General features: G+C 29.1%; 3 protein-coding genes and 1 long non-coding RNA gene across 10 annotated transcripts; 1 reads left to right on the top strand and 3 right to left on the bottom strand.

The window, feature by feature from the left end:
• Nucleotides 1-15,993: 15,993 nt before the first annotated feature.
• Nucleotides 15,994-20,074, bottom strand: BRI1 (Leucine-rich receptor-like protein kinase family protein). Its single transcript, XM_068623909.2, has one exon. It carries the CDS (start codon nt 19,796-19,798, stop codon nt 16,238-16,240), a length of 3,561 nt encoding a protein of 1,186 aa, XP_068480010.1. The 5' UTR covers nt 19,799-20,074; the 3' UTR covers nt 15,994-16,237.
• A 22,132-nt stretch (nt 20,075-42,206) lies between these two features.
• LOC137820349 (UDP-rhamnose/UDP-galactose transporter 6) lies at nt 42,207-47,976 on the bottom strand. Of its 5 annotated transcripts, XM_068624391.1 has the most exons (8): nt 47,680-47,860; nt 47,506-47,565; nt 47,057-47,095; nt 46,623-46,848; nt 45,396-45,580; nt 45,101-45,301; nt 44,565-44,726; nt 42,207-42,807 (listed from the first exon to the last, which is right to left on the bottom strand). In XM_068624391.1, exons 4-8 carry the CDS (start codon nt 46,750-46,752, stop codon nt 42,484-42,486), a joined length of 1,002 nt encoding a protein of 333 aa, XP_068480492.1. In that variant the 5' UTR covers nt 46,753-46,848; nt 47,057-47,095; nt 47,506-47,565; nt 47,680-47,860; the 3' UTR covers nt 42,207-42,483. The 5 variants fall into 5 exon arrangements, 4 of the variants coding, with proteins under 4 accessions (XP_068480492.1, XP_068480491.1, XP_068480493.1 ...); XM_068624390.1 differs by lacking the exon at nt 47,057-47,095 and having other exon boundaries at nt 47,680-47,975; XM_068624392.1 differs by lacking the exon at nt 47,506-47,565 and having other exon boundaries at nt 47,680-47,973.
• A 13,519-nt stretch (nt 47,977-61,495) lies between these two features.
• LOC137821409 (putative serine/threonine-protein kinase At1g54610) lies at nt 61,496-67,031 on the top strand. The gene is made up of 7 exons (XM_068625993.2): nt 61,496-61,986; nt 62,279-62,563; nt 63,057-63,368; nt 64,665-64,886; nt 65,740-65,834; nt 66,257-66,371; nt 66,463-67,031. The coding sequence occupies exons 1-7, from the start codon at nt 61,582-61,584 to the stop codon at nt 66,805-66,807; spliced, it is 1,779 nt and encodes a 592-aa protein (XP_068482094.1). The 5' UTR covers nt 61,496-61,581; the 3' UTR covers nt 66,808-67,031.
• Nucleotides 67,032-67,965: 934 nt separating this feature from the next.
• On the bottom strand, nt 67,966-70,557 carry LOC137821145 (uncharacterized). 3 transcript variants are annotated; one of them, XR_016515358.1, is made up of 3 exons: nt 70,267-70,557; nt 69,586-69,744; nt 67,966-68,522 (listed from the first exon to the last, which is right to left on the bottom strand). It is a non-coding gene; the product is annotated as an uncharacterized LOC137821145 (long non-coding RNA). The 3 variants fall into 3 exon arrangements; XR_011082750.1 differs by having other exon boundaries at nt 69,586-69,779; nt 70,267-70,555; XR_011082749.1 differs by having other exon boundaries at nt 69,586-69,774; nt 70,267-70,549.
• Between the last annotated feature and the right edge of the window lie 1,532 nt (nt 70,558-72,089).

Raw genomic sequence — 72,089 nt, 5'->3', positions numbered from 1 at the left:
AGATTTTTTAAAAAAACAAGTGATTAAATTATTTAGAATTTGCTTTTATATATTTTTTTATTTAAATTTCTGAGAATAAAATTCCTTTTCAAAGAGATTAATTTTATTTAAATATATATTTTGCAGTAAAAATTATTTTTACAAAGACTAATTTTATTTATACTAATATTTTTATTTTAAGATCAATTTTTTCTTTGATTTTATATAGTAAAATTTGCTGCAAGAACACGTGAGTGTATTCACTTCACAAAATAGTGATAGTCACAGGTGAATTATGAAGTAAAAATCTATATTTCTTAGCATTTATTCTCAGAACAAAGCAGAACTCTATAAAAATATATTGATCTATATTTAATTCATATTGGGAAGCATATACGGTGTATGAATATTATGTCATAGATGTGGGATTAACAAGTATGGAAAATGTTAGTTTAAGAATATTGAAAATATCAAATTAAAATTATGATTTGGTCAATATAATTTTAAATTATTTTATTTTAATTAAAAAACTTTTTTTAAGCTGTAATATAGTACTAAGATTCTCAACATAATTAACACTTGAACGTGTGTATACGTGAGCAATGATAATAGCATAAACGACAGTCCATGCTCATCTTTTTCTTGAAATCAAGAACGTCACAAACCTGTGAAATTCACTCACTTATGGTCATTCTTGATGGCCCCCTTTCCTACCACTGTACCCTAATGTTTTCTCCACATTTATTTGTGCTTTAGTTCCATCTTCACTTCAATTTTGCATCACACGTGTTATTTTAGTTTAAACGTAGAATTTTTATAAACTTTTAAAAAGTACTATTATATTAACTATATGTAAAATTTTAGAATATCAAGGCTAAACACTGCTTCTTTTCTTACAAATGTCGAACTTCTTACACATGTTTTCCGTGCACTAACATCAAAACTTTAAAGACCAAGAAATATAAAAAAAAAAAAGTGCATTAATATTTTAGTAATATTTACTTCTTTATTATAGTTAAAATAATAAATAAAAATAACTAATTATAAAGTAAATATATTCTCTTTCTTACTCACTTTTTACTATATATTTTTTAATTCAAATAATCTTATTTTATATTCTCTTTCTCTCTCTTTCTTTATTTTCTTTTTCCATTTCCTCATTTCTAATCATCCTATCCAAACAAAATTCATAAGAAAGTGAAATTAATTTTTTAACACAAAATAAATTAACTTCATAAATTAAGGAAAAAAGAAAAAAAATCTAAGTATTATATCATTTTTCAAGAAAATATGTAAGACAAAGTGTGAGGCGTAATTTAGTTAACTTTATAGGATGACGCTAAAATTAAATATAGAATGAAAATGTTTTTTTTATTATAAATAGATTTAAAATAATTTATTTTTATTTATTCTAAAATTTATCTTTATTATTTATATTTTTTTAACTTTTGGGACTATCTTTGTGGAGAAAACTGATAATATATCTAGCGAAAGAGTCTAAGATGAATGGGGTATTAAGGGGAAATATAAAAAAACCTTCCTAAAGACCTAGTCAAAGAAAAGATAGAGTCCACCTCAGGCATTCGAGCTAGGGATATTAAGTGTTTTAAGTGTCTTGGTAAAGGTCATATTGCATCCCAATGCCCCAACAAAAAGGTTATGATCTTAAGGGGTAAGGACATCTATAGTAGTGAGGAAAAAGTGATGAACATAATTTTATTCATACTTAATAACTTTAATCATATATTATTGGACTATAATAATAAATAAATATATTGTTGTTTTAATTAAGATTCATATAATTGGGTTTATTTGAGTTTTAACTATTATTTTTTGTTAATTTTGTGTTTTTAGAGTAAATGGTTTGAAGGAAATGTTTTCTCCATTATCTTCTCCACAATCTTCTCCAACAAAAATGGTGTCTCTATCATGGAATGTGGATATGATTTTCTGTGTCCTGTTTAATGAGAGTCAAGGAAACACACAGAAGACATCAATCTCTTTGAGTGCATAGTTGTTTCCTCTATCTATTTTTTTTTTCATTTTTGTCTTTGTGTTTTTGCCTCCACATTGAAGGCTAAATCTATTTGGTTGATTCCTTTATAATTCCCCATTGAGTTCTAAGGTTCTAATCAATAAAAGTTTTGTTTTTCAATTCTCTATAGCAGTTGTTTTTAATCTTCTAATCTCCTGGAAAACTGGTTTTTGTGAGAGGTTGTACTTGAATGCATGATTAAAAGTCTTTCTTGTCTTAAACTTTTGTTTCTTAGTTAGTTCGCATTGTTCTAATTAATTTATTGGGCGCATGATTCAAGAGAGAGGACATAAGCATTCCCATGGACTATACAAATGGAACAAAGAGGGTATTGATTAAACCAGTAGACACATGCTTTACTGGTAAGATTCAAGTTAAATTAGATTGACGTATGTTCAATCTGATCTAGCTCTGTGTGAGAATTGAATGGTGATAATCTTTAGATAACTTGTGAGGAATTTATAGGTAGAGGAACTTAGGAGTCAACCTACATTCTTTATTGTTATTAACCTATTTTATATTCTCCTGCTAAACAAACATAAACCCTTTTTTTACTTTTATTGTTATAACTAATCCAATTGTGTTGCAAATATTTTGAGAGTTAGTTTTCACTAGATTCACACTTGAGTTCGGTGGGAGACGAATTATGGTCAATAGACATTCTATACCACCTTTCATCATTGTTAGAAGATCCAAGAATGAGCATCAGACGATCTTTTTGGATAGTCCAACTGCGTAAAAACATTGATTTAAATGTCAGACAATACACATATCACAAAGCAACTAATGAGAGTGAGGAATTAGAGAGATAAATAAGTGAGAAAGCTTATCCATGTGAGGGTGAACTACTCATGATTCAAAGAAACCTCAACAATCAGCCTAGTTCTAACCCAAATTACAAAGGAAAGATATTTTTCATACACGATGTAAAATTCTTGACAAAACTTGTTCTCACATTGTTGATAGTGGGTCATATCGTAGTAGGTTGGTTGAGAAATTGAAACTTCATGCCATTCCCTATTCTTAACCTTATAAACTTTAGTGACTGGCTGAAAGGGGGGATTGTCAGTTAAACAACAAGTGAAGGTCGAGCTATTTATGGGCAAATATAAAGATAATTTTATGTGATGTAGAGTCAATAGAAGCTTGTTGTGTGTTATTAGGATGACCATGGCAATTTGAAAATAAATTCATGCATAACGATCATACCAATAATATTACCTTCACACATAAAGAAATAAAATATGTTGTTCATCCTTTTGACACCTTCCTATGTGTTGGAGGATCAAACAAAATTAAAAGAGAAAATCAATAATGAGAAAAATCTAGCTCTCTTAGGACAAAATCTTCAGCATATAAAGTCTAGATGTGAAAAATTTGAGAAAGAAGAAAAGAAAGAAAAAGGTATGGAAAAGAAAATTATGTACTCCTCTCTAATTAAATCATGTGATGAGTTGTTAGAAAAAGTGTAAAAATGTAAAAAAGAATGGAAACCATATATAAAAAAAAGAAACAAACAAACCTATTTTTAAAAACAAGAACTTCTGTCTTCTTAAGAAGCACATGAATTTTAGAAGTCAGGATGTTTTTAAACATTTTGTGAATAAACTTGTTCTTTATGAAAATTCTAAGAATAATTCGTTTGAACTGTTTGATGACTATTCTAGATGGTTATTTGATTCTGGAGGAAGGACATAACTTTCAAGCAAGAATAAGGTTGATATTTGAAACCAATCTTGCAGATCTGAGGACAAATCCTCTAGAGATGGAGTGGGTGATGGAATTAGTTGTAATTAGTAGAATATGATTTAATTTTTTGTAAATAAATTGGGTCTAAAATTAAGGTAAGTAACATGTTTTTGGGCTTATATTTGAGCCTTGAGTAGGATAGGGTTAGGTTAGGATTTCTAAATCTACTTAGAGTTTAATTGGGCTTCATTTGACCCGTAATTAAACCTTAGGTCGGTCAGACACTTCTAGAAACCACTCATGTATCACATTTTCTTCATATGACAAGTAACTAGCTAGTTTAGGTGGCAAATTTGAATTCAAATTATTTCCTCTCTTTCACTTGTACATGGTCAACCATCTCACCTATAAACAAGGGGGCAAGGCTAGGCAAAATTCATATTAATGAGAGTAGTGTTATGTTGTTGAAATTCACGACCAACACCTTGTCTTCCTCACTCTATGGTAGACTTTTTCTTAATCTCCTTCTACACCTTCCAAAGTGAGTAAGTAAAACCTATCACTCACCATAATTTACCTTTTTTACTTCATGGTTCTTTAAGCTCATCTAGAGTTGTTAGTTGTTTCCGCTCGTTGATACATTGTTTTCATCTCCATTCAGCAAATTTAAGCACACATGGAAGGAGGATGCTATCATATATTAATTAATTTTTTATTTTAATTAATATCAAACTTTTAACTTATATTTAGATTTTTAAAGAAGAAAGATTTAATTTAACATAGTTAAATTTAATAAATGTAATTAAAAGTTTCATATACTATGTAGTAAAAGAGTGACCCGATTAAAACAAATTATTATTATTTTTAAGTGTCTCCATTATTTAAATTATAAGGATAGGAAGATATTATTTCCACAATTTTTTTTATAAAACTATTAAGTTTACTAATTGAGTTAACATCACTAGTAATGTAATTCCTGTAACATTCCTATATTTTTCCATACGAAATATTAAAATAAATATATAAAAATAATACAAATATATATGCAATTCTTTCATATAATGTTTCAAATTATTTCTCCCTTTATAAGACTTGAAACATTTACATAAAAGAATTAAAAAAAATTCAAAAGAAAATAAACATTTTTCATCATCCATCTTCTCACCGAGAAACTTTATCACCTGTAATATCATCTGCTCCCGTGTAAAATACACGATCATCACAGATCAAAGAAAAACAACCACAAAACAAAACAAAGGGTAAGCTAGGTATTTTTAAAACTTATAACATAATATAACTTTAAACATCCACATAAATTCATCATTTCTCATGCATTCCACATAACCATCAAGTGTCTATCAACAATTTCAATATTCATATTTCTCATGACTCATCCTGACTCATAACACACAGACACTTGACTCATACTTCCGGAAGACTCATGCGTTGACTTAGACTTAGAGATCTGCACCTGTCATACTACATCACTGTGAAATCCACACAGCTATGCGCATAATTAATCTCAATATCATCTCTCTCCTAGTATGACAGGGTTAACTCATATAACAGGTCAAGTTAGTTATCTTTCAAACAACTTACCCATTCATATGAACCTCCTTCGACTCTCACCACCTGAATAACTTCATCTATATGATTCCATTATCTCGGTAGAGTCGGGATATCTCCTTATAGATGAATCCCTAGTCAATGCACATCCTAAACAATCTTAACACGGTATTTTCTTTCTTGAAAATACTATGTCTTGATTAAAATTCATATTTTGAACCTCATAATATCCAACATCAAACAATCAAATCATACCAATGTTTAGAATATCTAAAATACACAACAATTCATTGACTAATCATATAAATGTCCAATTAAAGAGATTTTCAATTAACTATACATGAAATAAAAGTTTACATACTTTATAAGAAAAACCATATAGAAATAAATAAATCAATCTTTTAAAAGCAAATAAAAATTAGTTTAATATTTTTATTTATTATTATTATTATTATTTTAGACTTTAGCTTGAGCTAGAATTCGCTAGCTTGAGCTAAAATCCACCAGAGAGCACCCAAAATTTTAGCTTGAGCTAAAATTCGCTAGCTTGGGCTAAAATCCTCTAGAGAGCACCCAAAATTTTAGCTTGAGCTAGAATTCGCTAGCTTGAGCTAAAATCCTCCAGAGAGCACCCAGAATTTTAGCTTGAGCTAGAATTCGCTAGCTTGAGCTAAAATCCTCCAGAGAGCACCCAAAATTTTTAGCTTGAGCTAGAACTTGCTAGCTTGAACGAAATATGCAGAAAAATTATGCATAGCTTAATATACCTATTAGATTATAAATCAATACCTCATTCAATTCATAAATTATAAATCTACACATTACATTGACAGTTCCTGTTCAGCATGATACAATCACTCTCATTGAATCATTGAGTTATTATGTCCATTTATACATATATATGATTTCTAATTCCAAAACCATTTAAATCGAACAACCAATTCTCAATCACAACACTTTCAATTTCAATCAAACTACAATCTACTCAGAACAAGAAATCTTGCAACAAAATTTGGAATTGGTGACCACGTCACACTCACATTCAAATCTTCTAACCTAGGGTTCTATTGAAGATTTTAAACTAGCTTCCCTTACCTGGACCTTAGTAGATGCTCACTAAGAGCTCCAAACCCACTAAAAGCTTAAGGATACCCTAACCTGCACCATAGAGTCCTGATCACAAATCCAACTATATCACTAAGACCTTGAGCTAACATAGACTAATTCTGAAGATAAAAACCTCACATGCAAACTTAAACTAAAAGGCAACCTAACCAGATCAAAACTAACTCAAAGCAAAAGGAGTCAAGAAAGAACTTACTCTATCTAAGATTTTGATCGGTCAATCTTGTAGAGTTCACTTCCAGGAGTCCAATGGCAGACTTTGATCGTTGATCTGATGAGCGAGGAGGTCAAAATTTTAGAGAGAAGGTAGAGGAAAGGAAAATGAGTTTTTAGAGAGATGATGGTTCTTTTAAAATGAAACCTGAATAACTAAATTCCTATTTATATAGACTTTTCACTTTAATAATAAAATATTCAGATGTCATTTTAATTGTACCATTTATACTCTAAGACTATTTTTCTCGGTCCTTACAATTCCTACATAGAAAATACGATGTAGAAATTTCTAAACAAGGACCAAATGATGATTAGGCAAAAATGAAATATGTTCTTTTATGGCTTTATTTAATAAATATCTTTTTTACTTTCATTATATCGTAGAAGTCCATTTATTTTTTGAAAAAAAATCTTTTGTTATTTGAGTTATAAATATATTATTTAAATTTTGAAAAATTAAGAAAATGAGAAAAAGTTTTCATTCTCCCCTTAACAAAATTTCATGCTATTTTAGTAATTGGTATGTAGTATAAACACTCATACGACACAAATACGGACATGAAGATACGTATAATCTCTAAAATGTAGGGTACGGAGACACGGATCTATATATTATATAATTATGAATTATATAAATTGACAATAAAGATTTATGTGCACTAAGTATGTTTCAGATTTTTTTTAGTAGAAAAATGTTTTTACATAGCTGATTCAAAATGATTTGTTTCTTACTTTTATAATCATAATAAAAATTTATACAATCAATTTGAGTTTTTAGAAAATTAATGTTTTATTTTTGTGCTAAAATTATCAGAGATGAAACAAAGGGAAAAACTTTCAAATTTTCTCATGAAATAGTATAGTTTTGATATGTGCATCATTTTCTTTCTCATATACCCTAAAAAAACGATGAATTACTTTTCCTTTCAAAGCTAATCGTGATGATAAAATTTTTATTTGGATTAAATAAATAAATATAAAAGAACCCTATTTAATTCTAAGAAAATTAGTGCCTTCATTAATACAAAAAACTATATCTTATTTAACATGAATATTATTGACGTGGAACTTAAATTCAAAAGTATTTATTTATAAAAAATTATTAAATAATAACTAATTTAAAGATAAAAAAATAATTAATAATTAATTATTTTATTGACTAAGTTAGATATATTTTATAAATTAAAAATTATTTATATTTAAATTATTTTTTATTAATAATAACATTAACTATTAATAATTTAACTATTAATTAGTTTAGATTTTAAATAAATATTTAATTATAAATTAATAACTAATTGAGAATATTAATAATATAATAAAAACTTTAGTAATTCATATTAAATATTAATTTATAAATTATTTTACAAATTTTTATTAATAATAAAAACTATTTTAAATATTAATAATTTTTAATTAATAAAATAATATATAATTTAGTTAATATAATAATTAATTTTTTTATTATATTTAATTATTTTCATGTATTGTAAGTTAAAATAGTTTTATAACAAGGTCTATTATGCGGTTGTTAAAATTGTATATAGAAAAGGGTGGTTATTAAAATATTTATTTAATGACGTTATTTTATTAGCATAGAGCACAGTTTGATATGACATTAATAAGATAATAAAATATTAATCCGAGAGTGGTGAGCATTTTAAGGAATGATCACATGGTGATTATTATTAAAAAGTTTGGGGTCAAATGAAGTGGGACCCGAAAGAGATGGAACGGTATCGCAAAGGCGAGGGTGCAGGGTAAGCTTTCCGACAGAAGAAGGTGGTCCATTGGACCACGTGTCAGTTATCCTGTGCGTGTCATTCTGATAGGTGGCTGGGAATGTGCCAACCACACGAATCTTAATTCTTAAACTCCATTGCCTGTTGGGCTTTCAACACCTTCTTTCATGTTGCAAAAGCTATCTCCACATGCCTCAAATCAAATGCTACAGTTTTGGGTCAACAACACCTTAACTACTGTTCTACCTAAGCCAAACTACCACAACGCCAACTTTTTTATAGGATAAACATGTTTTATTTCACATCCTTGTAACAGCTGTAACTAACACTAATAATAATATATGAAACTAAGTTATTTAACTAAAATATAAATTAAATTATTGAATATAAAAATAATAAAATGAGTTGTAAAACGCCAATGGAAACTTTTTAGAATATCAACAAATCAGGATCCTTTTTATAATTAAATTTATACGAAATAAAATAAATACATTTTTCCCTCAATTATATCTTTATATTTTTACGTACATTTCATTAAAAGAGAAAATTATAAAATATTTACTTACAAAATACTTACTTTTAACGTAATTACTCAAAATTGTAAATAAAATATTTTCTCTTACTAATTCTCTTGTTAGAATTGATTTATAGTAGTTATACCACAAATATTTTATGTACATCTATAAATAGATTTTGTTTCACACGTTTAATTTTTTATTCCTATACAATTTTTTTTATTTGTTTGCTTTTTCTCTTAATAAAATAATATTACTTCATTATTTATTTAGTTGTATGAGCAAAATATTAATTTTAATTTGTTTTTATGTTTTGATAATATAAAAAATTTCTTCAATTTTTTATGTTAAAGTTAATTAAAGTTGAACTTTGTGAATGTTCACCCCATATTTATTTATATGTTTGTTTGATTCTTAATATCTTATATCTTTTTTTAATATTAAGATTTAATCTTCAAGTAAATATATTATGAAGTGGTAGTCAAGATCAATATATTATTTTATAATGACATGTTGCATATTTGGTTTGATGTATTCCTTTAAACTATCATGGTAAAAAACTCTTTCTTCTATTAAACCCTAGTTTCAATAATAATATTTGAATTCTAGAAACTCTTTAATAACTTATATTATTGCAATATACTCAATTTTTGTAGTTGATAAAACATCAATCTTCTATATTTAAGATATCTAATCGATAAATATAGTTCTAAAAGTGAAATTATAACTAGTGGTACTTCTTTGAAGATTGACTTCACTTCCAAAAATTGCATTTATATGTACTATTGTACTTTTAATTTTCTTTACCAAACTACAAATACTTTTTGTGGTTCCTCGTAGATACCTCAAAATTCAATATGCTTATAACTCATTGCATGACAAATATTTGACCTCGTAGAAATCATTGTATACATCAAACTTCGAATGGCTAAAACATGTGGAATCTTAGCCATGAAATCTCTTTCTTTTTATGTTTGAGGAACTTAATCCTTAGATAAGTGAAAATGTCTAACCAAAGGTGTACTATCGGTTTGACATCTCTCATGTTAAATCTTGCAAAAACATAATTAATGTATATGCTTGAGATGCCTACAAAAATCATCTTTGTTTATCTCTTATGATAGGCACTCCATGGATCTTCTTTGTTGGATCCAAATCTTTCATGTCAAATTCTTTTGACAACTGCACCTTCAAGTTTTTAATTTTACTCGTTTAAATTTGTTGCTAGAATACCATCGACACAAAGTAATAAAATGATATAACTAGATTTGTATTTCTTGAAGAAATAACAATGGTTATCACCACACTTTTGGAATTCATCCATGTATATGAAGTTATCAAACTTCTTATACTATTGTTTTCGTGCTTACTTCAAGTCTTACAAACTTTTATACAATGTACACATCATATTCTTTCTCCTTTTCTCTAAAAAACCTTTAAATTGGTGCATATATATATATATATATATATATATATATATATATATATATATCCTCGTCTAAATCATAGTCAAATTTTAGTGTAGCCAACACATCTTTATTGTAATCAATGAAGGTCCACTTCTTTAATTTGGGATCATGTTCATTTCTACCTTGATCACTAATATACACATAAGTCACAAAACCAAAATTTTAAAGATGTGTAAGTTTTATCTTTATTTCACTACATACCTCTTATGGTATTTTCAATGGCCACTAATAAGTAAGTTGTTGTGTTGATAACTTTTTGTCCAAAATTGTTTTGGTAGGCTTGATTGTATACACATAAGTTTAGGTCTTCCAAGTAGTGTGTGGTTCATACACTTGTCTATGCCATTATATTGAGGAGTACCAAGTATCTTCTCCAATTTTCATTTCATGCTCATGGAAAAACTTCTTAAAATTGTTGTTTCCATATTTACTATTATTTTAGTCATATTTTTTTAATCATTAATCCTATCTTATTTTCAACCATAGTTTTCCATATCTTAAAAGTCTTAAATCATTTTAACTTGTATTTTTAGAAAGTAAATTCATAACTTTCTAGAATGATCATACATAAAAGTAAGAAAATATTGTTTTCTCACAAATGGATGAGACAAATATTGGTCCCCAAACACTATAGAATGGACTAGCTCAAGTTAGTTTTTCCTACTTTGGAGTTATTCTATTTATGTAAAGTTAACTCTTTTTTACTTTTCAAATATACAATCTAATCTACACACATGTTAATTTCAAGTCTGGATAATTTTTCTATTTGAATTCATCATCTTCACCCTTTTTCACTTGAATGACTAAGTTTTTTATTTCATAAATTATAATTTATATTATTTGTTGCAAATATAATGGAATGATGTGTCATTGTTATATAAAGAGTATCACTCTTATTATCATGAAAAACTATCATTACACCCTTTCCCTTTTAAATCTATGGGACTGTTTTATAACCATAGTCGACTAACCCATTAAGATTGAGTTCTTCATCCAATTAAATTTATTTTGACATTTTTTAATTTCCAAATAGACTCATCTTCACCATAATTTGTTAATTCAACTTAATCTTCATCGTACTTTGTTAACAATATCAAAGTATTGCTCATTATCAAGGAGAACTTTTTCAAGATTACCAAGGACATAATTCTTAGAATTCTTGTTGGAGATCCCACATCGACTAGAGATTAGAGCCTTTCATTATATATAAGTGGGTGCAAACCTCAACCCTATGAGCCGGTTTTATGGGGTTGAGTTAGGCTTATAGTTCATTCCGTAATATGGTATCAGAGCCATTTCGAGCCTATCCTAGCGAGTAGTTGTTGGGCTTATCAGGCCACCCGCTATCGGAGCTTCTATCTATGAAGTAGTGTGAAAAGATGATTTATAATTTGACATCCAAGATTCTTCCTCACTCTAAAGAACATATATTAATGCATTATGGTGGAGGTAAAATTTACCTTAACCTTCATATGATTCTTTGATGCAATTGTGCATTGATTTTTGTAATGTTTATAGTCTTTACAATTTGAATGTTCAATAACCTTCGAGTTGTGGTACTTTCGATAATTCCTAAATTTGAACCTCCGGTAATCTTTTGACTTATCATCCTCATATTGTCTCGTTGTCTTAACTCTATATGAATAATTGTGAAGAGGTTGATGATTTACCATATTCTCTTAGTCAGATCTATATCATAAACATAATCAAATTTCAATTCTAACAATATTATTCCAACTTTCACTAAAGAAAACAAAGCATATCCATTTTCGTACTTCTTCGTTAAATTCAATTCCAACAAACTCGATTAGGAGTATGACTAGATTGATTTCATTGAAATATTGTGTTGCTAATACACTTTTTTATCGATAATTTTGATAATTACATTCTCAAATTTGTACGAGGTTAAATGATAAAAATTAAAAAACATGTTCATAAGACTTATTGCAGTTGTGTCTTTTATAATATTGAAAGCTACATTACAAAATAACATCAACTGAATAACTTTTTAAGTTAAGTAGATTTTAGTTTTCATCTTTCATATCCTCTTGTTTGTTTCTAATAAAAAATATAATATAACTCGTTCTAATATAAATAATAAATTTTAATATGCATCTCCTCAAAATTAGTCAATATAATCAAACTTTTCAATTTTTATAATTTTTTCTAAACAAATCTTTCTCCCAATCAAATCTTATCCTCTCAAAATTATTACCATAATAACAATATTAAATACCAAAGTTTCGATCATATTATTAAAAATTTACACAAATTTTCCATAACTAAATTTATAAAAAAATAAAATAAATGTGAAATAAGCACACACGAAAATATAATTTTATATCTCCAAAAATGCTATAAAAAATTATAAAGTAGATAAAAAATACTTAATTCAGAACTTAGTTACACTTAATGATATAAATAAATATATTTTTTAATAATAATTATTTTTTTCAATTGTTGAAATTGATTGTACAGTAATTATAACAAAAGTATTTATACAGTACAAACAAACTTTGTTCCATTCATCTAAATTTATTATTTTTATGTGATTTCTTTTATTAGAGTTTTTTTTCAAATATAGAAAAATGTTACTTCATTGATTCCTATTTAGTTGTATGACCACATTCAGCACGAGTACAGTTTTTAATGTTTGAAGTCTCTTTTTCTTTTGTGTGTAGTTGGGGGAAGGAACAAATTCATTGGTAGTGTCACCTTGCCACTGTATTTAATAGTATTGCTTTTTAAGTAACCTTATTTGTTTCGAGATTAAGTGGCGGTAAAAGATGCATAAAAGATTCCTAGGCAAATATCACCATACAAATTCTTAATTTAACGTACACGCACTTATGTACTTTCCTTGCGACCATAACATCGAAATTATCTAATTCAAATGATAAATTAGATTACTGAAGTGTTTCCGACTCCTTTGCACTTGTAACCCAAACAATGGAACAAGAAATGACAACCCAAAATTAATTAAAATTATACTATGTACTATTATACGTGTAATATTTAACTAACACATAAAAATATATTATTTTCTTTTATTATATTTCAAAATATATTTCTATTTTTATAAATTTTAATATATTTACAAAAAAAAAATTTAAAAATATCCAAAATAGCTCATCTGTTTACCGATGAGTTTTATTTCCTCCAACTTCATATCTTTCCCTTTAAATTAATACTATCATTACAAATTATAACATATATTTCTAACATTATTTATAAAATTACTAAAAGTGATACATCATTCGATAATTTTTTTCTAAAAACTTACCTTTTAATAAATAAAAATAATAATTTATTTATTTATAAAATAAATAATTAAACATTTTTTCTATTAATATTTCTTTAAAAATAACCACCACATAATTTTTTAACACTACTCTTACTTACTTTTATATATATATATATAAAAGCATTCATAGGTGTAAAGTTACAGTTACCTTTTATATCTACCCTCATTCAGATGTGTTGTGTAAGTGTTATTTTGTTTAGATACTCTTTTACCATTTTTATCACATATTAGTTATTCTCCAAATAAATATAATAAAAATAATAAAATATAAATATTTATTTTATTATTATAAACGTTTGTCTCTTCGTTACTAGTAATTAATAACAAGATTGAATTTTACAGTTGTACACTTATTTTACCTCTTTTGTCTTTATATTTATTAACAACCTTTTTGTTTATATTATCTAACAAAACCATCCATAAATTTTGAAAGTATTTTTATTGTATAATTATAATCATCAGTTTTTAAATAAAAATTAAAATATTTTAAAATTAATCTTTTATACATATTTTATTAAAATTTTACTCTTTATTTTGATAGAAAAATACCAGTGTAGCTGTTAAATAATTATAATATTATAAAAGTAAATATAAAAAAAATTATTTTTATAATTTTTTTATGTATATAATTTTTATAATTTTAATATAAATTTCAGTAATATTTTTTACTTAATTTTATTATAATAATAATTTTTTATCGTGGTAAAAAATAATACACATGTGCATACACATGGATATATATTGAAGTTAAATACAACCTTGTTTTCTGTAGTTTCTATTTTCAGTTTTAATCAACTTATAGTGTATTTTGAATCACAACCTACAATCATCACTGTTGCTCTTTAGTTATTTTTTATTTTTTAAATCCAAATATTGTATTGTTTTTTGGGAGTTTAAATTTACATAGGGAGGAAATACTGAATACTGTAAATGTTTCTCTCTAAACAAGAGGACACGTGCAGAGTTGAAATTGCACATGCTATGTTTAATAAAATTAAATCAAAACCCTTGCAATTAGTGCGGGTAATCTATTAAAAATTGTTTTTGTCGTTGGCTAATGGTTACTATTCTTTATTGTTGATTATATAAATAGTAATGTTCTGGCACAAGATTTATAAAATAGGTGACCACTGGAGAGGCACATTGTCCTGGCATTGGAGAAAGTAATAATTTAAAGCATCTATGATCCATCACGTGCTTTGCACGACATCCATGGAGAACAGACAAAGGAGATTTATTCACTCCCTTTATATATTTATTTTTTTCTTAATCAGAAATGGGCAATCCCTGATGAGTTGAAGATTCTTGATAATTATGAAAATACTAACTTCTTATAAAAGGTTAGCAATTATGAGATTGGGGACTTTGATCAGAGATGGTCCAACCAAATGTGCTAGCAGGGAAAGTTCAACTCCGTGAAACTGTTTTATTTGTGGTCCGAACTATTATTAATCGTCCTAAATACTAAATACTGTCACAATAATTACCATACCACTCACTTCTCATAGGTCAAGGTTTTGGTCCCTTCATCCTATGCTTTCTTTCAACTTTTGACAACTGACATGCATTTTACTACACTCCTTTATTACACTCTTCTCTTCATTCATTCATTCATTCTAATGACACCCCACCATGCACGCACACCCCACAAAATGTTAAATTATGGGAAATGGCTGTCCACAGAATTTGATTTGTCTATTGTAATTTTCTCTCAACTTGCCAACTCAAGAATTATCAAACATTTAATATTGAGATTGATCCAATAAGCGTGCGCACTCAACAGAGGGACACTGGCGGTGACACCTACTTACATTGGTTCTAGTTCAAGTGCCTTACCTGTTCCTTTTTTCATTTTAGCAGGAAAATTCCATAATAAAATGCGATGTGAAAGTGGCTCGGTGATAGATAATAAATACAGACATACAGACAGTGTATTGACTCCTGATTTGTGATGCTCAATTAGGCCAAAATTATTTATGACCATATGAAGAGAAAATACTATGAGGGGAGTCATACTTTTCCTAGAGGGTAAACTAGCAAACAAAACAAGAAGGGTCAGAAGGTCCAGAACAACTTGGTGGGGTGAATGTGGGGTATAAATTTCTTATTCAAGTAAATTGATGTTAGAGTCGTTTTAGAGGTTTTAGAGGCATGTTTTGACAAATTATATGGCAAATCATCGGAGCAAAAGTTGCAGTTGATCAAATGGGAGAGAACAAATCAAGCAGCCTAAAGAAAGGGTCAAAAGATCCTCCACTTAGTCCCCATCACTGGGGTCGCAGATTAAACAGAACCTTTTCAGGATTATATCTGAATGAAAAAAAGTACTTTGAGAATTCTAGGAAAACACAGATGGTAACAACTGAAGCTGTTTATATACAAGTTAAACAACTTTTTTCTTATGTATAAAATAACAAGACTACATACATCAAAAGCATTCATTCCCCCTTTTAACCGTTTCCCTTATGTCTGAAATAATTTGAAGCGGCAAAGAAGAAGGAAAAACTTTGAGGGGAGTTGAATCTGTCGTCATCTCCTCTTCTCTCTTCTTGTCTGTTTCCCAAAGAATTCACATGACACTTCCCGGAATTTAATGCCTAGTGCTTGCTCAATTCTGGAGCTTCTTTAATGCTCATCTCCACCATTTCAACGGCATTGAAACCTTCCTCTTCGGTGGCTATGGTTGACTGAGAATCAATCCCAGATCCCACCTGAATCTGCTTGAACATTGCCATTACTTGAATCATGGTGGGACGCCTCCATGGCCGATCATCCAAACAGGAACACGCAATCTTCAGGTGCTGCAAAAGTTCCATCTCCAGATTGGGGTCTTCCTTCATGAGCTCCTGATCAAAAATATCACTTATTTTCAGCTTGGCATGTTGTTTAACCCATCCAACAAGATTATTGTCACCAAAATCAGCTGAGTCGGTAGGCCTTTTTCCAGTCAGCAGCTCCAGCAAAACCACACCGTAACTGTAGACATCACCTTTAGTGGAGCATCTGAAGCTCTGGTAGTACTCAGGAGGAACATACCCTGGGGTGCCCGCCAGTGTGCTCACACTCAAATGTGTATCCATAGCACTCATAAGCCTAGCCATTCCAAAATCAGACACCCTCGCTTCTAGGTTTTCATCAAGCAACACATTGCTTGACTTCATATCTCTATGAATGATGTGAGGGATACAATTGTGGTGAAGAAAAGCCAATCCTCTAGCAGCTCCAATGGCAATTTTCCTCCTAATCGACCAGTTCAGCTTTATCCCCGCTTTCTTCTGATCATGCAGAACATCCTCTAAGCTGCCGTATTTCATATACTCATAAACCAAGAGTCTCTCCTCCCCAACCTTGCAGTATCCCAGCAAGGGAACAAGGTTCCTGTGCTTGATTTTTCCAATGGTCTCCATTTCAGCAGTGAATTCTCTGTCCCCTTGTCCGCTGACATGAATCAGCTTCTTGATAGCAACAACACTTCCGTCCTTCAACTGAGCCTTGTACACATCACCAAATCCGCCAGAGCCGATGAGACTGTCATTGTGAAAGCCATTGGTGGCATCAAGAAGGTCTGCGAAAGTAAGCTTTCGGAGAGGCTTCTCAAAAGTTGCAAGGTTTATGCTAAGCGCTTCCCGAGTACTGGTGTGCTTCCAGCTCACATTGGCTGGACCCGAATGCGAATTACCATCCATGTAGGCCTCAAGAGCAGCCTCTTTCTTCTTCCTCCTCTTTCTGGTCTCAATGGCAATTATGATCAAACCAAAGATGCAGAAGAGGGAGAACAGCAATCCCATGGCCACACTCCCGGCCAGAGAAGCCTGACCCCGGTGAGACTTCATATGCTGCGCACTAGCACTGTTTGCGGGGTCCGACCCACATGGAGACAGAGGAACACCACAGAGACCAGAATTGTTCTGAAACCTCGCCGCAGGGAAAGTATCAAATTGACCAGTCTCAGGAATAGTCCCGGAAAGCATGTTGTTGGACAAGTCAATCTCAGTGAGCAAGGAGAGTCCAGTAAGACTCTGCGGGATTTGTCCTTCCAGTCTATTATTGGAGAGATCAAGAATGTTGAGATTCTTCATCTTCCCAAGCTCCTGAGGAATGCTCCCAGACACATTATTGTGTCCCAGATTGAGAATGGTCAAATAGTACATGACCCCAAGTTCCTTCGGAATACTGCCTGACAACATGTTGTGGGAGATATCCAAAAATATCATAGAACCATTATGGTTAAATGTTGGCTGTAACTTACCTCCATAAACCCTAGTGAAATTGCAGGGGTTCTTGGTGGAAATCCGGTTGAGCTGCTGCTGACTGATCCCGGCAAACTCCAGCAAGTTCCCGGCTCCATGACACTCTTTACTCCCATCGTTCTTTATGTACACATAAGTCTTTCCATTGATGAAATTCACCGCAATATTCCCGGACTGCTTGGACAGCTCAGGCGGAATGGGACCCGTAAGTGAGTTAGTATTCAGATCCAACCATATCAGACTAGTGCAATCGCCAAGCTCCGGAGGAATACGACCGGAGAAGGAGTTATTACTGAGTTTGAGTATGGCCAGATTGGAAAGCTTCCCAATCCAGGCTGGTATCTCGCCGCTTAGCCTGTTGTTGGAGAGAGAGATCCAATTGAGCTTGGTGCAGTTAACGATGCCAGAGGGAATGTTCCCACTCAACTCATTGAAATCCAGGATAAGATTCTCTAAGTTCTTCAGATACATCAGCTCCTGAGGTATCTCACCGTGGAGCTGGTTCAGCCAGATAATCAGGTCCCGAAGCTTCGAGAGCGACCCTAGACTTGGAGGGATGGTCCCCGTCAGAAAGTTGAAGCTCAAGTCCAAGGCAACAAGGTTGGAACAGTTGCTGAGCGTGGGAGGAATAAAACCCATGAACCGGTTATTCTGCAGGTAAAGTTCCTTTAAGTTATTCCCAGCATCTCCGCACAGCGTTCCAGGGATTGGTCCGCTGAAGTTGTTGGAACTCAGATCCAGCAATTCCAAACTGGAAAGCTTCGACAGTGACACGGGGAGAGGACCGCCAAACTCGTTGAACGCCACCGCAAGCTCCCTCAGACTGCTCATTTGAGTCAGAACCTCCATGGGCAACGCACCGGAGAAGAGGTTGCTCGAGATGTCCAAGGATTGAAGGGAAGAGCACGCGCCAAAGGCGCGTGGGAAGTCACCAGTGAGATTGTTGGAAGAGAGATCCAGGTGGAGGAGAGTGGAGCAGAGGTCTGCGAGTGCAGGAGGAATCGGACCATGGAAGTGGTTGGCAGCAAGGTAGACGAACTGGAGAGAACCAAGAGGGAGGGAAGGAACCTGACCGGAGAACTGGTTACTGGAGACGTTGAGGTAGAGGAGAGTCTTGCAAGGGGAGAGAGTGCGTGCAATGTCGCCAAAGTATTTGTTGGCAGAGAGGTCCAAGTATTTTAGCGAGGAACACTCGCCCAAGGAAGGAATAGCTACCGAGAAGTTGTTGGAGGAAAGGTCCAAGTGCTGAAGAGAAGTGGAACCGGAGAAGTCAGTATCTCCAGTGATTTTGTTACCTTTGAGCGCCAGGTGTTCGATGTCGGGGTTGAGAAGCCAGAGCAGGATGCCGGAACCGGAAATCTTGTTGTTGGAGAGGTCTGCGATGCGGAGGTTGAGTTTCCAGTGCGAGGAGTTGAATTCGAGAAGGTTACTAGAAAGGTTGAGAGATTGAAGGTTTGAACAAGATGCAAGAAAGGACATGTCGCTGAGAGAACCGGAGAGAGTGTTCTGGGACAGATCTATGGTGGTTAGGGAAGAGGTGCACTTGGAATGAGAGAGAGGAATGGTGGAAGGGCCGGTAAGGTTGGTGGATTTGAGGGAGATGGACTGGAGGTGGTCGAGGGTGAGGAGGTAGGTGGCTACAATGGAGAAGTTGGTACTGAGAGGGATGGAGGTGAGGTCTATAGAAGTGAGGTGGGTCTGGTTGCAGGTGATGCCGGTGAAGGAACAGGGGGTTTGGTTGGGGAGCCAGTTGGGGAGCAGAGATGGGTTGGGAAGAGAAGCTTTGAAGCTGAGGAGTTGCTGAGAAGGGTCTCTGGTTGTGGGAAGTAGAGAAGAAGAAGCTCTCCCAATAAAGAGTAAGGTGATGAAGAATTTAAGAAAGAGAGAGCCTCTGTACAGGGCTTTCATTCTGGGCAGATGTAATACCAAAGAGAGTGAGTGCTGCTTTGTCTGTGACTGTGTTCCTCTCAGAGCAGTAGGGGTTTGTGTTTAGGGTGTGAGTTCTGCCATGAGAGAGACTCTGGTGAGAAAGACAGTGTGCAATGTGCAATGGTGAATAGTATAGAATGAGAGAGAATGAGAGAAAATGAGAGAGAAAGAGAGGGAGAGTCAAAAGTCGTAGTAAGGAAGGTGAGAAGGGTATTTATCAAGTGGAAGAGTGGACACAGCTGTTGTTGCTCACATGCCATGTGACACTCTCTGTTTCTTAATTTCTTTAATCCAAAACTTCCTGTTTTTTTTTTAATTTTTTTTCCTCTTCCCACACTCCCTTCTCTGATCAGTTAATATTATCAATCTCACCTCCTCCTTATTCTTTCCATAAATCAAAAATGTATTAATGAGAAACACAATTAATAATATATCATTAAACACACGAAACACCCTAATCATTTGTTTGTTCAAGTACTGATAGTCATTAGTAAAGATTCATTAATAGTGGTATGATTTAACATTTCTCTTATGCCCGCTCCCTACATCTTTCTTTCCAAACGGTCAAATTTATTGTCCTTCCATACTTCTTTCTCCTATACCATTGGTTACTTCATAATTATCTCAGTTGTTAATAATAAAGTATTTGACATAATGTTTTTTTAATATTTTTTTAATAATTACTTTGTTTGGATTAATAAAATATATTTTTTTAACTACAAATTTTGATGTAACCAACATACTTAATAATATTAACATTATAATAATTTTTTGATCAATTTGAGACCCTATATTTCCATCTCAAAATAAATGCAGTTTTAACTTTAAAAAGGTATTTTTAATCCATTCATATTTTTTAATTTTTTTATGAAATGTTAATTTCTTTATTAGTTTATCCAAAATAATTTACATTAATATTTGTAATTTTAATCTATAAAATATGTATTTATTGACTGAATTAATTATTTTAATAAGTGGCATTTATTATCATTATTATTAATCCATATTTTAAAACCTTAAACTGCAATTATTATAAAAATAGTGAAGTACTTTCTTTCTTATTTAGAAGACTTGTTTATCTATTTCACAAAATTAAGAAAAAAGTAAGTTAGCTGATAACAATAATTTTTTTATAAATTTATATTTTTTCATTATTTTTTTTCTGTCTCTCTCCTAATTGTTTACCAGTACTTTCTCTCTGTTCTAGTTTAGGATATTTTAGTTTGATAATATTTAATATAAGAGACATTATAGATTACATCTTATATAAAAATAAAAAAACACCTCTAATAGTTTATGTCATACAAATAGAAAGGAAAGGAATAAATCACTTATTAAATAATGCTCATGTAAAAATTTAGAGTTTTAGTAAAATATTAAATTTAGAAGAAACAAAAATGTTTACAAACTTGTGCATTATATTGATATTGTTGATAAAAAAAACTTACTTACAAAAGAAAGATAATTAATTTAATTCTCATTATTGTTATGTAGTGTGCAGTAGTTACAAATCATCATCCAATATGAATTTGACTTAAACATGTCATACCCTATTAAATATATTATATATTTCTATTTTACTTTGTCACATTTGGTTTGACTTAAACATGTCATAACCTTTAAATATATTATATATTTTTATTTTACTTGGCACATTAGGTTTGAAAGGAGATTGAAGTTTTTTAGATTTTTCTTACAATAAATTAGACTAGATTCCTCAACAAAATACCACAACATAAATTTATTCATTTAAATTCATAAGTTATGTTTAATTTTATTTTTAAAAAAACTTAAAAGTTTCTACTAATTAAAAAAAAATTATTATAAAAGATATGTTCTGAAAGATTCTTTTAATGACTATAAAAATCATTCTTAATTATTTGAGTATACAAATAACTTGGTTATTAGGAGTAAACAAATCACTCGATTATAACAAATACATAAATTACTTAGTTATATTGTTTTAATTTACTTATGAGATTATGACCTCACTATTAATCTCATTCCCATTATCTTAGTCTAGTTAGATAAATATCTTACAATTTTCAAGAGACATATCCATTCTCTTTAGAGATTTTGCACATATTGTACTATTTCTTCTTCGACACTCGACAAATACAATGAATATTATACATTAATGTAACATGATAAATTCATATGACTTACAATACAATACTCGATTCTATTTCAAACCTTAAGTTAAACCATAAAAACATTTATCAACTATCACCATATGATAACATTTCTTGCTGATAAAAAAAATCTAATAATATTTATTTATATGAATTCAGTATATAGTAGACCAAGATAATATAATTATAAACATCTAAAATTCAATATATTTCACCACTCACATAGTATTAACTCATTGGTAAATATTATGTATACATCACTTTCTCAAGCTCAAATCACATATATTTATATTTCACAACTCATAGTTCATAATTCATAAATATAGTTTCTATACAACATAATTCATTTATTATAATCAAATAAATAAATTAAATATGCAAATAATAATCCTATTCATTTAACCAAAGAAACACATTTTTAAAAAAAATCTTTGAATTGAGTTTTTTAAGGATTTTAATTTGACCAAAGAGTGTACTTGTTTGAGTGACCAAAACTCTTATTTCAACCTCTCTCTCCTTTGAAATAATTTCTCTTAAGTAAAAAATACATTTGTTTGAGCAACAAAAATCTCACTCAAGTGAACTTTAAGTTGTATCAAATCTTTCTCCTTTGGATAATTTTTACTTGTGCGAAAAAAAAAATTGAGATTTTTTTCTTAATTGCTTTTTTGCTTCACCAAAAAATATAAAATCTAAAAACTTGCGTAATGTGCATACCAAATTCATCTAACCCCAACGTATCATATTCTAATCATTAAAAATAAGTAAGTTGCAACAATTTTTCTAAATCAATAGAAAAGTTCCAACATTCTACATATTTTGTAAAAAATCAAATTTAATTATTCCTTGCTTACATTACACATCCCACTTATTTCAAATAAATCATAATATTCATTTAGTTCCATAATTTATTCCAATCAAAACATATTTCATTGGAATACAACTACCATCTAATCAATTTATCAAGTTTCCAAAACAACTATCATAATCACAAAGCATCATCGCAATCTCATGTTCATATTACATCAACCTAGCCATTTCATATCAATAAACTATCCTTACACAAAAAAACATTATTGTAACCAAATTACTTCCACGTAAACGAGACCTTTCACCCTAAAGTGTTATCAAATTTCTAACTAATTTTTCTTACCTACAAATCTAGTTATTCCAAACAAAACTCCAACAAGTATTGGTTTTAACACAAAAGATTCAATACTACAAAAAAAAAAATTATGATTATCAAACTAAATATATCAATAAAATCGTGAACTAATAAAAAATTTTGCTCATCAAATCACACATACAAAACAAAACCCTATGTATGCAAACATCCTTATGCAACTAAAAAAAAAATATTTTAATAAATTTTGATCAGTAACTAGTGTTCTTCTCCGTACTAACTATGACATGCTTGGATATTGAGAATGATAAATAAATCTTTCAAAAATTTAAAGAAAAAATAGATAAAATATATTTGGAAGACAATAAATTTTTTTAAATAAAATTTGAATAATTATTTTTTATTTATAATAAATATTCATATTTCACCTTATTTAAATTATTTTTATTGACAAATTTAACTATATTCATATCATTGTATACAAAGTCTTGTTAAACCCTAAAGCCTAAATACATATACAAACTCTTATAAATATCTCATAAATATATTATCAATCCGACGTGAACATGTTTTTTAGAAGTACAAGTTACTTAATTAACTTAAATTATTTTGTCTTATTTTATTTCATACAATCAACATGTTTATTATAAATATATTACCAATAGGCATCAAAGTAGTAATAAAAATTACATTTCATTCTTGAAAAATCAAGTTTAAAATGCTAGGTTGATGCTTAAAAAAATAATTAATTTTTAATTTGTTTCACTTTTTTAATATAAAAAAATCTCTTTGATTAGTTTATCAACAAATATCTTAGCACTAGCATGTCTTTAGTACGAGTGGCATTAAGTTTCGTCTCAAATTTTAATATTATAAATAAATAAAAAAAGTTAATAATGTTTAGTCACATCATTTATGGTGAATTAATCTGAAAGATATTTTAAATACATTTTTCTCTTAACTTTTTATGTGTCTTTGATAAAACTATAAAGAAACTTTAAGTTCTAAAATGGAAACACTAAATATAGAGTTATTTATTCTAACAATAGTATTTTAATGAACTTGAAGTAAAAACATTGATGTCGTCAATAAAAATAAAAAAATAAGAAAGAGATTTATCTTTAAAATTTTAACTAAAAGATCACATTATATATTCATTTAAGTTAGTTAGACACCTTTTCTACAAATATTAAGTAAATGGATAACTACACTCTAATAACATTATTGTGAAAAAAAAAAATTAGACATACTAATAAAGTATGTTTTATTTTCATTATTTATGTTTCCACATAAATTAAGATGATTTTAAACTAAAGTTTAAAAAAACATAAAAAAAATCAGTATGTCATCTTTATTTTGAAATTAGGAAAATATGAAAAAAAGAGCGTGTTATATATATATATATATATATTATTTTATTTTTTATTTATTTTTTATTTTTATTTTAATTTAACTTGTTTTTATATTTCAAAAAAGTCATATATTATATTTTAATCATGTTTTAATTCAATCAACATATAAAATTGAATAAATATAAAAGTCTTAGGGTACACACATATATAGGCATATTTTAACTAAATATATCATTTTTAACTTTATTATTTAATAATTTTAATTATTTAGCTATGAAAATAACAATGCGTATATATTTTTTCAGTTGAAACGTCTTTAATGCTAGTATCTTTGTAGGTATAAGATTTTAAGTTACATTATCTTATCTTTTATTTCTAATAAAACATGTTTTCATGGAGAGGAAGGTTTCTATAAGATATAATTGCTTACGGCTAAAATCTCATTTATTGTTCTAATAAAAAATTGATATACTAATTTGAAATAAAATTAAATATTTAATAAAAGTAGGAATTGTTTAATTTTTTTACCATTCAAATATATGTATGCATTGGTTAACATTGGTAAATGTTTTCTCTTTAGTAATTTCTCAGTGAACATTTCTTTCTCCATGTTTGGGTTTTTTTTTGGTATAGTTTCATCATTAACTTTTGAAATTAGTTAAAAGAAAAAATAAGGAATAGGTTTTGGTAGTCTCATCTTATCGTTTTCTTACTAGCATTAAATAAAAAAATATAAACTTATTATTTGATCACTAATACTTAACATTCATATTCACATTTCATACTTTTTTTCTTCTTAAACAACCAATATAAACTTCTTTCAACTTTTTACTATTTAGCATATTTATCTATATTATTTAGGTTATAAAGTTTGAAATATCTCATTTCAAATGTTCTCTAAGTTAATACTTACATTATATTTTTATTAGACTAAATTACCTCTGAGGTCCTTCTAAAAATAAATATACTTTTAATTTCATCACATTCACTTATGAATCATGGATACATTATGAATATAACTACACCGATAAGTATAGTCAACTTTTCATGAAATAAGACAATATAATACAATTATACAATACTTATAACATTTAAGAACTAATTTAAACATTATAACATGTCATATAAAACATTAAACTATCACTTGAGTGAGATTCCTTTACTTAAGTGATATTCTCTAATATAATGCACCTTACTGTCATCTTGATTGAACGACGAGTAATCGATTTAGTATTTAGTCGCTTGAGCGAGAAACTCTTAAATTGAAAATCTTATCCTTGACATATGTGTTGTTCAAATACTTGAACGAAGTATGTAAATTTAAAAACTCAATAATTTTGACACAAATTTATTCAAAATATCAAATATTTGTATCTATTTAAAGTATATTTCTCAAATTTCTTATATAATACATTAAATTTAACTAAATAATTTATACATAAGCAATCACCACTTAACTATAATCATTTTGATACCAAGCCATTAAGAGATTTAACTCATCTATCAAAATTTCCAATATTCAAATATAAATGTTTTTGCAAAACATATAAACTTGTATTTTCTTATCATATTAAAGTTTTAAATATACTTAAAATTCAAAATGATCCATATATCCTTCATATATAATTATATATAATTATATATATATATATATATATATATATCAATATATTATCTATGCTAAGACAAATGAGATTTATAATTTAACTCAATTCCTTTACTTTATATTTCTTGTGCTATAAGAAAACTATAACATAAAAGAGGATTTATAGCACTAAATACGCTATTTGATTGCCTCTAAAATCAAATCCTAGTCAAATTAACCCAAATCAACCTAATTTCAAAACATCTTTTAATTTAAAAAAAAAAATTCTAAACTCTAGTCTTTGCATGTAAATTCGCATAGACAAAGTAAGTAGATTGAAGAGAGAAAAAAAAGAGATTAATTATTGTAAAGCTTAAGGTAATGTTGCTACTCCTTTCCATAGCAAGATAGCATTAAATTCCACAAAGGAGGAAAAAGATTCGGAGGTGTGACGTTGAAGAGGAATAAGAATGGGAGATGAAAGAATGAAAAGTATAATTAAGAAACTTTTAAAGGCTATTCGTAACTTTTAATATATTAATATATATTAAGATATCTTACCAATTTGTGAATATTTTGCGGATCCGCGAGTTGAAATATTTTGTCATCTTTTATAAAAATGAATAGTTTTTGTATAAGAAAAACTAAATAAGATTTTTACAAAAGAAATTAATAAGATTTTAATATTTTAAAATAAAAAACATAATTTTGGAAAATAAACTTAGTGCTATATAATAATGAAATAAATAACATGTGTTTGTCAGTTTTTTTAATTTTATTGAAAAAAATTTGAAAATGTGTTAAAAAGTTTACACAATTTCTACTGAACAAAATTCTATTATTATTATTATTTAGATTTAATTTTTTAACGATAATTGTGAACACTTTCACTAATTGAATCCAAATTTAATTATACGTTTTATGTTTCAATCTTACTGGTAAATGAACTGAACATAAAGCATAGACTAATCAGTTTTTACAGTTAGTACTTGAGTATCTGCTCTCTCGCAAAAGAAGAATGAAAAAGTGATCTCTTTCAAAACTTACTGCACTCTCACCGCAAGCTTTTACTATCCTCACCCATCTCACTTCAATACTGTAAAATATTAAAAAATATGAAACTGTTTTATGTCTTAAACTTTTTATACAATTTATAAAGAAATTTGTATGGGATGCTAAGTTATTTATGTTCCTAAACTTCTCAATAATTGAGTAGTACAGATATTATTAATTTTTTGATTTTCTAAATATTCAAAAGTTCATCCGAGAAAACCTCCTTATTTTTTTTATTGTCTTCATAGACGTTCTCATGATGAAGTTTCCTTTTCTATATTGTCTTTTAAATGTTGTTTTCAAGGTATTAAAAAAGTTCCGTAAAAATTCCAAATCAATACTTTTTGGGAGGGAAGAGTATATTGACGCAGAAAGTTTGGTGGTAATTGAGGGTTATGTGTCTGTGAATCTGATTGCGGGTAGGAGAACTTCCCATCAAAATTTTCTACAGAGACAAAATTATTTCTTCATTTATTGTTTTCTTAAATGTTCTTAAATTAAAATTGGTTACTGGTTATTGAATCTTCTTAAAACCTCGTCTTTAATTATGTTCTTGAAAAGAGATTAAAAAAGGTTGAGAAAAGATTCTAAGACGGGTGATAGTTGAAGAATGTGTTTAATGCAAGTGAGTAACGCAGCGGTGATGAAACAATAAAAGGAAAATTTGATTGACTCAGGGCAATGAATGATTTGAAAAGTGGGGCCCAAGTAGATGGGTCTCTCGGAAGAATGAATAAACGGGCACTGAAAATGGGGAAAAGAAGGTTTGGGTAGTTTTATTATGAGAAATGAGAAAAAAGGTAAAAAGAAATTAAAAAAAGAAAATGATGATGATGGTGATGATTATGATGTGGAGGGGCCTGAGGGTGCGATGAACACGTGCTGGTGTCCAGTGTGATGACGTGGCGAAAGAAGAGAATTGTATCGAGCGTAGGTAGGTTTGACTGAAGGGTTATTTTTGTGGAGGGTGAAATGAATATGCATAATAATAATAATAATAGTGTTAATTAATGGTGGCATGGGTGTTACAGCGAACCAATTAAGAGAAGAGAAAGATGAATTATGAATGGGAGATAGAGAGATAGAGAGATAGGGATAGAGAGGACACCACACGTGCACAAGCACGCGCATAAAATAATTGAAGGGTTAAAGGGTCCCACATGAAAGGACTAGGTGGGTCCACGTGGCTCCTCTTGTTACAAGAAAATTGAAGGAAGGAAAGGGGTGGTGGGTGGGGTAAGGTTAGGGATTAAGGACGTGCGCATTAGGTGAGGGTCTAAATCTTCAAAAGTTAATAAATAAATAAATTAAATAAATAAATAAAAGTTAATGAAAGTTGGATGATTACTATTATCTAGTGTTTTTATCATGGTGGTGTAGAGATAGATATATATAGAGAGAGAGAGTGTAGCCGTCTTTTTGTGTTTCTTTGCATGAAATAATAGCAAGTACAAAAGAGAAATGAGAATGAAAATGAATGGCACACGAGAGGCATGACCTTTTGAGAGCGACCCTACCCAATTATTTTGGCAATGAACAACGTAAATGGAAGAGAGAGGGTGGTGATTAACTTAATTCTGGTTTGAATTAGCAAGTGTGAGAAGTGATTGTAATTTTTTTGACCTTTTTTCCATTTTGGTTTTTCCATAATGGGTTTTGTTTTCAAGTTGACCAAATGCTTTTTGTCCCCCAGCTTGGGTGTTCAGGAAGGAAGGACTAGTATAATAGGAATAACATCCGCAACATAGATATCATGATGGAGGAGGGTGTGTCAAAAGTAATTAATTAAGTATGGTATATTAATTTTGGATTTTTGGATTAGGAAAGTTATTTAATGCAAGTGTTAAGAGGTGTAAAAAAAAGAATAGGGGTGGTGTAGAAATAGATAGAGAAAGAGAAATAGGAATTATAAGATGATCTAATAATTTGCATTCCCACCGAATTATAGGTTAGGATGGCTTCCTCTCTCTTACGCATATAAATTCAATAAAGTGGGACCTGGTAGCAGCTGTATTAGAACCTCAAAATTTGTCATTTTTTTAGCACATTTCTTGCAAAATATTTCTTTATCATCATTCTTCCTATCCTAATCTACTATACCTACAACTTCATATACTTTTACAGAATTTAATTCAATTTACCTCTTAAATCAAATCAAATCAAAATTCTACTTTGCCACCTCAGTTATTATGCACAAAATTATAATAACCCTCCATATTTTCCTTCTTTAAACTGGGTATCTTGCTTCAACTAATTGATTCTTTTTTTCTGTAGGATTCATTAATTGCATTTAATCATAAAAACTTATAATATGATTCTTTTGTGTGTGTATATTTTTAATCATATTAAAAGTTATACATAGAGTGATGTTTTTTAATTAATAGTGTTATTTTTGTATTCACGATATACATATAAGTTAAATTCATATTAATTACTGACTTTTTAACTGTCCTTGCATTTTTGAATAATTTACACCTGTTATAAATGAAAGGAAAACAAAAGGTGATTTTTTTACTTTAACAATAATAATTTTTAAACTTAAATTTACGAAATTTCGATTATAGAAGACGTTTGTTTTGGACTAGTTTTTTTTTTTTTATTTCTATTGTATCGTAGGTTATTTTTGTGTATTTTTAAAAAGCTTTTAATATAACAGATTTCGCCAAACTCAAGTTTAAAGATTTTTAAAGGTACAGAAGTAAGAAGTATAATAGATATGTAAAGAATAATTCGTAATACTCATTAATCTCAATTTTTGGATCACATCTAATTTCATTCTTGATTTCAATATAATTAAACAAATAATTTTCTCTATCACTTATAGGTTACATGGTACATAATGTCATCGAAAACCAGTTATAATCATTCATAAGATTAAGAAATAAAAATTTAGTTAGCACTAAATCATTTTACACTTTGATAAGTATTGTTCATCTATCACTCCTAACTAGAAAACAAAAAGGTTGTTTATCTTGACACAAACAATATTCAACTCTTACTCAATTATTAGGGATGACAATGCGAGGTGGGCCATACAACCCGACTCGCAACCCGCTACCAAAAAGTGCGGGACAAACTCACTAATCTAATTCGTTAACCCGCTTAGGGCCACACCGCATAACTCGTAGTCCGCGTGGGCCAACCCAAACGCGGGGCAGGCCAACCAAACGTGGGGCAAGCCTATGCGGGGTGAGTCAACCCGCATTGCCACCCCTATCAGTTATATGTCCTGTAAGATGTTCACTTTTATCATTGTTTATCGTTAAAGATTCTGCTATCGAGGAAGATAAGTATTGTCAGGTATCAAGGATGTTACATGAAGTCGAGAAAAGTAATTAATGTTACATGGAGCAAATTCAATGTTTCTCAACATTCAAGCTCGATAGACAATAAAGAAAGAAGAAGAAGATATCAAAATGAGTTCAAGGCTACTCAATGACCAGAAAATGGAATGTAACGACTAATTTCTTTTAAGCTTATATAAAGACTTGCTTCGAAGAAAAGAATGAGAAGAATAACCATTAGTTGCAATTGTTGAAATTCTGATGAATTTTCTTTATACCCTAAAAAGCTTTATAAGAACATTCTTTGTGTTCATTTCAGGAAACTAACAAAAAAAGTATAAACCTTGTATACGTTGAAAGATGTTATCCTATCTAGTAAGCATAAAATGTGATATTTTGATCACAAAGACATTGTATTTGTCTCAAGCCATAAATGACTTATTTTTTTAAAGAATACTTGTCTTGAGTCAATATTGACTTGTTAAAAGAATACTTAGATTAAGCCAAAAGTGGTTGGTTGAAAGAATATGTGGTTGATCCAAATGTGACTTGTGGAAAGAATACTTGAACGCAGTTAGCCAAAATTCGCTGGGATCCAAAAGACTAATTGGTTGTACTTAGCATGATAATGTGCTTAATGGATATTGAATTCACAATGTTATTTACTTGTAAGTAACTTAAGAAGGTGAAACTTTTAAGATTAAGTTTACAAAAATTTGAATTGGTTCGTCTAATCAAATGCTAAACCTATCATCTGATTGCAAAGTATTAGACAATATTTGTGAAAAACAGTAAAAAATTGAAAATACTATTCAACCTTCTCTTCTTGTGTTTTTCTTGCTTTTTACAAATGTTATATTTTCTTGAAATAAAAAACATTAATATATACATTAGGCGATTTGATATTTTTCTCTTACAAAAAAGTCAAATGTTTCAATATTTCAATTGTCTTAATGATTCAAGTGAAGATAGTTTAATAAGCTTCTCCAAGTTGCGTGACTTTTACCCACTTACCTAAGTTTGCTTCTCCAATGTGTTTTCTTAACATGTGAGCATGGCATCTAGTATGCTCTTTTACTTATGTTAGATCATATGTTGGTTTTATATATGTTTCCACTTAATTGTTTGGTATGATTTATCTCTCATTTCTTCATTTCTTAAATCTACAAAAAAAGTTTATCTAGCTTTGGTAATTCCATATTAGACTTGTACAATTTTGTTAGAGTAAAGTCCAATAGATCCTTAATGATTTTGACTAAGTGTGAAACAATAAAGTGCAAACATGAATATGCTTAGTTTTGAAATAGATAATGTGATATGTAAGTTCTTCGTCTCACAAACGATATAACACATTGTGTTCTCTTGCTTCATATGACAAGTGAAACCTTACTCAAGATATATTCACAAAATTATACTAACATTGTACATCACAAAATTCTTTATAAGCTTATTTTTTGGTGTAGAAAAATGTTTTCATCTTCTTGTCTACTAAGAAGATATCAGAAAGCTTTTGTTAATATCAAAGATCTCTTGAAGTACGAGCTAAAATTGTTTTACACCAACGTACATACAAACACACCTTATGTCAACTTTAGAAAGGCAATTTTTTGTGTACAATTTTACGCTTTACTCCAATTTGGGTGAAACCTTTATGACCTAAACCTAATGTTTTATGGAACCCAAAATGTTAATTCTCACTACATTATATCCAAACTTCATAAAAAGTACTCATGTATACACATCAATTTTAGTTTAGGCTATTTTTTTGAATTACCTAACAAGAATGAGAGGAGTCTTGCTAGAGGAGGACTCCCTTTCCACATTAAAACATAAAAATTTGAAAGAAAAATCAACTGATTAACTTGAACCAAAACATATTAAACTACTCCCGTTAAATGTGCGATTCTCATGTTTACTAGTTGAATCATCACATTTGTAGGTTGTAAAGGTTAAGAGATAAAAAAAATGGAGGCAATAGATAACATTAATAAAATATTCCAAAATTAACATGACATTTTCAAATTTGTTATTACCAATTATAAAGAGAATAGTAAATATTCTTAAATTCTTGCATGTTTTTTCTAGAATTGATGGGTATGTTATGGTCTTGCAATTAATACAAGCTCCTTTTTGTTGATGCTTATTTTCTCATCTCTTTTTAGTCTTTTCTTTTGATTGTATAATTATTTTAAGAACTTGACATGTTTTGGAATGACTTGATATCCTCAACTAGTGGAATGTTAACCTCTAATTCCTTAATGTTTCCAAAATTATTAACCTCATCCATTTTTTACTGTGAAAACTAATCTATCTCTATAGAATGGGAGAGGGACTTAGTGATGCTTAGTATTGAACTGGGAGTTGTAGGACATAGTAAAATGGATGAAGTGTGATGATTCATATGTTTGTCATTGTATTTCTTAAAATCGAAAGTTATATTGAAAGTTTTAAAAATCTCTAGCTTACCCTACTTTCTGTTTTGTGTTTCCTTTAAAAAATTTGTGATGAATGGGTGTTACACATGAGTAGAGGAAGTTGCAGTTGGAAGAACTCCATAGTGGGCGGATGAAGTTTATCTTTTCCTTTTAATGTTTTGTTTTGATATATGTGTGTAAGTTAAAATTCATATGAAGAATGCTATCTTTTTTTGTAATACTATATGAATGAAATATGAAGGATATGTATTTACTTGCATGATATAATCTTCTAGGTTATGTAATTAGGGGTGTTACATTTTTTTGTATCTGAGCAAATCAAACCTTAGGTGACCTATTGTTGTGAGTTGATTTTTAAGATTGCACATTTTATGAGTTTCACTTTGTTTATGATTTTTGGGTTAAGCAGAATATGGTGAGAGACCTAGAGAAGATTGCTACTGGACACGAATTTAACCAAGTGGTTAAGTAAGTGTGAATGTTCTCTTCTAGAGGGCAAAGAGAAAACACAATTACCACTTCACACTGAAATGGTTTTCACTAAGCACAACACAAACTTGTACAAAGAACAAACAAGAACAAAAATCTTAAACACTACAAGATTAGGTCTACCCCTATAACACCATGTTACAATTTATAGCACCCAAGAAACCTTATCTTGCATTGTAATTGATAAGTGTCTAATTTCAGTAATATTTCATATTAAAATATAGGCACTTATGAGGATTTATTGCTAATTTACATATAAAATAATCCATAATTTATGAATTTATACCTTTTTACATTTTTTATGATCTTTATTTGAATAAGAGTATTTTATTCCCAAATTTGGTGTTAATTGCAGATTTCTAAGGAAGATTGGAGATTTGGATTAAAGATGAATGATTTGAGCTAAAAAGGATAAAGATAGAAGGTCCCAGAATGGAAAAGATGCAAAGAAAGATTGGGCCTTTTTTATGTTTTATCATTTAGCCCATTAGCGCGACACAATAAACCTAACCCTAGAAAACTAGGATAAATAGAGGGCTAGAGGCTCAACCTTAGGGGGCCAGATTGAGAGGAAAACACCATAGAGTGAATTGTATCCTAATTGGGAGAATGGAAGGTGATAGAAGTATGCGTGACTAATTCTACCTTTGGGATTGGGAGTAATCTGCTCAAACTCTTATGTATTGAGGTGATATTTTATATATTAATATTCAGTTCTTGATTGATTATTGGTATTGTTGTTTTACTTTTAATTTTCCGTGACAAATTGAGAATCTTAAATCTGACCGGGAGGTATTTTTAGGGTTCGGACCTAAACAACAATACTTAACATATTTGAGTGCTAGGAATAGACTTGAAATGTTAATTGCTATTAAACGTCTGAGCTTCGTTCTAAGTTGTTCTTATAATTATGCGAGGGATCGATAGTTAGGGGACATTCTTAAGGATTTTATATGCGAGGAATCGATATAAATGATTTTTATACGGACATCAATTTCAATCAAAGAACTTAATATTGACATGCTAATCAAAATACTTGAGAGTGAGAGATGAAACTAATCCTTATTTTTCCAATTGAAACAACTAATTCTTTGTTTGTTTTCTTATTGATCAGTGCCAACACAATTAATTCAAAACTCTTTTAATTGTTCTGTTTTTATATTTAGCGATTATTGTACTCGATAATTCACTGTTCCTTGTGGGATCGATATCCGTCCTTAGGGACAATTATTACTTCTGACAAACGCGGTGCACTTGCCGTAAAAAGTCATCAAGTTTTTGGCGCCGTTGCCGGGGACAGGTTTGATTTGTTGAGTATAATTTCCTAAATATTGTGAATATACTAACTATTTTATTTTTTTTATGTGAATAATTTTTTTTTAGTTTTTATTTTTTTTTAATTTGAATATTTTTGTAAATATTTTGTTTTTCTTTTTAGATGTGAATAATTTTGTTTTTTTGTTTTCTAGATTTTTTTTATTATTTTGTAAAGATTTTGTTTTTTTCTCTAGTTTTGAATACGTACAAAGTTTTTTTTTTTAATGTGAATATGTTTGTTTTTTATTGTAAAACTGTTATTTTTATGTTAATATTTTTTCTTTTAAGTTTTTTTTTATTTGTTTACTTTATTTATTTTATTTGTATTTTGTTTTGTTATATTTTATTTTATTCTTTACTTTTTTGTTTTTATATTGTTTACGTAGTTTTTTTACTGTAATTATTTTATTTTGTTTTGATTTTTGTTTTTATTATATTTTTATTTTATTTTGATTTGGATTTTGTTTGATCATATTTTATTTTTACGTTTAGCTTAAGTTGTTTATTTAGAGTTTACGTAGTTTTTATTTATTTATTATTTATTACTATTAGTTTCTGTTTTATTTTTGTTTCATTTTTTTAATAGTTATTTATTTTATTTTATTTTATTTTTATTTTTATTTTTAGTTTTATTATTTTCTTTGATTTCATTCTTAGTTTTTATTTTACGCAAGTTGTTTTTCTATCTATATATTCTGTTTTAGTTTTCTTAGTTAGTTATTTAATTTTGTTTATTTTGTATATTTTTAGATTTTATATATTATTCTTGTTTTTATTTATTTTATTTTTCTTTTTGTTAAAAATTATAGTTTTAAAAAATAGTTGTTAACATATTAAAATTGTTCACATAAAACACTAAAAACTTTTCAAGTATTTTCAATCAATTGATTTATGAATTTAACTGATTAAAAATTTTAAACTATTTGTAAACCATTTCAAAAAAAATGTAACCATTATAAAACCTTTTTATCTTAAATCCATAATCTCATTTAGAAAAGGATAAACTATAGACACAAGACAAAACTAAACTAAAAAAACCAGACTTCATCAAACATAAATTAGACAAATACCCTAAGATGTCCAACACAGTAGGTGGTTCTCAACAAGTCAGAGTTGAAGGCAGTAGGCAAAGTGTTTGCCCTGACATGACCAGTGGCTTCCAAGTTAGGTAATTTGGTACAAGGTGTATGTTGTATAATTTGTAGAAATATGAAAGTTTTGTATAATTTTGGAATGACACACTCCTTTGGGTGGAAGAGCTGGTTTGCCAGTTAAAGAATTATCATTTTGAGCTTCTGGTCTCTACACCCTTATCAGAAAAGGTAATGACCTTAGTAGTTGTTTTGAGTGTCCATTATTTGTAGTGGGGAGACATAGGTTTAAAATAAATTTGATTTGCTTACATGTTTAGGAGTTAGGTGTTATTCTAGGAATGGTTAACTATTTACCAATCGCATTCTCATGTGTCTATTAAGAGCCCCAATAGTAAATTTAAAAGCTATAATTAAATGTTAAAAGCTATAATTAATATAGTAAATATATGGACATTTTATTTTGAGTTAAAGTTATAATTATAAGTTGAATTACAAGTATTCTACCCTAATTTCACATGAAAAATACATCAAATATCGCAAATTTTTAAAAAAATTATGTAAAATAATGGGTGAAGAATTTATCAAGAAAAGCAAAAATCAATACTTAAACTAAATTTTATCATTAAAAATTAGTTAAATTTTATCTATGTAAGGACCGAGAAAAATAGTCTTAAAGTGGAAGTGGTACAATTATGACACCTAAATATTTTATTATTAAATTTAAAAGAGCATATAAATAGAAATTTAGTTATTCAAATTTCATTTTAAAACAACTATCATCTCTCTAAAAACTCATTTTTCTTTTCCTCTGCCTTCTCTTTAAGATTTTGATCTCCTCGCTCATCGGTTTGACGATCGGAGTCCGCCGTTAGACTCTGAAAGTAAATACTACAAGACTGTTCTATCAGAATCTTTAATAGAGTAGGCTCATTTTTACTCTTCTCCTTGAGTCAAATTTTGAACTTGTTAATTCTGTCTCTGTCTAGGCTTTGCATGTGACCCTTTTAACTCCATGATTAATCTTTGTTACCTTAGGGTCTTAGTCATATAGTTAGATTTTTTTATCAAGACTTTGTGCAGGTTAAGTTACTTTTGAAGTAAAATGAGTTATTGAAATTATTTTTGTTTAACTATGAATGATGAAATTAGGAATAATTATGCAAATTTCTCTACATATCTCACTCAAGCGAGCTAACTCCCGCTCAAGTGAGAATGGAATAGAAAGATGGGGTGCTCTCGTGTCCATTTTCGTCCAAGCGATAAGGAATCTCACTTAGGCGAAAATGAGGTAAATTTTGGGGTTGCTCTTGGGTTTACTCTCACTCATGCAAGAGGATTTTTGCTTGGACGAGACCCATTCTCGCTGAAGCGAGCTAATTTTCGTTCAAGCTAGACTTTTTGTAAAAAAAAAACTTAAAATGTTTTATTCTTTCTTTTGAAAGCCTAGTTTATTATTGCTTGTTGTTTTTCAGTGAAAATTCTAAATTTTGTTTAAAAATATGGTTAAAGAAACTTAGTTATGTGTTTGTCTGAATTTTGATATATGTTTGGATTGTTTAGAAAAGTTTAAAATATGATGTAATTGAATGGTGTATTGATGTGTTACATGAGGTATGAAATGATGTGAAAGTATGATCAAAATATATTATTTTCAAAAAAGGAAATATCGTGTTGAGATCGCTATTATGGTGTATTGATTTGTGAGTATCATGTGAATTAGACGATTCTGACTCTAATAATATAATGAAATCACATAGATGAAGTTATTCAGTTAGTGAGAGTCGAAAGAGGTTTATTTGGTTGAGTCTAAGGTTTGAAAGAACTTATCAGAGCAGATCAAATGGATTTACCCTGTCATATGAGATGATGAGATATTAAAATGATTATGCGCATGACTGTGTGGATTTCACAACGAGTAGTATGACAAGTGCAGGTTTCTGGTTGCTAATTTCAATACACGAGTCTTCCGAAAGTATAGTCAAGTGTCTATGTGTTGTGAGTTCGTAGAAGTCTGACACGAGAAAGATGAATTGTGAATTTTGATAGACACTTGATGATTATGTTGAAATGCATGAAAATTAATGGCTTTATGTGAATATTTAAAGTTATATTTATATTACAAGTTTTAAAAATAGCTAGCTTACCAATTGCTTTGTTTTGTGGTTGTTTTCTTTAATATGTGATGATCGTGTGTTTACACAGAAGTAGATAATGTTACAGGTGATAGAGCTCCTCAGTGAGAAACTAGATGATGAAAATGTTTATTTTCTTTTTTGAATATTTGTTTTGATTTTATGTAAATATTTAAAATCCTATGAAGAGGGATATGTTTTGAAACACTATACGAAAGAGTGGTAAACATATTTATATTATGTTCATATATTTATTTTGATATTTCATACAGATTATGATTATTAGACATGAGAAAAATGTAGAGATGTTACAATCTAAGACAAGAAAAGATAAAAATATAGAAAGTAAATATCATTCTTATATACACTAAAATTATATTTAACTTAATAAAAATAATATACAATATAATTTTAAAATAATTATTATAAAGATAGTATATATTATTATTGGTAGATACTCATATAAAAATATACTATTAATATATTCTATTTTTTTAAATCTAGTTTTATATCGCTTCTTCCATTCTTATAAGAAAGTAATAAACATACTAATTAATTCAATTGATTTTGTTAAACTCTTAAAATAATGTTACTAATTAATGTACTAAATTTTTCCTCGTAACTTTTAAAATTCTCTTTAGATATATATTGATAAAAATGGATATGTTTATACATACTTATAATTTATAACAATATATAAAAGAGGATTTATTTTTTTACACGTTTTCAAATTTTATCTTTTATAATATTAAAATATAACAAATTTAAAAATTATTTATTTTAAATTAAAATTTAGAGAAATGCAAATTTTAAAAAAAATTGAATTTCTTACAATTTCACCCTTTAAATAACTATTTTTCTAATTCAAAATAATTATTCTCAATTAAAAAACAACATACACAATAAAAAAATTACATACAACAATATTCAAAAATTATTTTCTATAATAATTTTTGTTCCTACTAGGAAGATGAAACCTAAAGAACTATTGAAGTCTTCTTCTCCTTCCTTCGGTCGAGCAGGTGACTGGGTGATGATGAGATTCTTCTCGTCCTCCTGCTTCTCCCTCGACACTCGGTCTCGGGTGAACACCGGATGGTGGGGATACCTGCGAAGGCACTTCGACGCTCAAGTCAGTAAAGCGGGTGATCAGCTCTCAGATAGGTGAACAGTAATAAATGACATACCTTATTCCTTGGGATGCGTGCTATTTATATTATTCTAATGGGCCTACCTTGTTGGCCCCGTTTATCGAGGTGGACACCGCTTAGGGTTGCATTACCTAATTCTTAATGATGGATTAACTTCACTGATCTTGGTTTGAGCGTTAACTGTGATAGGGGTCGGTCATCGGCCAAGTCGTCATGGTATGGGTTGGCCAACGACCAAGTTCGTGTGGTCTCGGTCATCTCGGCCAAGTCTTCTAAGGTCTCGGCCAAGAAGTCGTCGGCCTCGTCGTTAGGCCATATCTCTCAGGTTTGACTGGGTCTTGGTCAGGTTGGCCATGTTTCGGGCAGCCAGGTGGGTCTCGAGCAGGAAGACCAGGAGTCGGCCTCGCCCATACCGGTACAATTTTCAATAATTCACTACAAGAAAATCATGAAATAAAAATCAATTTTAGAGAACAAAAATAATTAGTTGTTATAGTGACTAAATTATAAACCATTTTAGAAACTAAAAAAAAACTTTTGATTCCTAAATTAATTTCTATTATTCCTAAATTGGTATCTAATTTACTACCAAGGTTTTTGCTACAAATTTAGAAACTAAATAAATGGCAGTTAAAATCTTGGTACCTAATTAGATACCAATTTAGAAACTATTTAACAATAATAGAAACTAATTTAGAAATCAAAATTATTTTGTAGTCTCTAAAATAATTTCTAATTTAGTTAGCAACTAATTATTTTTGGTATCTAAAATTTGTTTCTATTTGATGATTTTCTTGTAGTGATTTTTTTATAGTTTAATAATATATTTTTATTTCAATAGTTATTATAATAACAGTAATTTTTTTTCAAAAAAAAAGGGTGTAATTATTCATTTTAAAAAGAGAATTTATTTGACTATTTAATAAACTAAATAATTGAATAATTATTTTTATTTTAAAATAATTAAATAATTTATCTTTTTATAAATAACTGTTACATATATATAATAACTTTTACCTTTTAATATATATAATTTATCCTTTAAAAAAATACTCTAAATGAATGTTTTTTTATGTATATAATAAAATTTATAAATTTACATAATCTATTAATTCAAAAAAATGATAATCATTATAAACATACAATATAATATTTTTAATAAAAAGAACAGAAAAAATTTAAAAACAATTTAAAAAATACAGACACAATCGCTGTCAGGTCTGTGTTTTCGTTAATATTTAATGAAGACAAAAAGAAAATTGATACAAATTATTAAATATCTTATAGAACCATAAAAAAATTTAGACTATGATTCCAAGGAATATAAGTTTGTTCTACTTTATTATATATATATATAAATAATCAAAACAGTTAGGAACATGGTACATCGGAAAAAAGACGCTTCTCTTTGGATATTGACATCGTAGGAAGAAGATAGTGATAGTGGGAATTCTCATTCAGTCGGCAGTATCTCAACAACAAACATAATAAGATCAGAAAGCATAGGCTTTCTCATTGGTGATCTCATTCTGCAACTATAACGAATTCACCCATTTGATTCCTCCATATTGTCCTCAGCACCCAACAAATCTCTCCATCGTTTAGTTTAACATCTTTGATAATAAAGAATACTCTACAAAAGTCAATATACCCATATTCCGAGAACTGGTATTGTTTTCTTTTGTTTCTGAAAAATGTGCATGAGTAAACTGGTTCAAAACTCTTCAGAAAAAAATATGTTAAAAGATCGTGTAAAACATTTTTTAAAAATCAAGTTTTTATTTTAAATATTTCCTAAAAGTTAAGTCTTTTTTAACTATTATATTAGTACAAATTATTCTTACTCAAAAGCATCTCCTGAATTAAAATTAGTTTATTAAAATAAAGGTTACCAATAAAAAAGTGAAGTCTTTCGAAAATACATTTTGATCAAGAAAAAATCATGATTGCAAGGGAAAACATTGAAGTACTGTATTAGGAAGTAGAAAAAGAAAAATCACCGAAAATGTATCTTAAAATTAGCCAAACCTCAAATTTATCCTGTAAAAGTAATTATGAAGCAAAGAAGCATTTAACGGTCTAAAATTTATTCTCCAAAATAAAAAGAATGCACAGTGGAGTTATCAGAAACTAGCAAGTTAGTAGCACGCCGAGCAATTTACATTGAAAATTTACGTGGAAATGAATAGTAGAGAAGGGGAAAAACCCAAATATTTTAGCGTTGGACAGAGCCAGGTGCTGACCTGCTACTACAGAAGTGCTGGTACGTGACGCCATAAATGTCAAGTTTTAACCTAATTTTTACTGTTTTGCATGAATGCATCATTCCCCATGTCTCAGAAAATCAGGCTTTTATTACAGGTCCTGCTTTCCCATTGTCTCAAAAGTGCTGTGTAAAATATGCAGATCTAGCTGTTATTGGGACCATGGCAAGTGAATCCTACAAAAACCTTCCAGAAAGCAACTTCAATTATTCAGGATTAGGTTACTGGGAAGCCCACCTAACATAACGTTAGGCATTTACTATGCTCTTTTATTTAGCTCTGCCAATCCCTGGTACAACTTACTTCAACCTTTCTTGTTTTTTTCCTACAGACAAATGAGTGCCTAATACAGTTCCACCTATAACAGATATAAATTTTACTTCAACTGTAGAGAATACTAAACATAATAATAGCAGGCCTTATTCATATTTTCTGAACCAAATTCCTCCTACTTAAACCTAATTGGATACCAAGGTATTATTGGCCTTACAAGGTAAATAACTCTCACTAATAATCCACTGATTGACCCTCCATTTATTATGCATGCACATTGCCCGAGTGGTCAAGGCAATATATACTTTTTATTTCCTGTTTATTCCTTATATGTCGGTTTCTTTGTTGAGTGTTTGCTTCCTTGTTGCTTGTTTTAGCACAACAATCCATTTCAAAAGGAAATTGATACTTGTTTATTTACGAAAGGTTCTATTGATTCTAAGGTGGAGCCGAAGTAAATCACACAAGGATTATAGATCATCTACCAACACACATTCCTATATTTGAACCCGACACATTCCTTTGAACCCCTATAACGTATAACATGTTTGTGTTACCATGGTAAAACAGCCAAAAGTACTATTGTAGAGTATTAGGTACAGAGAACATCATTCTTCAAAAGTATGTTCGACATATAAGGAATGCAATCCAAACACGCTAGTAGTTGTCATGAGCAGAAGGTTAACAACGGAACCGTTCCAAATGGCAAAAATGGAATTAAACTTTACTATAAAAGTAACAGTAACATTATCTGTAATTAAAAAATGGAACATACCGTAGATTTCCCCTCTTTTAACAACGCTGTTTCCTCCCATTTCCCTCCCAAACAATTCATTAACACAAGCAAGGATATGACTATGATCTATAAATAATTGGGAATTCACTCCAGGTATAAAGAAAATTAATCCAGCTCGCCTAATAGACACCTGATTTTCCATACAGTTAACCAAAAGTTGCAACACTTTCTCTCTAGTGAATTTCTATACCTTCGGATCTGGTTCAGAGGACACAGGTAGTGAACTATAATCTTGTGTTTTGGGAAGGGAAAAACTACGACGCTCTTTCCCCCCTGGCTTAGAAGAAGCATTGCCATACCAGACCATTCCTGCTATTGCAACGATCATACCCAGAACAACATGTAGATTGAGACCCTCTTTTCCAAACAAAATGAATCCCAGGATTAGGACCAGAATAGTCTTCATGTGACCAAGGACTTGGAATGTTACAGCCGTGAACCTACCAATGCAGATGAACTGACTGAGGTTTGTCCCTACTGCAATGGTGCAAGACAGAATGATGAACAGCTGCAGACATCACGAGCAGCTCAGTTTAATAATAGAGTTCCAGGAGTCACAGTATTCATTATTTTCTTGAGTAAAGGTACTACACTGCACAGTATTTATAAAGTTGACATAAAGTGTATACATATTTGGATTCTCCCCTTTGCTTACGAAAATGCCCATGTCATTTTCCAGAGAAAGACAAACAAAACGTGCACAGTCCATACACAGGAAACAGTTGGTCCCTCCACAGAATAAATGTTTCTTAAAAAAATGACAGTATTTTCCTAAGGTAAAGGGGTAAGATCCAAATCCTTTAGAAAAGAAAATGACAGCTACAACATTTGGTTCTAAGGGAGACCAAGGATGGGCACCCTCCCACATTCTCTGCATACCGACCAATGGTCAAGAATACACCGCTTTTATTTATGAATAAAAAGAGCTATATGCATGCTGCTGCTAACCAGTATAGTGAGAGAAGCAAATTTACATGGATGTAGTGAGTTTTTCATGCATATATGCCACCAGTAGTATAGAGATAAAAGCAAAATTTACATGGACGTTAGAAAGTTGTTCATGCCTTTTACATGTACTGTATGAATAGACACGCTACCAACTATATTTAGCATTAGTCTCAAGCAACAACATAGATCAAGGAAATTATTGGAGAAGTATTACTGGCAAACCAGGATGGACGAAATAAAAATCTCCAATACAAAATTAGGGAACTGGTCAACTGAAACACGATTGTATAAATCTAATAAAAATCTTCAACATTCAACAAAACCTCAGAAAAAGTAATGATTCAGAAAGATAGTTTTTCCTTCAGACGTACATGATAAACAAATATGATGGATCTTTCTAAATGAAAATTCCTCGTAACAAGTTAATATTTTAAACTAGATTGGTCACATTATGAACACAAAGAACCAAACATTCAATTTCTAAATGAATTTAAAGGATCAGTTAACCCAAGCAAGCAGTACTAGTTTGCACCAAATACAGAAACAATCAAGTGCCACTTTTCAGGAATATTATTTCTTTTCTAGTCTAAACATTTTGAAAGAGAAAATTAGATATGAACATGCATTTGATTTTAAAAGACGCTATTTGTTGTAAGGTTATAAAGTTAACTAAATATCAGCTACAGGGAGTAATAAAAAGGGCACAATGAACACATTTGTTAAAAAAGAAACTCCAGCTCTTCAAAAGAGACTAAGAAGGTCATTTCCCTCTAAAAAAATAACGTGCATTTGGGGAAGTTATCTTGATTGTTATGACACTTTGAACTTCAAAAGCTATTTATTGACTCTAAACAGCAAATCTGGAATTTTGAAAAATTCTTTAAGGAGCCATCCAGAACTTCTAGCTGCAAGCAACACTTAAAGGACTTATAAATTGAATATGGGACAGTTTAAAATAAGGATGAATTAGTTAAGATTAAGACTAGGCTTACTCTCAGTCAACCTAAGGATGCTTTCTCAATGTCACTATGCAACCTGACACTGAATTTGGGCAGCAGAATTTGGCACTCAGTTCTATGATAAGCAATAAGTAGTATATTAACTTATATAACAAATAGGAAATCCATCTAGAAGAAATACACAGCAATCAGGAACGGTCCTTACAGTTAAGAGTAATTTTAAACTTCTCACCAGAAAAAATAAGGCAGCCTAAACCTGATACAGAAATAAATTTCACAAGTATCCACTTCTCTCCCTAATCACAGCAAGAGATTTAAAAGAGAGAAAAAAACTAGAAAAGAAATAGAGAAAACTTACAGTGGATGTCAACCCATATCCATAGGCATCAACTCGTTTGCCTGTCAACCAATAGTCCAGAAAGGGGCCTACTAGCAGTAAACTTCCTGCCTGTGCTGGTGCTGTGTGGCCCAACAAGTTAAATGACCCAATAGAATACTTCCTCTGAAGATAATGCACATACTGTAGAAAAAATTATTGTTAAATATAATCCCAAGAAGACTGAGTCATGAAACCAACAAAAGCAAGAATACTTAGAAGTGTTGAAAACTAAAGCTAGTTATTGAAGTCTGCTCTAGATGCACCTGAGAATACTGCTTGTGATAAAATTGCAGAAAAAACACAGAAAAATAATAGCAGGCTTCCCAATTTTTTAATTTTAAGTTCTATAACAAAGATATTGATTGTTAAATAACTGAATGTTGCCAACAAGTATCATGTACCAGAAAGTGAACATTTACCAATGCAAAACAGCCTTTATGACATGGAATTCAATTTGATTGGTTTGTATCTCCCAACTAAAGATTCAGGATTCTATGTTAGTGTATGTTACTTACATACTGTTGCAGGGCTGTGCTCCAAACTGCTATTAAAGCAGCAATAAAACCCTTTGCATTGACGCTGACATCGGTGACTGTACAGACAGCAACACCAAGCAAAACCAAAACAATACTAAGCTTTGTGTCCCTTGAATATCGTACATTGTCCAAGACAACCTCCAGAAAACAGGATACTGGAATCATGCTTAGCTTAGCAATCTGACAATTTTATTTCAAGGAAGAATTATTATAAATATAGCTTTATTATAAAGAGAGTTCAAAATGTTATCTTTGCTCTAAGTGTAAATGTTACCTGATAGAAACCAACTGAATTCCACATTAAACTCACATTCATCCCAACGATGGAGAAATTTGCAAATAATACAAATTTGATTATATCAGATAATGGAAGATGAGAGGTCTGAATATATCCCAGCGATTTAAGAATCAGCGTCAACAAAGTTGTCGTGGCAAAATGCAGACCAGTTAAAGTAGTAGCTGCATAGTAGCATTATATAATACAGAAGGTCAGGATTCAGGAGAGGTCTAGAAGTTCAGAAACGATCATTTTGTAGCCTTACAAGTTACATAAAAAGAAACCATAAACCAAATTATTCTTTGGTTGACCAGTAATAGAAGAGATTTTAAATCTATCATCCAATGCTTTTCTCAGTACGTTTATGTTATTTTAGTTGAGATATACAAATAGTAATACTGTTGTTATTGATCTAAACCCATGCAAATTGAAAGGTTGTTCTAAAAATACTTTCATAGTGGAAACTTTGAATGCCTATCTTGAACATCACAATTAAGTTTTTTACGAGAAGTTTTTTTGTGTGCAGATTTTGCTCATATTTTTGGATTTCACATCACTGAAAAAATGTTTGCAATCTGTACCACCTCAGCTTGTTATCTGAATGCATACCTTTAGCTCAGATTTCCTTTCTATCAGTTTTACCGAACAACATAGCATTGGTTACAGTATCTGTGATGCTAATTTATTCCCTATTCAACTACCACCTCGACATAACGGATGCCTCTTCAAATCATAGGAAATTTTATATCGAACGTCATCAATAAAAAGGTAGACACAATAAAAACATATTAACTTAAAGTATTAGCATTAAGAGAATGAAATTAAAGTCAGGAGTAAACAAGACAAAGTCCCTACATTATAGCTTTTCACAAACCACAAAGTAAATGCCCATCCTATAGGATCTTTTCTAGTTCACTTCCACGCTACATCAAATTTCCAGTCTATTAGGTCATTTTGTAGTTATTACAATTGAACCACATACTCAATGACCTAATTCAAGATGCTATTGTAGTGAAATCTGAATGATGCAACAGATAATATCAAAAAGCTTACTCCTTCTTTACACCTTCAAATACATACATGTGTGACACCAAAACAGAATGCACAAGATAGTTAGTTTATAGATACAACGGATAGAAAAAGAAGTGTGGCATCTTTTAAATCAAAGGCATGCAAAACAGAGATTCAGGAGAGGGAATGGGAAAAGTAAATGCAAGGTCATACCAAAACTGAAACCATATGTAGCCATCAGGGCCTTATTCACGAGGATTATTCCCACAGACGTGACCACATTGAACAACCATGATGCTGCATCAAGAGAAGCCTTCCTATCACCCTTGCTTACAGAAGACATGTTGAACTAGAGCTTCCAATACACAAACTGAATTTCTTACAGCTCTGCCTTCATGCAATAAGATGAATCACTAGTTTCAGAATCGCACAGCTTTATCTGCACAGAAAAATAAATCATGAGAAGAAGCGCATTCCTAATTTCCAATAAATAGAGTAAAATTCTCATTCTGCTCTACATTTCACAGCGAGGAAAACGAAACAAAATGCAATCTACCATAACCAAGTAAACAGTAGAAGTTTATAATAGTATAAAAGGAGACTTAAAACAAGGGAAATCAACAAGAAATATAAAAATCTTATTTCACCCTTCATTGATATCTACGTCCAGAGAGTTGACATGACATCTGCAGCAATATAGACATAGATACGGTTATATATAAAGTTAAAAACAACTAATTCTGATATTCTTATGAGAAGCTCTTGTTTTATTGGTCAAGACATCGCAAAAAATGGTCAAACAAAAAATTCAAAGAAACATGCGAACAGGGACAATGAATATTGAAGTTGACGAAATGCACAATTACACAGTGACCTACAATTAACTACAACCGTAATCCTAAATCCTCAAAGACACGATTCAGCCTATAGAAAACAATACCATGCTAAATCAAACCAGAACAGCACAATCTCATCAGATCCATTACTATTTTCAACAATATACAGGAATTCAAAGCAGATTGGAGCTCCAAGAAAACAAATATCACGAAATTCCAAAAGTCTCAAAGCAGAAGAAACAACAGAAGCAAAAAGCAACCTCAAACAGAATCCCGAACGCGGATCCGCGATCCCTAATTAGAGACTGCGGCAGTAAGAACTAAGGAACAGAAGAATACCCTAGAGTTAGGAATCTTAAAAGAACGAAAGAAAGAAAATAAGAAAAGAAAAAAGCTTGGTGATATATATTGGTTGAAGGTGTTAAACGACGCACCGTTGAGATGAAGGCGAGAACGTGGTACGTGGTGGTTGTGCTTGGTTCTTTCCTTTCCGTGTTGAGTTTTAAAATGGAAAATTGGTGCGCGGTGTGGTGTGGTGCGTGGCTGGGCTGGTTTAGTAACGTCCAGATTCAGTATCGAGGAAAGGTGAGTTGCGGGGAAAGCAGCAACGACCGCAAAGTAAACGGTATGTCATCGCTAATTAATCCTACTGGTCAACTTCACTCGCATAATTCTCCTTCAATCACCACCATTTTTTTCTCTTTTTTTACTGCGTTTCCTTAATTAACACTTCTTCATGGGATTTATCACATCATTTTATAGTTATTCCAATTGAACCACATCTCCAATCACCTAATTCAAGATGCTATAGTAGTACAATCTCAATTGGATAAATTTAATTACTTGAAAGACTTAATTTACATAATTACAATTTAGAAGGCTAAAATCATACATTTACAGTTTTAGTAGTTTAATAATTGGCACGACTATAATGTCAGAGGCTAAAATCGAATGATTACAATATTTCAAAAATATAAATACAGTTCAATAAAAAATAGAAACTCACAATAAATAGACTTATCCCATATTCTAGGAACAAATATTTAAGCCTGTTTTTTTACCATTTATTATGAGTTTATCAGTGTTGTTTTATTTCAGTTTGGTATGAAAATTTTGCCGTCTTTTCAATTGGTGTGAGCATCATCGTGAAACTTATTTCTTGAGGTTATTTTTCCCAGTCCCACTACTTTGGTTGTTCCCGTGTGTCTAGAATTCTGTTAAGAAATCTTAATTTGTATTTGTATTTAATTGGGTTTTATCGTTTTTTATTTCTTATATCTTTAATATTTGAATGTACACTGAATTTTCAAATTCCTTGTGATTTTGTTATGTTTACATTCTAAATTAAGTGTCCTTACATTGTATAAACATTGCAAGTATTTAAAAAGTACAAAATAAACAATTTAGTTGCTATGGTTGGTGAGTTTTGTGAAGTTATACATGTTATTGAGGAAACTCAAAATATGAGACTTACTAATGTCTGACTTGAATATAATTATATCTTGGTTTGTGCCGTGTTTACTGCTATGACTAATGTTTCGTAATCGAGAAAATACTTGTCTTAATTACTGTGAGAAAATCAGGTTTAGGATTACTCATATTTTTCGTGAAGGGAATGAACGTACTAATAAGTTGGTTAATTTATGATTTATTTATAGAGAATAATTTCATTGGTATAATAGGCTTTCATCTAGTATGTTCTTAGAATTCTTCATGAATTGGTATAGTCTAACTATGTATTGTTTTTGTCAACATATGAGTTTTGGTGTAATCCTCCCTATTTTTGTATTTTCTTTCTTTTTTCTTTTTTAATAATATTTTTTTATGTGATAACAGATTATTGTTATTACTTGATATGTCAGTGTAGCTGAGATGTCAAATTGTACAGTGATATTTAACCTAAAAGCTTTTATAAAAAAAAAAATACATGATACCTAATTTGCTTCTTATAAACTAGTAAGTTAGAAAGTAGATTTTTTAATAATCATAATATTTATCATCACTACTAGTAAGACCTTCAATCTCCGAGAAAGTAAAAAAAAACAAAATAACGAGTATTCTTTAATTTTTTATAATTTTGTTCAATAATATCTGAGAATGTAAAAAAATAAAATAATGAGTAGTCTTTATTTTTTTATAATGTTCTTCAACAAGAGTTCAGTATAGAAGAGTGGTTGACTATTGATATACCTAAAATATGGTTAATTTAAGTTAGTTTCTTGTATTTCACTAACATTCTTTTTCTATTATTTATCACTTAAGAGACATAAACCTCAATTGAAATGAAAACTATTAACTAGATATAAATCTCAATTGTCATAACTAGCAAATACCACACTAAAGACCTTTATAAAAAACTATTTAATCCTAGATAAGACAAGAACATCATGAAACTAACAAGAAGAATTAATCTCGTCTTAAAAAATAGGTATTATAGGTAATGATTAAAAGAATAACATCATTAAGATAAAGTTGGTTAAAATCCTATATTTATAATTATCTATTATGAATATAGTTATCCTAACCCATTTTTGGTACATCATATATAAAGTGGATGTACCACTTAACATTCATTCTTATGCTTTTGAAATAATTATAAATATGGAAGTATATTGATCCTCGTTATGGTGAGAACTATTATGAGATCCCTCACCAAAGTATTTGAGTATATCAAGATTAAGGACAATTCTTTAATTTATAGAATTGACTCTCCTCGAATATGCTTAATCAATTATTAGAAAACAAATTTCTAAATAGTCTTTAAAGTAGAATAAAAAGGACAATTTATGAGTTTGAAGAAAAAATTGTTTCTACCAACTCCAAAGAATAAATGTTGCTCAAATGTCAAGACATCTCGTCCATAGGTTCAAATCCTATAATCATTTTATCAAATGTTTAGTGTTCTATACAATAAACTTATGATTGAATTTCACACTTAACGTTCGATCTTTAATTATTATGACTAGATTTCACATTTACCTTTATGAACCAACTACTCAGATTAAGAGTGTTACAACTTTAACTTTATTTTGTCAGCTAGTTTTGCAAACTAAGAATGTTGTAGCTTTAACTTTATTTTATCAGCCAGTAGTGTAACCTAAGACGGTTGTATCTTTAATATTATTTCCTCGTCGACCAATTGTGTTAACTAAGACCATTGTAATTTTGAAATTATTTTCTCATTAACCAATTGTGCTAACTAAGATTGTTGTAGCTTTAACATTTTTCTTATCGGCTTGTGGTGCAAACTAAAATTGTTATAACTTTAACATTATTTTCTCGTTAGTTAGTTTTGCTAATTGAGACCGTTGTAGTTTTAACATAATTTCCTTTTCGATCAGATGAGCAAATTAAGATTATTCTAACTTTAACATCATTTCTTTATCAACCAATTGTATTTACTAAGACCGTTATAACTTTAACATTATTTGATTGTTGACTAGTTACGTAAATTAAGACCATTGTAACTTTAACATTATCTCCCGTTGACCAGTTGTGCTAACTAAGAATGTTGTAGTTTTAACATTATTTTCTCATGAGTTAGTTTTCAAAATTAAAATCATTCTAGCTTAAACATTATTTTCTCATTGACTAGTTGTGCTAACTAAGATCGTTGTAGCTTTAACATTGCTTCCTCATCAATTGTTCCAAATGAAACCATTGTAGATCTAACGTTATTTTCTTATGGTCCAACTGTGCAAACTAAGATCATTGTAAATTTTAAATTTTTAAAATAAAAAAAAAAGAAAAATTTATTAAATATGATAATCCTCAAAAATATGAATTAGTGATGATGTCAAAGTGATTCGATCTATGGTGACAATAATTGAGATTTAAAGATAAAAAAAAAAGTATTTTTGAACTTGACTAGCAAGTTTGTGCCTTTCTCTTGATATAATGTCATCAAGAAAAGGTGTGGTGCGAGACTCACTTCTTGAGGAACTATGAACTTCAAAATACTTCACTGAAATGTTTTTAAGTATATCAAAATCAAAAATATTTTTTAATTTATAAAATTGATTGTCCTTATAAATATTTAACCTATTACTTAAAAAAACATACTCTTAAACAACCCCTTAACAACCCTCCAAGCATAAAACTAAAATAAAATAATAATAATTTTAAAATTATAAGAAAAAGTATTAATACGAAAGTCAAAATAAATAAAGTTGGCATGAAAACTTATCTATAAACCAAAACCTAATGTTTACTCAACGCTAATAAAACACTTAAAATAAAATAGATATTATAATTTAAATTACATAGAGCTTATAAGCACGATGTTTAAAAGTTAAATATGATTAGAGAATACAGCATACTTTTATTTTTCTAAGTCATCCAAAAAAAAAACTACATCTATCAGATAACCTTCTTCCTCCTAAAATTTACATATTTAAACTGAAAGGCACATGCACAACCTTGATTGAAGGATCTAATGGCAGAAATATATCGTTTCGACGCAAAGGGTTTATGGATGCTTAGTTTTGAACAGCTTCAAAATCTACTATTTTTTTTTAATAACTTTAAATCACCTTCTAGATCTATTCACACGCTTTTCGTTAAATTCGTAACTTGTTCTACCAAACGTCTATTTTATAATGTTATTTCAAATTGACTTGGAAACATCAAAATCGCAGAAGAATAATTTAACGTGTATATTAGACATATAAGACAATGTCCATTCCTCTCTTTTTCTCTCCTCTGTTTCAATATCTTTGCACACAGATAGATAATGGTAAAAAAAAATAAAAATACACAGACAGAAAGAAATTAATTTTATATAATTCTAAAATATTATAAAATTCAATAAACTTATCATAAGCTTAATTTTTAATTAAAAGAAAATATATAATTTCTTTACACTTTAAATACATGCTGTAGAGTAATCATTGTAATCGGACGCAAATCACTAAATTAAGATTATGTTAAATTTAATTTATGATTAAGTTAAATTTAACACGATTGAAATTAACTTGTTTATACGGATTAAATTGAATAATAGAATTTAGTATAGATGATCTAAAACTTAATTTGAGACTCATTATAATTGTATTATAAATAAATTATTTTATGTTTTTTTCTCACATCTTGAATTAATTTTGACAAATTTATTATATCTTAATTTTTTTGATTTATTTGAAGTATTAAATTATTATTTTTTAAATCATGTTATTTTTAATTATGTAAATATTTAAAAATTATATTTTTTAACAAATTTTTTCAAAATATTGATTTAATTTACCAAATCTAATCCAATTTATTCGCTTGAGTTGTGTCATACTGAGTTTAACATAAAAAAGTACATAAATTTAACTCAACTTAAACTTAAATTATTTATTTTTTAGTAGGTTTTACCAAATTCTATTCAATCTAATCTGCACAAATCCTCAATATGACTTTAAGTTACTCTTAATGAAATTGTTTCTTTTTAATATCCTTAAAAACAGAGGCATGGTTCTCTGAATTCTCCAGTCAAAGCTTTTCCGAATGTGGGCCAAAAATTAGGCAGGGAGTGGGACAGACTGACTATAAGACAAGTCCAATGTTGGCCCAATATGTAACTGGTCCCTACCTCTCTAGCTCAATATAGCCTGCTAGAAGTAACAGACTTTAAAAAAAAGTAGTAATCAAATAAATTATTTAAAGTAATCATTTTGGTAATTTTAATTTTAAAAAATAAATATTTAATAGTACCTTATAATTTAAAACATGAGATATTTTATCCTTATAAAGTGAGTTGGAATAAAAAATATATATAATTACCCTTTTATCTCACATTAAGAGTCAATGTCAATTTGATCTAGTGGTTTTTCTAAAATATCTATTTTGTCCTAAGTTTTTAAAAAATGTATGTAATTTGGTCATTTATGTTAAACTGACATAAACAAAGTTAAGAAGTGATGATGTGGCACATAGAGTAACATTATTATAATGTATACGTGTAATCTAGTTTGTTGCAAATTCTCCATCATCTGCGATCTAGGATTTTCAACAATTATGGACATTGAGCCTTAGAAAGTGTTTGACTTTGTTAGAGTGCGGGTGACCTTCGAGAAGAAACGGGTTATAGAGCTTTAGAAGAAGGAGTTTTACAAGCTTATCTAGATTTTCTTCATCCTTCTCACTCTCCTCTTCCTCAAGTCTTCATGCCTCCAATGTTGTCACTGTGGATCCACGATGCTCCTCATCATCCATCTTATCTTCTACGTCTTCGTCATGTATACCCTTTGTTGCATCAACGAATTAAAGTATTAACGTTGTTGCCACAATGTAGGTTTTGTATGATTTAAATGATGAAATTGGTTTGTTTCCTCCTAAGAGTTGGTTCTGAAATCAAATACATTCTTATTTCAATCTCTCGTTATTCCTTATACACAAGTAATTATTCTTCTTCTTTTTCATCATTTTTTCCAAGGACAACCAATTTAGACCACTTTGAAGAACTCCAACATAACAAACTTAGCATAAAAAGCAAAAAGGTTCATTTTTTCTTCCATTTCGCCATTGGTTACCAAAAGCTATCCCTAAACTAACAAAAAAAAAATGATTTATTTTCTTTCCACATGGTCAATTAACTATCATGCAATTTCAGAATCAGTTGTAGTGAATCCAACACAACAAAACAAACAATCAATAAAAAAATTTAAAAGTTCACAAAAAGCTTCCCTGGTTGTGTTTCGAGGAAACATGAATAAAGCTTGTACTTTTTTATTTATTTATTTGCACTAGTCTGTGAAATTATTTTAGTGTCTATTAGAAAATTGAGAATTTTCTTATTTTCTACATTATTGGGTATTCCTAATTGGAAATGCATTGCAACTTTTGAAATTATTGGGCTCTAAGTAAGCACAACAACTGTTTACATCAATGTCAAGAGTAGAGGACTCTTTGCATATCACTAACATGGTCGTTTACACGTGGAGAAGAAGGATTAATGTAGATTACATGTGGAGACACATGTTTATAAATGTGTCAACTTTGTATGTCACGTCAACATCACTTAACATCCTTTATGTGAATTTAACAGAAGTGACAAAATTGCATAAATTTAAAAAAGTTTAGGACGAAATTGATTTTTTTAAAAACTATTAGACTAAATGAACCATTGACCCTTAATGTAGGGACCATAAATGATAATTATACCTAAAAAAATAAGTAAGATGAATTAAATAAGTTTATTATAACTCAATAGAAAATATCCTATCTTCGTTCATTTCTTTTAAATTTAATTACATATTTAATATAAATGTTAATTGAGTTACATTACTCATAATCTAACTCATCTCAATCTCATCCAATTATATTAAGTTGAGTTTCATTTATGATTGGAAAACTCAAACTAACTCACTCTAACCCAAACCAACTCACTTTTATATGATTTAGGTGAATAATTTAATATGATCAATGACTTGAGACTCACTCTTATACTTGTGTTATGAATAATTTGTATTATTTTTATTTTGATATCTTGAATTAGTTTGGACAAACCTCTTACGCCTGAACTTATTAAGTTACTTGAAACCTGAATTAATACTTGTAAATATGATATTATTTTTAATTAGGTTGATACTTGAAAATTATAAATTTTAACAATTTTTTTTTTCAACATCTTGACCTAACCTAATCCAATCCATTCACTCAAGTGTGGATTTAGTTGAACTTAGTATAATATAGAAGGATGGAAATTTAACTCAACTTAACCTGATATTGTTTACTAACCCAAAAAAACACTCTTAGTAGTTTTTTTTGTATCGGCAACAAAAATATAAATATAGAATAAAATAGAATATTACAGGTATTCAAACCCTTTTACACTATTGTCCAACATGCATTTGTGTACAATACTGCACATTAAAGCAAACAAAAATTATTTCATCAATATTGTAATACAAAATATCTATACGTGCTTTACATTTGAGTGCTAATGCATCTCATTTCATCAATAAACAATACAACCAAAACATTTATCAATTTGTCCATAAATAAAAACATCATTCATAAAAGGTCCCAACAAAAATATAAATATAAAATAGAATAGAACACTAGGGTGTTCAAACTTGTCCAACGTGCATTTGTGTACAATATTGCACATTAAAGCAAATAAAAAAATATTTCATCAATATTGTAATACAAAATACCTATAAGCGTTTTATATTTTGAGTGCTAATGCATCTCATTTCATCAATAAACAATACAACCAAAACATTTATCAATTTTTCCATAAATAAAAACATCATTTACAAAAGGTTCCAACAAAAATATAAATATAGAATATAATAGAACACTAAGGGTGTTCAAACCCTTTTACACTATTGTCCAACGTACATTTGTGTACAATGTTGTACATTAAAATAAAAAAAATCATCAATATTGTAATACAAATTACCTATGACGTGCTTTACATTTGAGTGCTAATGCATCTCATTTCATCAATAAATAATACAACCAAATTTGTTCATAAATAAAAACATACTTCACAAAGGGTCCCGACAAGCATGCATCTCAGTATTGTAATATTTCATTTGTTCCTTAGAGAATTGTTACTGGTTTATAGTCTTTTATGCTATGAAGATTATGTAACAAGATCTGCATCATACTCAATAGAAATTGATAGGTACAACCGTGGAGGAAGAACAACTTCAAAAAATCTGAAAAAGCATAGTTGCAACTTAATAGAAAAAAGAATAATAACTCTCCTAACTTGAAAAAAAATAGGCTGGTAAGTTTGATAGGATTAACTCTTTAGTTTTTATTAAAGTGAATTTATTTTCCATTTTTTATAAGATGACATACGCATAATTTAGAAATGATTAAATTGGTAAATATGAAATTTATCCCATCTATTAGCTTTATTTGTCCAAAAATATAGTATTGAACTTTTCAAGTTTGAATTTGAAAGATGATAGTCAACCCATAAAAATAAGGATAATATGTTAGGATATACCTTTTATTATACAAATTATTCAAAGAATAAATATTATTTTTTACCTTTTTTTCTTTCTTTCTCTTCACATCTTTTCTTAGTTTTTGTTTTGTGATTACCTCCTCCATAAAAATAAGGATAATATGTTAGGATATACCTTTTATTATACAAATTATTCAAAGAATAAATATTATTTTTTACCTTTTTTTTTTAAATACTCTAAGTTACTAAGCCCCAAATAATGTTTCCAGTGACCCGGGAAAGCATTGACCACTAGACCAGACAAGTTCTTTGGTCATATTATCATTTTTATTATACTTATACATATTAATATAATTTATACATGTTAATATAATTTATACATATTAATATAATTTATACATATTAATATAATTTATACATATAATATAATTTATACATATTAATATAATTTATACATATAATATAATTTATACATATTAATATAATTTATACATATTAATATAATTTATACATATAATATAATTTATACATATTAATATAATTTATACATATTAATATAATTATTATTAATAATAATAATAAAATAAATTATATTTATATTATTATTATTATTAATATTATTCATATTATTAATATTTATTAATGTTATAATTAATATTATTATTAACATTATATTCATATTATTAATATTATTATTAATATTTATTAATATTATTATTAATATTTATTAATATTATTATTAATATTTATTAATGTTATAATTAATATTATTATTAACATTATATTCATATTATTAATATTTATTAATGTTATAATTAATATTATTATTAACATTATATTCATATTATTAATATTTATTAATATTATTATTAACATTATTATTAATATTAATATTATTAATATTATTATTATTAGTATTAATATTCATATTATTATTAATATTTATTAATATTATTATTAATATTATTATTAATATTATTATTAATATTATTATTATTAGTATTAATATTCATATTATTATTAATATTTATTAATATTATTAGTATTAATATTCATATTATTAATATTATATTCATATTATCAATATTATATTCATATTATTAATATTAATTTTGATATAAATATACATTTAGATATTTATTGTGTGTGTATAGTAGTTTTATTTGACTTGAGTAATATTACTTTTATCCGGATATAGATAGATAGAGAGAAAAAGGAAGAAATTATATAATATTAATATAACTTTAATACTATAAATACATATATATATATTAATTAATATATTTATTTATTTAATCATTAATTTTTTAAAACTCATGGTTAAATTTAAATTTACTTTCATATTATATATATATTAATATAAAATTATTTGATATCTTATTTTCAAATATAGGTTATTATAGGTAGTTGTGAAGTTTTTGTTAGATGGCTATATAGGTGCTTGTATCTTACACTTCTTTTTTGATTTGAGATTCTTGTATAAGGATTGAAATATCCTTAAAATGTTTTGTTTAATTTTTTTTATTCTTTGTCGATAAAAAAAATCTTATTTTCAAATATTTACTTACATAGATTAAAATTGATATAATGTATAATTTTTAAAATATTTTTAATTATAAATTATTTAATCACTTTGTCATTATGATTTATATATTAGTAGAAAGAGTTATTTAGTAACAACTTTTTACATAGATTTATGGAATAATTAATATAGTTTAAACTATAATGATATGCTAACTAGTAATCTGTATTAGAGATTTAATTAATAGTTAATGTAAAAATCATCATTTTATGTTAAAAGATAATATTGTTTGTTGACAATATTCTTTATTATATATAACACGTAAAACCAACTACCTATAATGAACTTAATTAAGTCAATATGATCGTAAAATAATAATTAATATGATAGTTGATTTTAATGTAATAGGTAATATGATGACTATGAGTATGACATATATTAAATTTGATTCATACTAATAGATAATATAATAAATTATGTTTAGATTCAAGTAGATTATAGATAAATTAAATGTGATTCATATGTTAATATTGTTAGTATTATTATTATTATTAGTATTATTAATATTTTTAGTATTATTAATATTGTTAGTATTATTAATATTGTTAATATTGTTAGTATTATTAATATTGTTAGTATTATTAATATTGTTAGTATTATTAATATTGTTAATATTGTTAGTATTATTAATATTGTTAGTATTATTAATATTGTTAATATTGTTAGTATTATTAATATTGTTAGTATTATTAATATTATTAATATTGTTAGTATTATTAATAATAATAAGTATAATAAAAATCATAATAAAACTAAAGAATTTGCTTAGTGTAGTGGTTAAATTTTACTTGGTTGCTGAAAGATTGTTGAAGGAACCTTACATACGGATTTTGATCCGTATGTAATAATCTGTATGTAATTCGCGTTTTTCTTGTAGTGAGTTGATACTTAAACTTGCAAGTTCTAGTAGTGTATTAATTTTTGTTATTACATTGGTGACAAATTTTAATAAAAACAATTGAAATGTATTTAAGCTGAAATAGGATATTGACTTTTTTTCCACTTTTTCACTTTTGAAAAAAAATGCCCAAAAACTAAAAACTAAAATTTAGCAGGTAAACATAATTATATAGATTAAAATTAGGTACAGTTTTTTTTAGTAAAAAAATGTGTTATGTGAAGATAGACACAGTAAAAAAGCCTGGGTTTAACAAGAATGAAATTGATACTTAGATTTTTTTTTTATATTAGCACTCTCAATAATAAAAACATACACTTCACATCTTAATATTTTATTTATTTTTTATTTTATTTTTTAATTTAAAAATATTATTATTATTATAAACAGTATCAAATCAAATGTATATTATTTTCTATTTATAGTGTCAATAAATTTTTTAATTAAATAATCAACCCTATGCTGATCGTGTTTTATTTTGTGCATGTTATAATGTTTATATATATATATATATATAAGAAAAAAGCATGGCCAGCTAAGAGTTGAATTGGCATGCAGTGCAAAACCAGTGTTAGCATAGGTGGATTTGTTTGGTGGCAGCTCAAATGGATACATTGGAGAAGTTATTATTGCTTATTCAAAAAGTGGAGAACTGGATATTGTAGATGCAAAAAGACGGTGAAAAGACAAAAGAAAAAAGACAAATTTCTCTGGAACCTTTGGTATATTAAGGGTATATAGCTCTGTAACCTTTTTGTTGCTGAGTTTCTTTCACTTTTCACTTTTAAATATGCATTTGATCATTTCAATTTTAGTAATTGTTTGCTTTAACAATTTGGAAGGAAAAATGGAAACTATTGAGACTTTATTTATTTATCTCCTGTTAATCTTCTATTATTAAGAGTATAATAATATAGTATTGTTGGATAAAAAATTATTTTAAATTAAAAAACATAAATCATAGTCTTTCAAAACTAAATTTTATATCAAGTTGAATTTTATTTAAACAGAGCTAATATTGATTGAGCTAGATGGTAATTATTAATTTTAATATTCGATTGTATATCTTTGTCATTATAGAAGAAAAAAAAAGATTTTTTTTATAAATTAAAATGGGTGATGATACTCAAGCACCTCATTTCTTACTAAATACCCACCAATGGTATGACACTTTTATTTTAAAATATAAAATAATTTGAAATGAATAGACTAAAAAATAAATATTTATTTTTTATTAAGTGTTAGAAGACTGTAGGAAAATTTAAAGGTGTATATGTAAAATTTTCCAATTAAAATTAGTTATATGGATTAAAGTTAAGTTCATGGTAAGGTGAACATGATATTAAAACCGAATTTGGAAGTGTTTTTCGAATTGTCGAATCCGTAACACATTTTAAATATACTTGAAAGAACATTTTGGATTTGGGTTTACCTTCTAAATTTTACAATGTGGAATACATATTATAGTAAGGAGTTGTTACGGATTGTATAATCCAAAATATATTTCGAAATCTAGGAATACCTTCCAAATTTTGTAATCCAGAATATGTTTTTTTTTAAAGAAAACAAATATTTTAGATTGTAAAATTCAAAATTTATATTTTAAGGACAAAATTGTCGTTTAGCCTGACCTGTGGAGGTACAGTAGAAGCTATAAGGTGACGACAGTCCAATAAATCCATTTCAAGTAAAACACTTGGTATGTTGTCGAGCCAATGTTTGATCCAATCAAATAAAAACCATTTCAAGTAAAACATTTGGAATGGTGTTGAGCTCAATACTCAGTTCAATAAAAAATCATTTAAAGTAAAATAAGAGATTGAATGATTTAGTTCAGGGTCACCATTTTTTGTTGCCTTCAACACATTGCAAGATTGAATGATTTAGTTCAGGATCACCATTTTTTTGTTGCCTTCAACACATTGTAAAATGGAAGTAAAATATCTTTTAAACCTTTGGTGAATTATTCCTATATAAAAAGATGGTTTATATAGAAGTGCAGTGTCACAGTTCGGTCAAGTGCAATTATAAGCTTCTAAGGCTCGAGGTATCATAGGTCAAATCCAATTAGTTAAAAAGATAAAAATGGATTTGGAAAGAATCTTAAGAAACAATAAACATGAAATATAATAATCCTACTATTTTCTTCTCTAAAATTTTAAATACCGAAGATTGACCTTTAATGTGTAATCTATATTTAATAAAAATGGAGAACCTAAATATGACTAAAAATCCCTATGTTTCTCACTTAAACTGAATGCTATAGTTGAAATTCACCATTCCTTACTAATACAATTGAATTTGATTTAAAATTTAAAAAAAAATAAAAATATGAATCCATAAAACTAATTTAAATAATTTTTCACTGCAAAGTATTGGATGATGAGAGTGTAATCTGAAGCTCTCTTAATTATTAATTACATATGAAGATGTAGTCGATTATATCTATTTTAAATGAGAATAAAAAACGTTTTGATAAGTTTGAAAAGTAAAGGTTAATTTGATTTGTGTTTAATAAAGTCAATTGTAGTTTTTGTTCTCTTCACTTACTTTCTACCTGTCTAAGCCTCTCCCTGCAGTTTCTTTCATCCATATTGAATACGTTAATTAATAATTTGACTTTGTGTAGTATAACACCAGTCTTGTGAGGAAACAGTTTCCATGCTGCCGTTTCGTTAGTACCAACCATAGTTGTGGGTCTAATGAATAATCCAATCATTAAATTTCAAGTGTCTCACTCAATCACATTGCATAGGACTTCTCACCATCTTTTCACTATTCTTGGACATGCCAGCACAGCTTAGACTCAACCTTCTATTTACCATCTTCTTCTTAATCCTTTCCTACTCTACTCATCAATTCACCAACAACTCCAACTCTCCACCCTATTAATATCACTTTAGTTTCATGAGACATCACTATCACCCGGTTGCTATCTGCTCCTAGGTTTCATGGGATGCGTTTGTGGCAGGTTTTCTCCCCCTCCCCAAGCTGAGAGGCGGAAACAGCCAGTGAAGAGAGTTTTGAGCCGCAAGGGTTCCAGGCCACGCTCCTCTAATGTGGGAGAGAGGGTGAAAAGGGAGACTCAGAGAGTGCGTGTGAGTGTGAATAAGGATTCAGGTGGAGCTGTTGTAGGAGAAGGAGGAGGAGAAAATGTTGCTAAAAAAGAGAAGAATAAGTTATGTGAGGATGCTGATGCTGCTAAAGAAAGTAAGAGTAGTAAAGATTTGGATTTTAAGGAGTCCAAATATGAATCTGTGGAAGGGTGGCCAAAGTGGTTACTGGATAACATCCCCATCAACGTTCTGGCTAAACTTATTCCCAAGAGCGCTGATTCCTATGAAAAACTTGCCAAGGTAATAATCCAGTTCTTTAAATTATAATAATATCATGATACTACTTTTACTATAAATATTTTCACATTGAAAATTTCATTAACCTTGTTTGTTTAACTTACATTGTGTGATGAAATATTTGCTCAGTTCATTTATATGGCATGCATCAAGCCAAGAATATTTATGATACTCAAAATTTCAGTAGAATCTATTTATGAACTCTAGTACAGATGATTAAGATCCAACAACATATTAAATTTGTGATGGAAGTTTGCACTGAGTAACTGAAATGGATTTCCAATTTGGGATGCAGATAGGACGTGGAACATATAGCAATGTGTACAAAGCAAGGGAGAAGGGGACGGGAAAGATTGTTGCTTTGAAGAAGGTACGGTTTGACACATCGGATTCTGAAAGCATAAAGTTTATGGCAAGAGAGATTATGATGCTGCAGAAGCTTGATCATCCCAATGTCATGAAGCTTAGAGGATTAGCTACATCGAGGATGCAGTATAGTCTTTATCTTGTTTTTGACTTCATGCAGTCTGATCTCACACGCATTATCTCTCGACCCGGGGAGACACTCACCGAACCGCAGGTTCGCTTTTCTACCTCATTTTCCAACACTAATGATATATAATAAAAGAGTGGTGATATGTTTACAACATGGAGCAATTCATAAATTGATGCATTTCAATGCGTAGTTTGTCAAAGTATTTACATAATAAAAATATTGAATATAGGTGAGAGATACTTGTCAACATATAAGCTAAGCTTTAGAGCTTAGAACTATGTTACTAGTTGCTTTGAGTCTATTAGACTATCTGATATAGGTCATCCAGCACTATAGAGTTCATGTCTAAGATATGTTGTTCTTAATGTTGTATATAAGTGAGAAATCACCCTTAACACATTTAAACTTTTGGGATTAAGTTAAACTTAAAACTCAGCTTTTAAGAGTTTTGTAAGCCAATACTTTGCTGGTTATATACATTGAGTAAATGATCACCATAGGTTGTTTGTCATTAGTATGCAGTCTCTTGTGACATAATTAATAATGCAGTATTTTTTATTAATTTGTTTTGTACCAGATCAAGTGCTATATGCAGCAGCTACTTTGTGGTCTCCAACACTGTCACGAGAGGGGAATTATGCACCGAGATATTAAGGCTTCTAACTTGTTAATAGACAGAAGAGGGGTGCTGAAAATTGCGGATTTTGGACTTGCAACTTCCATTGAATCTGAAAAACCTCTAACAAATAGGGTGGTAACACTTTGGTATAGAGCTCCAGAACTTCTTTTGGGTTCAACCGATTATGGATATAGCATTGATCTCTGGAGTGCAGGGTGCCTCTTGGCTGAGATGTTTGTTGGAAGACCAATTATGCCTGGCAGGACAGAGGTAAAACTTTGGTACCTTTAGATTCCAAAGTGAAAAATAATTCTCTCATCAACATCCATTTCATGCATGTTCACATGTTTACAATAATTTCAAAAGCGTTTTATTATAACCAAGTTTTTTCTGTTAAGAAAGTACACAAATTGATGAACCCAATCCTATGATCCAACCTTGTGGCTTGTCTACTTTATGCATGGTATCTTACGTGGGAATATGACTAATTTATTTTATCATCAGAAACAAAATAAATAGCAATCAACCGTTATCTTTACCAACAAAATCCGGCATTAAGAGAAACAAAAAATATCTGGAAGATCTCTTTATGCCATGTTTCGAATCTTGAAAATATGCGTACTGTACGGAAAAACCAATTGTCCTCTTCTGTTTGAATTTTTTCTAAAAGGATCTTTTGTATGAGTTTGATGAAGGCCCAAAAGGTTAGTGGAAACAAAAAGGAAATAACAATACAGAGAACATCATAGTTTTGAGGAAATAATACCTTGCCGTCCAATTTTTTAAATTTGGATATTATGTTTTTATTTTGCGGTTGAAAGATGTTTCCTTTTACGTACGATTCCGAGAGAGAAGGTTACAAATTACAGTTTCCATGGTCTTGGTCATGTCTGATGCATGTTAGAGGAGTCCTTGGTTTTGTTCTTTTCTCTTTAATTCTATCTCCTTCCTCTTAATTTTATTCTGGATGGACTTATTATACATGGTTGTTTATGTCTTTTACAAATCTAATATGTTTTTATTTGTTGGTAATTAAATAAAAAATACTTTTAAAATTAGCTACTAAATTAATTGACAAGTACTGTAAAATGGTATAAAAGGACATGTTTAATCAATTACTTCATTGTAACTTTAAATTTGATGACTACATATATTAATTTTCAAATACATTTTACTTTGTGTTTTAATAATATAAAGAAATTGTGTCTTGATGTTTTGAAAGCCTTCTTTTAAAAAACAATTACAAGCAAGTGAAAGATGAGTTGTTTTAAAACTTTTATTTTAGTCCAGTGGAATTTTATTAAATTAATTAAATGGGATAAAAAAAATTTATATATTTACTTTACAAGAGCACTACTTGTCATTGTAACTGTAATCTAATGATAATTAATGATATGATTTAAGTCCTTTGTAACTGAAAATTTCACATCTAGGGTTTATTTTTATTTATAAAATTGTATCAGAAACTTGTGGGACTTATTTTCTTAATCCTGCAATTTTGGATTTTTTGTTCGTATCTTATGTTGAAAAAGGTGATTGTAGTAAGAATTTAATGTGTATATGCAGGTTGAACAGATTCAGATGATCTTCAAACTTTGTGGTTCTCCTTCAGAGGATTACTTTAAAAAACTGAAGCTAACAACAAGCTATCGACCTCCACAACATTACAAAGCTTCTTACCAAGAGAACTTCCACAAGTTTCCTTCCTCTACCCAGGCACTCTTGGCTACACTTCTTGATCTCAACCCCACAAATCGTGGAAGTGCTGCCTCTGCCCTTCAAACTCAAGTATGTTCATCTGCTAATGCTAATTATGCATCTTCTTGCTTTTTTTTTTCTTTCAGTTCAGTTTATTCTGATTCATACTTTTTTTTTATTTAAGTTTGGGAATGGTGTTGATACTTTTTTTTTTTTTTGATACTTTAAAATTGATTGTAATGAAGTTTTTTTTAGTCAAGAGGCTCCTATATATAATTTCTGGATCGATAATTCGAAACAGATACAATTTCATAGACACATTTTAAAATTATTTTTTAATACTAAAAAATTATTAAATAAAAACTAATTTTAGAAAAACAAAATAATTAATTATATTAATTAAATTGAAAACTATTTTATAAACTAACAAATTATTAGTGTCTAAATAATTTATAAATTAATATTTAATTAGTTATTAATATTTTAACTATCAATTTTAAAATTTAAAGTAATTAATAGCTAAAATATTAATAGTTAATTATATACTAATTTATAAATTTTATTAATAATAAAAATTATTTTATATACCAATATTTTTTTTCTAAAATAATATATAATTTAATTAATGATTAATTATTTTTTGTTTTTAAAATTATATTTTATTTAATTTAGTGTTTATTTTTATTTATTTATTTTTAAATTAATAAATAATATTAATTATTCTTTTTAATGGAGCTTATAATGCTAGGGTAGAGAAATTTGTTTTGGTGACCATAGCAAAATAATCTTGCAAAGTTCTTTTTGGAGGATAACTTTAATCCGACAAACAGAATATAATTCTGTATTCACATAAATTTCCAACAAATTTTCTTAAATTTTTTGTGTGCACTAACAATATTTATTGCTGTCAACTTGCCACGTGCTAACTTTTTACTACTTCCAGTTCTTCCTAAGTAGTCCATTAGCATGTGACCCTTCAGCTTTACCAGTAATCCACAAAGACGACGATGAACGCTTACAAACTAAGAAAAGCAAAAGGTACATTAATTAGATGGCTTGTTTACATTTTTTCCAAGCACAAGGAAATTTTTTCACAAATTCTAACCTCCAATTTACAAAAAAAAAAGTGATTTCTCTAAATTATGGTACTCGAAAGAGAAAAGGTAATTGAGGTGAGTTTTCTATTTCCACATAAAATTTATGATGTTTCGTAAATTGGATAGCAAAGTTTGTGAAATTTTAGAGGTAAAAAAATATAATGGAAAAGGTTTTCTTAAACCATTCCTTGCACTACTAAAGGAGATGAAGAGTTAGAGGACAAAATACATGATATTTCTGCATTATGAGGTTTGAACATGATATGAACTAAATTATTCGTTTTTTGTTGGCAACAGAGTAAATCACTTGATTTCATATACACGACTGAAAATATTAAATGTTTAATGGTTTTCATGATCTAGGCACAGGGTTTCTAAAAGAGGGCAACCATCTCAAACGAGTAAAAGTGAAGCAGCTGAATCAGGAAAAAACCAAATTGCTGAACAACCCCGTGAAGATACAGAATCATCGAAAGAGGTGAGTCATCTTTGATGTACTTTTGGTAAATATGTGTAGCATAAGACACTAAGTAACCATAAAAATTATGTACCTTTTTTGTGATTAACAGAAGAATGTAGAACAACAGAAGCAGGGTCAAGAAACTGGGTATAGTGCTAGCAGCACATCATCTGGTTCAAGACAATTCACGAATGAAGGGAGCACAAATGCATCTTTATCCCCAGCTTTTCTCTCAAGTGGCAGTGTGAGAAATCCCAAAGCAGAGGGTAACCCAAATGCTCTTAAGAACATAAACCACTACAATGCACTTTTACAGGCCTCTATGATTGACATGATCAACCCCAGTGAAGGTAGCGAAGTTCCTCAGCTTCCAAAATCCTTCTCTCAGTTGGATTTTCGACTTGGTCCAGACAAGCTATCAAACCTCTATAGCTTATCAAATAAACATATTTAATCTGGTTTAATTAAGTTTCAAGTTTCTCTTAAAACTGAATTTTTTTAATTAAGTCTCTAATTTTTTTCATACTCAATTTTTTATATTTTTTAATTCAGTCATTGTCATTTTTTTTCTTTTGGTAATTGATATCTTACTTCATCATCTTAATTATTTGTTTCCATGTCTTAATTGATGTAAAGTGTTGTGATTAATATAAAATAATAATTTATTTTTATTGTTTTTATATGTTAGATAATAATAATAATAGTTATCACTTATATTATCACTTTACATCTTTTACTGAGATTTTATATAAATTTTTTGAATACTTAATAGAATAAAAAAATTAATAGATTCATTCAGTTAAATGTTAAATGTTAATGAATTTTGATGACTAACTTACATAGTTTGGTAAAAAGTCTAGAAATATCCGATTTGATTTAGCTATAGACAGAATGAATCTATTTGGTAATTTGAGTATGAATCACATTTCATAGCATGTTTTACTAGTTATTTACAACTTACCTCCTGGATCGTGCATGAAACGAAAATACATGAAGATGTTGTCTATGATGATATCCGGTCCAAGACAGTCAGGAAATGACATAAGATGTTTATCTAAGTCCCCTAATTGAAGATTTAAAGTTAATGTAGGATCAAGATGTTGAATATTTGACGAATTTGGTAATGAAACTTTTAAGATGCATGAGATGTTATTTTGCACCATCAATGACTTTCCGGCATATGGTAACTTATCAGGGTATAATGTTAAGGATCATAAAGCATGTCTAGTATGCGAAGAAGATACCGCTTCTCAACAATTGAAACATGGAAGGAAGACAATATATCTTCAACATCAAAGGTTTGTTAGAAGTCATCGTTCTCACCACAAGTTGAAAAAGACCTTTAATGGACATCAAAAGATTGAAAGTCCACCAACTCCGTTAACTTGGGTTGAGGTTTATGAAAAGGTAAATAACATAAACCACATCTTCGGTAAGTAAAAAAAAAGAAGTCATTTGTGACAAACACATGTAAGAAAAAATCAATCTTCTTCGATCTTTTGTATTGGTCTAAGTTAGAAGTTGGACATTATATAGATGTAATGCATGTTGAAAAGAGTGTGTGTGATAGTGTAATTGATACATTTCTTAACATTAACGGGAAGATGAAGGATGATCTAAAGGCTCGTTTATATTTGATTGAGATGAACATATAAAGCGAGTTGACACAAATACAAATGGGTAAGTGTACATATTTGCTCTCAGCCTGTTACAACATGTCAAAAGATGAAAAAATAAGTTTTTATCAATGTCTAAAGGGTGTGAAAGTGTCACAAGGACATTCCTCAAATGTGAAGAACCTAATATCAATGCAAGATTTTAAGCTAATTAGGTTGAAGTCTAATGATTGTGCAATTGGAAAAGGAGTTGGAATTTGACAATATTTCATATTTGCACCACGAAATTCATCCTCCTCCCCCGTCGCAGATACCAAAGCAGAAATGGCATCGAAGATACGACAAAAATTAATAGAGGAGATGAAAAAGGAGATTGAACACGCGTGCAGCTAGAGTTTGTGGAGAAGAATCTTTTGTTATGACAGGAGTTTCTTTCACATCAGCATTGTGTTGAATCACTTGTTGCTCCCACTCTCAGAACACAAAGGGGAGTTGTGCAACTTGTACAACGTCATGGGAGGATGTCATGAACGACTTCAAACCAGTGAGCTACCTGCTCCAAAAGTAATTCAACAAGTGTTGAGAGTGTTACAACATCCAAATTTGTAACATCATGATTCTAGAACAAACTATACCATTAGTTATACATACACTCCAAGATAATACGCCACTGCATATGCTCACAAACATGAACATATAATTGATGAAACTGAAAATCAACATTTGCCATATATCAAACTGTTAAAATGCCAATCCATAAAAGGCATTGTAGCAAAGGTAAAAAATGCTGCTAACTTTTTACCTTCTAAACAAAAATAAGCAGAAGTGGGTTTGATAATTATGATGACTATAAAAAATTTATTCAGAAAGATCTTGGGTATAATATATTAAACTTGCTAAAAGGGTTATCACACCAGGTGTCCAAATGAATCAAAAAATTCAAACATAATAAAGTAATACAAGTAACATATATATGGGTTAATTGAATTGGCAAAATAAAGATATAGTAATTTTTGTTTGGCTTGTCATGAAATTAGACTATAACCTGAATCAAGCCAGCGAAACCCAAATCCTTAAACAACAAATTCAAGTGTTATGCCTCCACGCAAATTCACTACCCTTTATCATATTTAGTGTCCACAACATTTAGGCTGTAGCCTCAAAGTTTCCTGTAGCAAAATCACAATTTCCTACTATATTGCTTTTTTTTTTTTTATCAGCTCCTACTATATTGCTTAGTGTTATGCATAATAAGGTACCTCCATTTCAATCACATATCCAATTTTCAAACATGAAATATTTCCATTACCATTACTAGAAGTAATAAGTGAATACGAAAAACTTTTGAATACTAATCCACCTCTATATAAAACAAATAAATTGTTAGGAGCCAATCAATTTATTCAAATTCAGTGATTGTCGTCACCAACAATATATGATTTATATTCTAATTTCCAAGAAAAATAACAGCACAATCAGCTTTTTAACAAATTCAATATTCCAAATTAACAATTTAAAGTAAATAAACTATGAGGCATAGTTCTTGGGCTGCGAAGAATATCTAGAGTAAGTTTCAGTCAATATTATTTGAAAACCTAGAAAGGCAAAAAGTATACCCGGTAATTTGGGAAGTCACTGTGCACAGTTGCTTCAAACTGAATAAGAAATTGATCTAGCTCCACACTACCAGTCAGAATTGGTAGTTTAAAAACTTTGGTCAAAGATGATATTAGAGGCTACTCTTTCATTAAAAGAAGCAACCAACTCAAAGCAATCTGAAGGTCATTCACAAGTCATCCAAACACCTTCACTTGTATTACAGTAAAAATTATGTGCACATAACAATAGAAAATTAGTAATTCAAATATGATAATATAACCTTAAGTTTAACTCTCATACATATTATCAAAAAATACTATTGCATTAAAAATCCCTAACATGCATATATCAATTATCCAGCTTGTGACAACGAACAATATGATTAGAATTCTCCCTATATAGCTTTAGATAAACTTTTCCAATACCAATTTCATTGTTTATGTATTAGGCGCATGTTTTTCTTTCTAAGCAATGCAGTTTCCCCATCTCTATGACACGAAATATGTGACCAAGTGATTTAGACACGAGAGACACTAGTATATCGATATTGAAATGAGATGTTGCCAGCAAGTTTTTTTTCACACTAAAATGAGTGTTTAGCTACTAAATGAGTGAAGAAAAACTGTTCAAAATTAATACTAACAAATAGTAAGTATATCTTTTACAAATTCTGCATAAAAATAGTAGCAGAAACTTACCCTCTGCTTCAAGGTGGTTATTTTGACAATCCGGAGGGACCTTCATTTGATCGTCCGACTCATTTATACTGGCAAGGTAGGTGTCTCGGATTCGTGGTTTTTGTCCCTTCAACCTCCAACAAGTTTTCCTTCAGCATTTTCTCCTTCCTCTCCAACACCTGCGTCCGACATCCACGTCTTCTCCTCAAAAGATGATCTGAACCTTTCCTCTTCCACAACGTTTTCCCTTTTCGCGCTTTCTCCTTCCTCTCCGACACTATTTTCCTACAACCTTCCGTTTCCTCTTCTTACAAGGTGTCTCGTCTCCAAAACCGTTTTATTTTCAAATTTCGAGTGTAATGACGATTATGTCCTTTGACATCTAAGCATCATTTCTCATATCCTCGTTCTCAAAATGGGTAATTTTTTTTTATGGTGGTAACATGATATTTTCAAAATCAGGAATGATATTTTGATCGTACTAAATAAATTATTATTTTAGTATAATATAATATTTTCTTTCAAAGAATAGTTATTTTTTATTGTTTAAGGTGTCAAACAAACTAATTTTTTCTAATGTAAATATGGTATCAAACAAACTTTTTTCTTTTGAAATATTCAATGTAAATGTGTTATTGGATTTGTGAAAGAATTGGTGATTTTCCTCCGTGATCATCTCCTCTTCAGATTTTTTTGATTCTACATGGGTTAGAATATCTATAATATCCCCCTTCATATATTATTTGCAAATAAAAAACTATTTACTATAATATATTATTTTTTATTTGCATAAATATATAATAAATTTTCTTTTAAAATGGATAAATAAAGAAACAAAAAAATATCTACTGCTATATAATACATTTTTTTAAATTATTGAGGGTGGATGAATGGGTGTCACTCCCGTTTGCTTCTGTGAGAGAGAGAGGTTGAGGTTGAGGGTGATTGAAAAGATGGGAGTATTGAGGGTACTCTCATAATTGAAGAGAAAGAAGAGTGAAATGAGATGGAAATCATGTAAGATGCATGTAAAAACCATGATGCCCTTCCTTTCTCACGTTTTTGGACAATCATTATTAACAATAATTTTATATATATACATAACATAATTTAAAGAATCATAAATAATATTAAAATTATTTAAATAAATTAACTTAATTAACAAAATTAATTTAAATTAATAAAATGGAAAATAATAAAAATTATACTTCCATTTAAAATTATATTTAATTATGTCTTCGAATTTTACATTTGTTTCTTTTATTTATAAATGAAACTTTAAATTATTTTAATTAAGTAAAATATGCACAAAATTAATAATTATTTATTCTTTTTTATATACAAGGGTAAATTTGTAATCTTAAAATTTACATTATTCAAAATAATTTAAAATACTCTTACCATCATCACATTACTCACGTATTTCAATAAATTGTTCAGGCATCCACTATAACATACCCAAATCCAAACAACCTCAACTTTCTTTTCAAAACTTCACACTTCCACTCTCACACACCCTCAACTTTCCACTCCCCCACATCTCTAATCCAAATCATAAAGTACAACATTGTTCTAAGAATGTAATTAAGTCATGTTTGGCCAATACGACTTATGTGTTGATGAAAAAGTTGTGTGGTTCAAACACAATTTTGTTTAGTTTAATTTGTTGTTGGTTAACATTTTTTTTTAAATTTTGAGTGAAGTCATCCTAGCTAGAGTTGCACGGCTTGAGTTACGTGTTGGTAAAAGTTAAAGTCTTGCCTGGATATTTGACTTTAGGGTTGTTACATGACTTTCGTTGTTTTTATATTGCACTAAAGTCGTGTACTACATACACCTTTACA

Source organism: Phaseolus vulgaris, chromosome 9 (genome assembly GCF_051622355.1).
Source record: "Phaseolus vulgaris cultivar YP4 chromosome 9, ASM5162235v1, whole genome shotgun sequence".
Taxonomy (NCBI): domain Eukaryota; kingdom Viridiplantae; phylum Streptophyta; class Magnoliopsida; order Fabales; family Fabaceae; genus Phaseolus; species Phaseolus vulgaris.
Note: the sequence above shows the minus strand (reverse complement) of the source record. Positions and strands in the feature narration are given on the sequence as shown.

Bases quoted from the DNA above. Each gene is read 5' to 3' on its own strand.
- BRI1 (XM_068623909.2), bottom strand. From the start codon at position 19,798: ATGAAAGCCCTGTACAGAGGCTCTCTCTTTCTTAAATTCTTCATCACC.
- LOC137820349 (XM_068624389.1), bottom strand. From the start codon at position 46,752: ATGTCTTCTGTAAGCAAGGGTGATAGGAAGGCTTCTCTTGATGCAGCA. The intron at 45,302-45,395 runs GTAACATTTACA...TAAAATTGTCAG, and splicing joins ATTCAGTTGGTTTCTATCAG to ATTGCTAAGCTAAGCATGAT. The intron at 44,727-45,100 runs GTAAGTAACATA...TTTTTTCTACAG, and splicing joins GCACAGCCCTGCAACAGTAT to TATGTGCATTATCTTCAGAG.
- LOC137821409 (XM_068625993.2), top strand. From the start codon at position 61,582: ATGGGATGCGTTTGTGGCAGGTTTTCTCCCCCTCCCCAAGCTGAGAGG. The intron at 61,987-62,278 runs GTAATAATCCAG...TTTGGGATGCAG, and splicing joins CCTATGAAAAACTTGCCAAG to ATAGGACGTGGAACATATAG. The intron at 62,564-63,056 runs GTTCGCTTTTCT...GTTTTGTACCAG, and splicing joins AGACACTCACCGAACCGCAG to ATCAAGTGCTATATGCAGCA.